Source organism: Mytilus californianus, unplaced genomic scaffold (genome assembly GCF_021869535.1).
Source record: "Mytilus californianus isolate M0D057914Y unplaced genomic scaffold, xbMytCali1.0.p SCAF_9, whole genome shotgun sequence".
Classification (NCBI taxonomy): domain Eukaryota; kingdom Metazoa; phylum Mollusca; class Bivalvia; order Mytilida; family Mytilidae; genus Mytilus; species Mytilus californianus.
This window is the reverse complement of record NW_026262745.1, coordinates 22,072,495-22,128,370: the sequence shown is the minus strand read 5'-3', so window position 1 is coordinate 22,128,370 and position 55,876 is coordinate 22,072,495. Positions and strand designations below refer to the sequence as shown.

Genomic DNA, 55,876 nt, shown 5'->3' with positions numbered 1-55,876 from the left:
CTATGTATTACTGGTAAATTGTTAAGTCAAAGATTTCGCTACCACAAACTACTTAAACCTTTACTAAATTCGTTCATAGATACAAAGACTTTGGTTTGGAAGTTATGCTGTGCCTGTGGAAAACTTATTACAAACTGAATAGCACATCCTTATTTTTTACGGTGATGTAGTTTATCGAGCCCGTAAATTTATATTCGATACGGGTAAAGTTATCGATCCTTTGAATAAACTTATTCTGAAATGTTACCAATTTAACACTGTATTTAAATCTTTGAATATTGTTTTAATTGGTATAAACATTGATGTTGTTATCAATAGATTAAAACCAACATAAATGTTATTGCTATACACGTATGAACATTCACGGTCCTTCATTCTGTCGATACCTATGTTTTGGCATTGCACAAATACATGCTTTTCTAACTGTTAATGACGTCTTTACACTATACCCATTGAATGTTGGATGTGTACATATATCTTAGTCTTAGATACATGATTTTGTTATTAGTTGTTACTGGGTTTGAACTAGATTTCAGTAACTATGAGTACTATCAGATCTGTACGATATGTCTTTAGGGTTTTCGTTAGTTGTTTTTGTGCTTTGTATCGATCTAACGAGTTAAGACCTTTTCAACTGGTTGTTATAGTTTGTTCTTATGGTGTGCTGTTACACCACTGTCCCAGGTCAGGGGATGGTTGGGCGCCTGCAAACATATTTAACCCGTCACATTTTGTATGTGCCTTTCTCAAGTGAGGAGCCTGTTATTCAGTGGTTGCCGTTTGTTGCTGTTAATCATATATATTTTTTGTTTATTGTTTTGTACATAAAACAGGCCGTTATGTTTTTTTTACATTTGTCATGTCATGGCCTTTTATACATTGCTTATGTGGTTTGAATTTGCTCATTGTTGAAGGCCGTACAGTAACTTTTAGTTAACTTTTACATCTTATGGTATCTGGTGGAGAATTGTCTCATTTGTAATCAACCACAATTTCTTATTTTCATATTTAGTTTTCTGGTTTCTATGATGAGCTTGTTTCTACGGTTAAATATTTCAGAATATAATTAAATATATCCAACTGCCTATGTTGTTGACTTTCACTATAAATTGCGTAGTTGAGATTGATATTTTTAATAACATTAATTGGTACCAACTGTACAGAACCCGATGCGCATTTCGACAAGTAGTGTCTCTTCAGCGATGTCGAAAAATATTTGAAAGTCCAATTCCTAATGAAAACGTTAAATTAATACATGTGTTTGCAATGATATCCAAGTTAGAGTATATGATAAAAAGATCATAACATGATATTTTTCATATCAGATGTGTTATCGGCCATCGAGGCTTTGCAATACTCAGAACACTGATGTGATTTCTGTTTTTAGCGAGATATCATTTTGATGAAAGCATCGCTTAAAGTGTTGTCATTTGTTCTGTTTTTTTACTTGATTATAGTCCAACGCTTTAATCAAAATTAGTTACTAAAATCTCGATCTTTCTCTGAAATTAATTCTATCAAAATTTTTGATTTTTCAACCCTGTATACCACCATTCCCCATGTGAAATTGAAAAGTCGTCTGAAAGAAATAATCCACAATGCTTTTCAATATAAAAATGGTAGCATACGCAATAAATTTATTACTTTGATATACCATACGGCATATTTTGTTAATAGTGAACAAAAAGGTAAAACATGCTACACAGAGAAACAAGTGATCGGTATGCTGGAGTTCCTTATTGACAACATATTTGTTGAATTTTGGAGGTAGACTTTTTCAATAAATTGTCGGCATTCTTATGGGAACAAACTGTGCGCCTCTCCTTGCCGACCTCTTCTTATTTTCATATGAGTCTGAGTTCCTTCAGACACTTGTCAAAAACAAGAAGATCAAAGAAGCCAGATCATTTAATTTCACTTTCAGATATATTGATGATGTTCTTTCCATTAACAATCCAAACTTTTCTGATTCGCTTCCATTAGTATATCCTCCAGAACTAGAAATTAAAGAAACAACAGACACGGCTTCCTCTGCCTCATTTTTAGACTTATACCTCGAATTTTACATAAGCGGTCATCTCAGAACCAGAATCTATGACAAACGAGACGATTTTAATTTTGAAATTATCATTTTCCCCCACCTTAGTAGCAATATAGCAATTTCACCTGCATATGGGATATACATTTCCCAACTCATTCGGTAATGAAGAGCTTGCAGCTGCAACTCAGACTTTATAAAACGTCACCAGTGGCTGAGCAGAAAGTTGATAATCTTTGTATGGATTTTTGTGAAGGTGTCCAGTATAAAGACGGGAGATTTCCATATTTCTTTTTTATGTCAATACAAAAGGAGAAAAGGACAGATTTGTAATTTATGATTTTCTAAAAAAAATGAAATGATAAAGCAGAAGAAAATTGCTATGATTTTTTACTTAATTGTCTTTTACACTGTACTTCCCATCAATCTTATCAAACAGAAGTTTTCCTGTTGAATCAAATGGTCGATTGAAAATACTGAATTCAAATCTATCTGCTGCAACTCATATAAAGCCTTCTTCTGTAATGTAATGATAGGGGTAATATGCTAAATATACTTACTGGAAGTGTGATGAGAAAAAAGTAAAATAACAAAAATACCGAACTCCCAGGAAAATTCAAAACGGAATGTCCTTTACCAAATGACAAAATCAAAAACTCAAATACATCAAACGAATGGAAAACAACTGTCATATTCCTGACTTGGTACAGGCATTTCCTTATGTAGAAAATGGTGGATTAAACCTGGTTTTATAGCTAGCTAAACATCTCACTTGTATGACATTCGCATAGAATTTTATTATATTGACAACAATGTGTGAGCATAGAGTTTAATCTTTATCAGTTTTTTTTTATCATAGTTTAAAAAATTGCACACAATTTGACGACAAAAGGCGATTCTAAAAGTTGAGGATAAGCGCTTTTCTCTAAAGAATTAAAAAATATACTGCATGGTACTTAACTAAATGTATATATATATATATATATTTATAGGTATTTTCAGAGATAAAGAAGTACCTCTGGCTGTGAAATAGACATAAACATAAGATATTAGTAGTTTACAATCTGTAATGAATAACAAGCCCGAAACAGTTTAGATCCATGAAGAAATGTCAATTATAACTATATGTCAAGAACAACTTTAACAATTAGAGATATAACCTACATGTATTTCGATGTGTATATCAGGGACGGACGGACGCCAAGGGAAGATGATCTATATGATACAGCTTTTGACAAGTAATTAAATTTACTATATATGTATTTTGACAATCTTTATTTCATGTATAATATTTTGTACAATTTGAGATTATTATTACGCCTTGGAAGCATAAGTCGATAAGATATATTTATATTTTTGTTGGTTTTTGTTCAATTCCGTTGTTTCGTCCAATTCAAGACATCATGAATGCCGTTACCATAGTGAAGCGTCCTTTTTAAATGGGTCACAAACCGAAATTATACTGACTGCGTCAGAAAAATGTCAAAAATTGGGGGAGCAGTCAACATTGTGTTATAATCTTAATCACTATAAAGAAAATTAACTTATTTCAACAAAGAAAACAAAAATGGCATATAGACACTCTATGGACAAAGTATATGAGCAAAAATGAAAACAAACAAATATGTCAACAAAGAAAAACAAAGAATCAAAGAGCATGATCGCTCTGATGGATACGATCGCCACTGTTTCCATTGCTATTAGTATTCTTTCTCAAAAATAATTCAACTGAACATGTATTCCTTATTTGATTCAATCTGAATATAGTTTTTCAACTTTAAAAAATAGCCAATCTCTGATACAAGTGAATATTTATACAGGAACATTGTATTGTGTTTTAATTTTTGCTCTACATTTGCTTCATTCAAAACCACTCATTTCAAAAATATTCCTTCTGAATGTTATCAATCCCACATACTCCGTGTTAAAAATATACACTTGTACAAGCATAAAAAAGGTCAATCTGTTCTTTATTTGGCTTTAGGGTTCATATGGCCAAAAAGATTTAAAATTCTACCATGTATGAAAGCTTTTGAGAAAATTGTATCTCGAGTTACAATTTTTTACTGGCACAGACAGAAGGACTTTGTCCTTAGAGACACATGTGACAGTGGTCATTAAAACTTATCCATAACCTTAAAGCGACTGATATACCTGCCAACTTTTTTGAAATTATTTTAGTTTTCACCTGGATTGTGCATGAAAAGACATTTTAAAGGGAGTGCGATTTATTGCAGCATTTTCGCAAGTATAATTTCTTTTAAAAGTTGTCTCATAGTTTGTATGTCTTCTTTTTTTCTGTTGGTATACACTGCTCATGAACGTTGATGAGCCTTTCTTTTATATATATATATTTTTTTTTCATTTTTTTTAGAAAATAGATAACCTGCAAAGATACTGACTGTTGACATATTTTTATATAAAAATAAGAAGATGTGGATGAGACAACTCTCCACAAGAGATCAATTGACACAGAAATTAGAAACTATAGGTCACCGTACGGCCTTCAACAATGAGCAAAGCCCATACCACATAGTCAGCTATAAAAGCCCCGAAATGACAAACGTAAAACAATTCAAACGAGAAAACTAACGGCATAATTTATGCATAAAATAATGAACGAAAAACAAATATGTTACACAGCAACAAACGACTCCTGACTTGGGACAGGCACATACATAATGTGGCGGGGTTAAACTAGTTTGGATGGCCAACCCTCTACTAATCTGGGACAGTGGTGTAACAGTACAACTTAATAATGCATTTAAACACATATACCTGGTACTTAAAAGAAATTTTAAGACAACAATTGGTACAATTCGTCTTAACAAAAAACCTAAAGGGTTACACTAAACGCTGTTTTTTTGTTATGTTTTTCAACTTCGTATTTGAATTGGCTTTCTTACTGTTTTGATTCATGCGCCACTGATGAGTCCTTTGTAGCCAAACGCACTTCTAGCAGACCAAATTATAAGTATCGTAGATGAGTTTATATTATCCTTGTGATTGATGCTCTCAGTATAAAACAATCAACCTTTTTCTTCAGATGCAATTCTTGATCATGTCCAATATAAAAATAAGGAGATGTGGTATGATTGCCAATGAGGCCACTATCCACCAAAGTTCAAATAAAGTGGATGTAAGCAATTATAGGCAACAGTACGACCTTCAACAATGAGAAAAACCCATTCCGTTTTGTCGGCTTTAAAAGACCCCGACATGAAAAATATGAAACAGTTCAATTAAGAAAACTAACGGCCTAATTTATAACAAAACAATTTACGAAAACAAATATGACAGACGTAAACCAACAACAACCACTGAAGTACAGACTCCTTCCTGACTTGAGACAGGCACATACAGAATGTGGAGGGGTTAAACATGTTTGTGAGCGCTCAACCCTACCCCTAACCTGGGACAGTGGTGTAACAGCACAACATAAGAACAAACTATAAAAATCAGTTGAAAAAGGCTTATTGATAAATTGTTAAGACAAGGCTTTCGTTACCACAAATTACATAACAACTTTACTAAATTCGTTCATATATACAAAAAGATTTGGTTTAAGGAAGTTTGGCTGTCCCTTTAGAAAACTTATTACAAACGAGATAGCACATCCTAATTTTTTACGGTGATGTTGTTTACCGTCCCGTAAATGTAAATACGATCCGGGTAAACTTATGGATTCTTTAAACAAACTTATTCTAAATGTTACCAATTCAACACTGTAACCAAGTCTTTTAATATTATTTTTTTCCGGTATAAATATTGATTTTGTTATCAAGAATTAAAAACCAACTATGTTATTGCTATATATGTACATTCACGGCACTACATTCTTTCGATGCCTATATTTTTGGCATTGCACAAGGCCGTGTTTTTCTCTGAATGTTTATGACAATATGGAATATTTTTGAAATGAGTGGGTTTGAATGATCCATTGGATGTTGGATGTTTGCTGATTGATATTTCAGTCTTAGATACATGATTTTTTTTACGAAATGTTATTGGCTTTGAATTATATTTTAGTTACTGCGAGTACTCTCAGATCTATACTTTGTGTATTTTGTGTTTTGTTAGTTGTTTTACTTTGTATCGATCTGATGAGTCAAGCCCTTTTAATTGATTTTTATAGTTTGTGCTTATGGTGTGCTCTTCCATCACTGTTCCGGGTTAAGGAGAGCCCGCAAACATGTTTAACCCCGCCACATTCTATATGTGCCTGTGCCAAAACAGGATCCTTTAATTCAGTGGTTGTCGTTGATTGTTGTTTATCATTTTCGTTTATTGTTTTGAAAATTTTGTTCTTGCATAGTTCTGTTGCACCACAGTCCCAGGTTTAGGGGAGGATAGAACGGTCGTTTACATGTTTAACCCGGTCTCATTCTGTATGTATCTGTTCCAAAGCGAGAGCCTTTAATTCAGTGGATGTCGTTTGTTGCTGTATATCATATTTGTTTATCATTTATTGTTTTGTACTTAAATCAGCCCGTTAGTGTTCTCGTTTGCAATGTTTTTATTTGTCATTTCGGGGCCTTTGATAGCTTGCAATGCGGCATGGGTTTTGCTCATTGTTGATGGCGGTATGGTGACCTTTAGTTGCTAACTTCTACAGCATTTGGTGTCTGGTGAAGAGTTGTCTCATTGGCAATCTTACCACATCTTCATATTTTTATAGTTTAGATGGTTACCATTTAATCTCTACTTATGTTTTCTAATATTGATAGTACTAAGTAAGATTGCTCAGTATATAAACTGCACAATCGGCTGTGCTAGTGATAACGGCAGGTTTTTACAAGTCTTGTTATAATTATTATTAATAGAGTCTGACCTTCAATTTATAAGGATTTTTTCTAGACTATATACATGTATAGGAACTTGAAACACATTCGTTTTGACAAGCGACCTTCAACAATGAGCAAAACCCATACCGCATAGTCAGCTGTAAAAGGCCCAGAAATGACATATGTAAAACAATTTAAACGAGAAAACTAGTCTATTGTCAATTATCAACAATAAACTGTATGTGCCGAAAACGCACAATTTCATTATTCTGTTAAAAATTTAATTCTGTAATCAGTATTTTTTTTTTACCTTATCCTTTATTTTTACAGAATTATTCTTCATTTGTTTGCCTATTTTTCTCTTTTCCCTTTTTTTTTGCCCATTATTCTCTATTCTGTAAATCCCATCCACGCCCTCATAGATCTTTAGAGCCTCTAGTATTGTCTTTCTTTCGTTATATTCACTAGTGATTCACAAACAGCTCTATTTTGCAACCGTTTATATGTATAGAACTGTTATCAGTTTATTGATTGTAGCTTGCTTAACGTCTAGTTGCAAATATTTGTTGTTTGGAGATTCACTTTAAAATTGTCCACAAGCATAAACAAAAATTCAAGATAGCGCCTAGTCGTACAATGATTTAACATTTAGTAATAGCATGTTTAATTTTCGTTCTACGTGTGCTTTCTATTACATGTAGTGAAGGAATTTTTAAAGTTATTTCTAAGTTATGCCTATATTTGTTTGCATTTTCAGTGTACTATTACTTTGACTATGTACACGTCATCAAGAATTTCAAATCCCTTTGAACTATTATTGCGGTTTTTGAAACGGTAATTGAAAACCAAAATGTACCTGTAATTGAATGTGACCTCTATTATATGTTCATAACAAAGTGTTTAAATCTGTAAAGGTTTTGTCAAACGGTGAAACACCATGAAACACAACAAATCTAAATTTTGTTCATACTTGAAAAAAAAAAATGGTTGCGTCACATTTTAATAATCACCCTGAAAAATCAAATTAAAATAGATCTTATATATGGCAAGCCGTTTTATTATTTATGGGAACTGCAAGATATTTAATAAACTTTATAAGATATCTCATATAGTTTATAAGATATCTTATATAGTTTATAAGGTATCTTATTTGGTTTATAAGATATCTCATATAATTTTCTTTATAAGATATTTTATTAACTATTTGAGATATCTTATAAATTATATGAGATATCTTATAAACTATATATGATATCTTATAAACTATATAAGATATCGTATAAACTATATGAGATATCTTATAAAGTATATAAGATATCTTATATAAAAAATATTTATAAGATATCTTATATACTTTAGAAGATGTCTTATAAACTTTAGAAGATATCTTATAAAGTATATAATATATCTTATAAACTATATGAGATATCTTGTATTATATATAAGATATCTTATATAATATATCTCGTATAATATATAAGATATCTCATAAAAAATAAATTATATAAGATATCTTATATACTGTATGAGATATATTACATAAGATATCTCATATAGTTTATAAGATATCTCATAAAGTTTATAAGATATCTATTAAAGTTTATTAGATATCTTATATAGTTTATAATAAATCTTATATAGTTTATAAGATATCTCATATAATTTACAAGATATCTTATATAATTTTCTTTGTATGATATCTTATAAATTATATGAGATATCTTATAAGCTATATGAGATAGCTTATAAACTATATAAAATATCTTATAAACTATATAAGATATCTTGTAAAGTATATAAGATATATTATGAAAAGAATATTTATAAGATATCTTTTATAATTTATAAGATATCTTATATACTTTAGAAGATATCTTATAAAGTATATAAAATATCTTATAAAGTATATGAAATATCTTATAACATTTATAAGATATCTTATAAAAACTAGATAATATAAGATATCTTATATATTATATGAGATATCTTGAAGTTCGAATAAATAGTAAAACGGCTTGCCATACTTATATATTCCTCAGGTTTAATCACCAATGTTAGAGTGATCCAGTTTGCATACTTTATTCGATACCTTTGAATATAAGCTTTTAATTTTTGTTAGGAAAGTGGTTTCATAACTGTAAAATGTCTAATTACACAAATTGGGAATTAGAAATTAGAAGCACACTCGACTGGACTATTAGCTTCCTACTGAAATAAGTTAAAAAAACAGAAATTACTGGTCTGATGATACCCTAGATGGCGAAAGGTCCACCAGCAGTGGCATCGACCAAGTGGTCGTAAAACCTCAACATATTTTTCTGGGTTGATTAACTTCTTGTGTTGACCATTTTTACTAGATGTTATTCTTTCTCCAATTGCAATAATTTTCGAGATATTAGCCAATAAATTGCTTCGCCGAGCGCAGCTGGATACGACCGCAGAGGTCCAACCCTGAACAGTTGGGGCAAATATGGACACAATATTCGCGCTTGATACAGGTCTGAATTTGGATTGTCATTTAATATTTGACACATAGTAGGTTTCTGACACAGAATAACTGTAGTCAAAGAACTTAGAATTGGTTATATGATTTTAATTTATATTCAACTTGTTCCTTTTGTGCAATACACTATGCTGTCGCGAATTGACCCCCCCCCCCCCCCCCCCCCCCCAAAAAAAAAATTTGAAGAAATTTTCTTTTTAATTTCTGAAATCTGAAATGAGAAAAAATTGTCTCCCCCCCCCCTCACAATTTCTTTTTTACCCCCCCCCCCCCATTTTTTTTCACCTCCCCCCCTTTTTCCTTAAAAAAAATTCTTTCCCTCAAGATATGGTCATAATCTCAATTCAAATTTCGAATGGAGTTTGCAACCATAATTGCCCATTTAAATACATCATAAAAGTCTTAGAATAGATAATGACATACATAATCATGGCTAAAATTAATATTCCTTAATCAGCATTTTTAAATAGTAACTTCTGAAAATAAATTGACAGCTAATCACCTCAAGACAATACAACATTTCTTTATACATAATTTAAAAGCAGTGTAAGGAAGGTAATCCAAACATAACATTGTACTTTTTTTAATTGTCTATTAACCAGGAAACCATTGTTTTCCCCCCCTTTTTCCCCCTTATTCCTACACGGTTTGAGCCAAAAAAAAAACAAAGCAAATCCTAACCATCCCTTTGTGGTATGGAAACTTGTGGTATGATTTCAGAGAGATCCATACACCGTTCCACAAGTTATTGTCTGGAAACTAGAAAAATGCTTATTTTGGGCCCCTTTTTAAGTGTTATGTTATTTCAGTCACCAGAAACAAAAAACAATCACATTTAATTACACATTACATAACCACTCTTTAGAACAAGTAACAACAGCAAAATATCTAGGGGTAACCATCAGCTCTAACCTTAAATAGGATGTGCACATAAACAACATATGCAAGAATACTAATAGCACTCTAGGGTTTCTAAGGAGGAACCTGAATATTAACTCAACATCCATTAAAGAGTAGCCATACAAGTCCCTAGTAAGACCATCACTAGAGTATGCTTGCTCTATTGGGGATTCATACTTACAACAAGACATAGACAGTAATGAAAAAGTTCAACGGATGGCTGCCCGTTTTGTTACCAACAAATACAGAAACACCTCAAGCGTTGGTAACATGTTACAACACCTTGAATGTCGCAGCCTCTCTGACAGAAGAAAAGATTCACGATTGGTAATGCTGTATAAAATAGAACATGAAAAGGTTGCAATACCTAAGAACAATAGATGAATTCCACAAATAAAACAAGACATTCAAATTCGAAGAATTTCCAAATTCTATCTTGCAAAACAGTACAGAAAAGAATCTTTTTTTCCCGAGAACAATAACCGACTGGAACAAACTACCTGATAACATCATAAATTGCACATCAGTAGTCTCTTTAAAATCCTAAATATTAAACTCAGCTATTTACATCAAACTGTAATGTTCATTTTGCCTCTAACTTCAACTTGTATCTATGTCTTGTTGTAAGTTATCCTCCAGTGACATAATTATCAATTTGCTTAAGGCGGGAAGTAGAAGTAGAAAGACCTGAACCTGGACCTGGACAAAAATCACAAACATCATAGGTGAAGCTTTGATTTCAGACCAAGTGAGGTAAAAACAAATAAGAAATTGACTTAGACACATAGTATGGTTCTGAGGGTTCTTGCTGAGAGTTCTTAGCTGATAATACTCTGGGAAACTAGCACTCCACCAGCAGCGGTATCCATCCAGTGATATAAAATGTAAATAACAGATATTCAAATCTTCTCGTAGGAATTAAGGTCAAGGAACAGTAAATGAGCTATGTCACAGATTTTTCTAAAATTTTGCATACAATTTTGGCTCGTTGAACTATAACCGAAAATCGAAAAAATAATGCATTTATCTCTTTTATCATTTGAAATATTGCTTATAGAATTCTTTCAAAATGGGTGAACATTTGTTTAGAAAGTACATAAATTCAGGGAAAAACCTTCTTAAATTTGTCTTAAAATCATCAAATCTCTAATTTCTAATACATAGATTTTTCTTAAAAAAACTATATGTTGTTGATACATAAATTTCGTAATAGTTTTAGTTCAACGAGCCAAAGTTGTATGCAAAACTTTAGAAAAATCTGTGACATAACCCATTTACTATAACTTGACCTTAAACAAGGACGTCTAACACTATACACGAAGTACGAGAAGGTAACATCTCACAAAACCAAAGCTGATTTTTATCAACTATAGTTAGAGGAGGGGATAAGGCGTCTGCGCAATGTTAGGCGGTGTTGTTGTAGAAGCGAAAAGTGAAAAGTACAGGTTCCAGCCCCTATTCTCCATAAACAGTTAAAATCAATTATGACATTTGAGTTCCAATAACAAATTGAAGAGAAATTAATTTTCCCTTGTCCAACATTTCAAGTTTATCAAAATAGTCCACTTAAAATCTGATTTTAGAAAGCCATTCGAATGAAAGTGTTAACCTTATTTAAGGTTAGCAAAGTTGGCTGGCCCTCAACCACTGTATGTCATTCCGGACATCTTGTATGTTATATAAATGTGCTTTATACTTCCATGTAGCATTCATGTTTATTACAAATACAAAAATGTAAAGCATTTTTTTTTTCAATACTGAATACAAATTTTATAGTTGACCACGTTCTTGTTTTCTGTGATTTTGTCTGCAAATATTCATATTTTTGTAATGCATATTTCAGTCTAGATCATTGCAGACATATATATGATAAATAAATAAGTGTTTGGACATTTGACAAAACTTCTGACTTGTAGAAAACTAGAGGCTCTAAAGAGCCTGTGTCGCTCACCTGCATCTTCAACAAAGGCCACTTATTGGTATAAATCATCATGAAAGGACAATAACTCTATTAAGAGGTAACTGACAGTTTCAGTCATGTTGACATATTTGTAGATCTTGCCCTGCTGATCATTTTTGCATTTTAAAGTTTCTATCTACATTTGCATCTACATGTATTATACTGATCAAGATAATAGGCAAAAACTAAAAACAATGGTAACTAGACAAAGTGATGCCCCCGCACTCAACTCTGAAGTAACTGTATTATAACAAAGTCAATGTAGGACTTTCTTTGAGATATTGTTGTGTCTGGGAGACACAAATGATGCCCCCGCAGATGCAAAGTGTTATTTTAAAATATACAAAGTTGAGCATGGGAGTACATAGGTCTATGGTTCACTGTGGGAGAAGTTATCCGGAAAAGCTATGCACCTCTTCTGCAAGTATATACTCCAAAAATGACAAAGTTCAACCATCTCCCAAAAGAGCAAATATTAATAAAAATCAAAACCCTGACCACATGTACACCTTCAATATATGTACAAACAGCCAGCAAAGTGAAAACTTCATAGCAATCAAACTGTAGGAGTTATATGGAAACGCTATGCACCTCTTATGCAAGTTAATACTCTAAAAAAAACAAAGTTCAACTATCTCCCAACAGAGCAAATATTAATAATCAAAGCACTGTAAGCGCTGTAGGCAGTTAACCAAAAACCAAGGCAAACGTAATTATAAAAACTGTGGCAGTGTTGCTTCAATTTTTTTTTAAGATTTGAAAGAACAAACATTAAACATTCGTATATTGTACATTTATGTTCATTAAATGAATTGATTATTAAGGCAAATTAATTAATATTTAATCAAGGTTTTCAAAAGCAACTCATATATCAATGTAAATGACCCCATCTTCACCCCAAAGTGCATGATGTTACTCCATACCAAGTTTGGAATAAAATGACAGGTCAAACATTCTCTGGCTTAACACTGCTTGAAACATTTATATGTTTTCTTTAAAATGAGCCATAAATGAAAATTATTATAGGCCAAGAAATAATTTAATAAATAATTAAAGTAAATTCAATTAACCTTGACTCATTTTTTGCATCAACAAAATTTTATAACAAACAAGAAATAATTGTAACAGGATGCCGTTACGAAGTCTCCCAAACAAAGCCCCATAATTCGTCATTCCCATGGTCTCTTGACATTGGGCAAAGTCCAGATCATATTGGTTTGGTCTAGTAAAGTGATATGCATATGTGACACCTAGGAGATTGACCCTGTATGTCATTCAAATCTTTTTTGAAATGATGAACAGGAATAAATATGGTTTAGGTGTGGGTATCTCGACCGTTTACAAGTTCTCAGACAGGAGGGGGTGGGGTGACCCCAGGGACTCCCCCTATATTTCATTTGATTTGTTTTATTGTCCCATACATGAATATATATGGTTTAGGGGTGGGGATCTCGACTATTTCCAAGTTCTCAAACAGGAGGGGATGGGACGACACCAGGGACTCCCCCAAATTATTTTCATTTGATTTCTTTTATTGTCCCATACAAGTATATATATTGTTTAGGAGTGGGGATCGCGACGGTTTACAAGATAAAAGTACATTTTCAAATTGAAGGGGGTTGGGATGACCCCCAGGGACTCACCCTATATTGTGGTTGATTTGTTTTTGTCCTGTTCTCATTACTGAAGACTGTATGTGTCTATCACTTACTGAAGAAATAGTCACATTTTCTTATTTGCTCATGCAACATGCAGAATGAGATCTAGGATTGTGAAAAAAGGGGGCCCAAACTAGGCATCGTTTGGAGTGATATATGCTAAAAGTCTATACATAAACTATATGTGTAGCTTCATAGGGGGCGAGGCCCTGACCTCTCTTTTAACATCCGTTTCTGCATGCAGCCTCTCTTGCTCTCTTTTTTGGCACTGTTTATTCTGTCGCTTAATCTACTATATAGTAAAAATTTATTTCTTCTTCACTTCGTCATTTAAAATTTGAATGTCCTGCGACGTAAAATTTGGAATCCTTTTCTTTGTAATGATTATTTTTAATAAATATTTATGATATTTTTTCTTTGTAAAGTTGTTCATTGACGTATTTGCACAGGCACTCTATGTATACCAAATATTAAAAGCATTCCTAATTAGATAACACTTCATTATAATAATACATGAACACGAAGTTCTAACCATTAAATTTAAATAAATTATCAACTCAGATTTTAACTCCTATTCATATATAATTTTTATGTTCATCGCGTTCATTATACTGGAAAAAATATGAAATATTCGTATAAGATAAGAACAGTATTAGTTATAATTTTCATAGTAACATATTTTCACTTTTGACTATCATTAAAGCATCATAGGTATGACTATCTTTTGACAGCTATGATTTACATTCTATGACATATCATATGATAGTCATAAGATGGTCATAAAATTTACCTCAAGACAAATCGAAATCAAGCTCGTGGACTGTTAAAAAAAATCAACAAAATCAAATGTGTGTACTTATTTATTTCGGGGAAATAGGTATTTCGAATTTGGAATCCAGAAAAAATCTACAGGGGCATATTTTTTAAGTTAACTAAATCAACAGGTGAACTGAGTTCAAAGGTTTTTTTTAGTTTCCTTTTCCTTCCTTGAAAGTTGCAGTGTTTTTCCCCTTTTTTTAGGGTAATCCATGATGTCAAAGAGTGGCGTCGTGTAAAATGACTTTTAAATTGAATTCGATGTAACTTCTGACCGTTTTACTCCACATTACAGATCTTTTTCTAACCCGTAGTAGTTTCATTGAAGAGGGGGACACGTATGTTTTCAGGTGTGAAAGTCATTGGTGGCGTCATTATTCTTTCACATGTTTCAGGTAGATAATTATTCATGACAAGAAGTTTCTTTCGTTGCAATTTTGAAAACATCCCATGGAGCAAATTACACAGATGCTACTCAGACTTTGTTAAAAGTCACCAGTGTGTGAGCAAAAAGTTGATGAACGCACTGGGGGTATGTCAAAGAACGTCTCGTCCTTTTTCTAAAAATGTTCATCGGAAGATACCAAGACATTGTTAATAAATATTCCGTATCAACTTCACAAATAATACACGATGGTTTTGAAATATAGATTCTAGGTACTGGCGTTGTTTATCATCTTATTAATAATAACGTGTAATAGTATTCTTCTATTTGTCTTTGTAAATTAGTACTTTTACATTTTAATCTATTTTTGGTAATATCCATTTGACGTGACTCGGTACTTATACATCCCGTCATTGTTTTATTGTGCTATGGTAACTTTTTGTATTCTCGTCTTCCGTTTTTGCTTATGTGCTTTGTCAATATGCCTTTTTGTTTTTCTTTGTTGACATATAAATTATGTTTGAAATTTGATTAAGGTTATAACACAATGTTGACTGCTGTACTCCTATTTGTGACATTTGTAACTATTTTGTCTGTTTGTTTTGTTCATACATCGTTTTCAATATAATACAATTTTATGCGACTGTCATACACGTGAGCGGTTTAGCTAGCTATAGAACCAGGTTTAATCCACCGTTTTCTATATAAGAAATGCCTGTATCAAGTCTGACAGGAATATGATAGTTGTTTTTTGTTCGTTTGATGTGTTCGAACTTTTGATTTTGACATCTGCTTAGGGCCTTCCGTTTAGAATTTTCCCCGGACTTTTGCTATTTTACTTTTTCGTACATGGCAGGGGTCTTAGCGACACGCACATGCAAGTCATACATTAATTTGTTGAATATCTAACTACTAATGGGTGTCATAGGAGGTCCACGAAGGTTTTGATTGAACTGATGATGATGGAAGTTTTAAACGACCTTGACTGGCTATACAGCTCTCCCACGGTCGGAAGATTGAACTGTTCGTGTCATGACTAGTATGGTTAGGTGTCAGATCTTTTATATTTTTAATTAATAATTATAATTAGGTTTTGTTTTTCTGCCAATCTAATTTTCTATAATTTTACATCAATATGTTTTTAACTACATTTGCATTTGTATAATTACATTATATCAAGGCTCTTGTATAGCCCGATTCAAACAACTGTTCTGTTCTGAGCTGTATAATGGTAAACATGTCGGGTTAACATGTACCACCGGAGTTACTTCCAGGCACATTGATGAAGCAACAAGATAACAACATCTTCATAAATGTGGAACATGTTTACTTTTGTAACATCGGTCCAGGTATAATGCAGTTGACACTAAATACTATAAAACTTTCTTCATTGCATAAAATGCAGATGTCTTTCTGCTCGTCAAATGACAGTTTACTGATTATCGTTCTGTACCATTTCTGAAGGGCCTGTAGGTCACCTTGCTATTGATATGTACCATAATTCTGAGGTGCATGTAGGTAGCCCTGTTATAGATCTGTACCATGATTATCTGCGGTGCCTGTAGGTCACCGTGTTATTAATCTGTAACATAATTATCTGCGGTGACTGTAGGTCACCCTGCTATTGATCTGTACCATTATAATCTGCGGTGCCTGTAGGTCACCCTGCTATTGATCTGTACCATAATAATCTGAGGTGCCTGTAGGTCACCCTGCTATTGATCTGTACCATTATAATCTGCGGTGCCTGTAGGTCACCCTGCTATTGATATGTACCATTATAATCTGCGGTGCCTGTAGGTCACCCTGCTATTGATCTGTCCCATAATCATCTGCGGTGCCTGTAGGACACTCTGCTACTGATCTGTATCATAATCATCTGCGGTGCCTGTAGGTCACCCTGATATTGATCAGTATTATAATTATCTGAGTTTTCTGTAGTTCACCCTGCTATTGATTTGTACTATAATTATATGAGGTGCATGTAGTTCACCCTGTTGTTGATCTGTACCATAATCATGTAGGCCATTCTAATATTGATCTGTACCATAGCATTTCAAATGTGCCCATAGGTGGCCCTTGTATTGATCTGTACTATATCATATGAAAAGTGCAAGAGGTCACATTGATATTGATCTGTATCATACCCTTTCAAAAGTGCATATAGGTTTCCTTATTTTTGATCAATACCATTTCCTATCAAAAGTGTTGTCTTTTGTAACATCGGTCTAGGTATAATGCAGTTGGCACTAAATACTATATAAAAGAGGAGCGAAAGATACCAGAGGGACAGTCAAACTCATAAATCGAAAATAAACTGACAACGCCATGGCTAAAAAATAAAAAGACAAACAGACAAATAATAGTACAGAAAACACAACATAGAAAACTAAAGACTAAGCAACACGAACCCAACCAAAAACTGGGGATGATCTCATGTGCTTCGGAAGGGTAAGCAGATCTTGCTCCACATGTGGCACCCCTCGTGTTGCTCATTTTATTACAAACTCGGTGTATAGTCTTATTCGGTAGGTCACAATCGTGATAAGGGAACGGGATTGTAGTTACGACATAAGGAACATATACGATATCATCTGTGAAACGGATATTCCATAAATGTCAACCAACTCGTAATGGCGTCCGTAAAATTTACGAAGGGATGACTTCAACTTCACCATTTGGAACTCTTGGTTTAATAGCTTCCTTTAATAGCTTCCTTTGTTCATTGCATAAAATACATTAAAATGCAGATGTCTTTCAGCTCGTCAAATGACAGTTTACTGATTATCGTTATGTACCATAATTTTCTGAAGGGCCTGTAGGTCACCCTGTAATTGATATGTACCATAATTATTCGAGGCGCGTTTAGGGCACGCTGCTTACAGCTATTGATCTGTACCACAGTTATCTGCGGTGCCTGTAGGACACCCTGCTATTGATCTGTACCATAATTATCTGCAGTACCTGTAGGTTTCCCTGTTATTGATATGAACTATAATCATCTGCGGTACCTGTGAGTCACCCTGCTATTGATCTGTCCCATAATCATCTGAGGTGCCTGTAGGTCGCCCTGCTATTTATCTGTACCATTATAATCTGCGGTGCCTGTAGGTCACCCTGCTATTGATCTGTACCATAATCATCTGCGGTGCCTGTAGTTCACCCTGCTATTGATCTGTAACATAATTATATGAGGTGCATGTAGTTCACCCTGTTGTTGATCTGTACAAAAATCATCTGCGGTGCCTGTAGGTCACCCTGATATTGATATGTACCATATTATTTCAAATGTGCCCATAGGTGGCCCTTGTATTGATCTGTACCATATCATATGAAAAGTGCAAGAGGTCACATTGCTATTGATCTGTATCATACCCTTTCAAAAGCGCATGTAGGTCACCTTGTTTTTGATCTGTACCATTTCCAAAGAAAAGTGCTTGTATGTAATCTTATTTTAGTCTCTCCCATATGATATCAAAGTTACTGAAGATTATATGTCTGTTCATTTTTACCATATCCTATTTAATTATCAAAATTGCATGTAGGTCACCCTGTAATTGATATGTACCATAATTATTCGAGGTGCGTGTAGGGCACGCTGCTATTGATCTGTACCATAGTTATCTTAGGTGCCTGTAGGTCACCCTGCTATTGATCTGTACCATAATCATCTGCGGTGCCTGTAGGTCACCCTGATATTGATCTGTACCATATTATTTCAAATGTGCCTATTGGTCAGCTTGCTATTGATCTGTACCATATCATATCAAAGGTGCAAGAGGTCACATTGCTATTGGTCTGTATCATACCCTTTCAAAAGCGCATGTAGGTCATCTTGTTTTTGATCTGTACCATTTCCAATGAAAAGTGCTTGTAAATAATCTTATTTTAGTCTCTCTCATATCCTATCAAAGTTGCTGAAGATTATATGTCTGTTAATTTTTACCATATCCTATTTAAGTATCAAATTTGCCTGTAGGCCACCCTGTTATTGATCTGTACCATATTATATCCTAGGTGCCTGTATATCACACTGCTTTTGATCTTTGCCAATAATTTCAGTGGTACTTGTACCTCACCCTGTTGTTTACCATGTCATATTATAAATGCATGTATGTCCCCTCGTTATTTTCCATATCACATTATATGTGCCTGTAGGTCACCCTGTTAATTACAAAATCTTATCACAGGTGCCTGTAGGTCACCATGTTATTTACAAAATCTCATCACAGGTGCCTGTAGGTCACGCTGTTATTTATATTATCTTATCACATGTGTCTGTAGGTCACCCTGTTATTTTACATATCCTATCATAGGTGCCTGTAGATCACCATGGTATTTATCCATAATATCATAATATAGGGGGCTGTAAATCACCCTGTTATTTTACATATTCTTTCATATGTGCCTATAGGTCACCATGTCATTTCAATATCATATTATAGTTCTGTTATTTTCTTTTTCCTATCATAGGTGCATGTAAGACACCATGGTATTTATCCATATTGTATTACAGGATTCAACCTTCATGCACCTATGCTACAGATCTATATTGGGATTGGATCTGAAGGCTCCTGTAATATGCAAAAGTGTGGATAAATATCAGTGTAACCTGCAGTCACATATGATAGGCTATGTTAGAGATAAAAGTTGTGTGACCTGCAGACACCGAGTATAGGCTATGTAACATTTACATAGCAATCATGTGACCTGCAGGCTCCTATGATGGGCTCTGGTAAGGATCTATGAGAATAAGACCTGCATGCACCTATGATACAGATCTATGTGACGTGACCTGCAGTCTCATATAATGTGCTCTGGTACAGATACATATCAGTGTGACCTGCAGGTAATTACAAAAGGCTAATGTTACATAGGAATAAAAGTATGACCTGAAGGCAATGATGGTACAGATAATTTTTGGTTTAACCTGCAGGCACCTATGCTAGGATATGGAACATAAAAAAGCGGTGAAACCTACATGCACCTATAATAAACCTGCAAGCACTATAAAAGGATACAGTACACAAATCAGTGGTGTGACTTACATGCACCCATGATTGGATATAGTACATACAAAAGACTGTGTGACCTACAGGCACTTATGATAACTGGCAGTCATCTATGATGGAATATGATAAAAAAAAGCTGTATGACCTACAGGAACCTATGATAGGCTATAGTGCAGATAAAAAGTCGTGTGACCTACAGGAACCTATGATGACTGGCAGTCATCTATGATGGAATATGATAGAGAAAGCTGTGTGACCTAGATGCACCTATGATAGGTTATGGTATAAATAAATAGCAGTGTGACCTGCAGGCTACTATGAAAGGCTTAGGTACACATATATGGTGATGTAACCTGTAGGCACTTATGATTGGCTATGCATGGTGCAGATCTATAATGAAGTGACCTACATGCACCTATTATAGACCAATGATTGGCTATGGTGCAGATCTGTGGTTATGTGACCTGAAGGCACATATGTTAGGCTACCGGTATGGTACAGATAAAATGTTGTATGGCCTGCAGGCACCTAAGAAAGACTATAAACAGATAGATATCATTATGAACTGCAGACATCTATGATAGTCTATGGTACACATAAAAAGTTGTATGACCTGCAGTCACCTATAGACTATGGTACAGATGAAACGCTATGGGATCTGCCAACACCTATGATAGCATTTGGTGCAGATATGTGTGATGTGACCAGCAGGCACCTATGATAGGATAAGATACAGTTAAATAGCAGTGTGACCTACAGGAACCTATGATAGGCTATAGTGCAGATAAAAAGTCGTGTGACCTACAGGAACCTATGATAGACTATAGGGCAGATAAAAAGTCGTGTGACCTACAGGAACCTATGATAGGCTATAGTGCAGATAAAAAGTCGTGTGACCTACAGGAATCTATGATAGGCTATAGTGCAGATAAAAAGTCGTGTGACCTACAGGAACCTATGATAGGCTTTAGTGCAAATAAAAAGTCGTGTGACCTACAGGAATCTTTGATAGGCTATGGTGCAAATAAAAAGTCGTATGACCTACTGGAAACTATGATAGGCAATAGTGCAGATAAAAAGTCGTGTGACTTACCAAACCTATGATAGGCTATAGTGCAGATAAAAAGTTGTATGACCCACAGGAACCTATGATAGTCTATAGTGCAGATAAAAAGACGTATAACCTACAGGAACCTATGATAGGCTATAGTTTATATGAACAGTCGTATGACCTACAGGAACCTATGATAGGCTAAAGTGCAGATAAAATGTCGTGTGACCTACAGGAACCTATGATAGGCTATAGTGCAGATGAACAGTCGTATGACCTACAGGAACCTATGATAGGTTATAGTGCAGATAAACAATCGTATGACCTACAGGAACCTATAATAGGCTATAGTGCAGATAAAAAGTCGTGTGACCTACAGGAACCTATGATAGGCTATAGTGCAGATGAACAGTCGTATGACCTACAGGAACCTATGATAGGCTATAGTGCAGATCTGTAGTGAAGAGACCGACAGGCACCTATTATAGACTATGGTGCAGATCTATGGTGATGTGACCTGCATGTACCTATTATCGTCTTTGGTACAGATAAATGAGCAATGTGACATGCAGTCACCCATGCTAGACTATAGTGAAGATTTATGGTGATGTGACCTTCAGGCACCTCTGATGGGCTAAGGTACAGTTAAAAAGCTGTAAAACCTGCAGACACCCATTATAGGCTTTGATCTATGGTGATGTGACCTGCATGCATTTATGGTACTAACATGACTAATGCATAGCAGTTTGACCCTCAGGCTCCTGTGATAGGCGAGTACTGTCAGATCTGTACTTAGTGTATTTTTGTTATTCGCATGAACAAGTAACCATCAACGTCCACTTTGTGTTTTGTAAGATGTTTTTCTATTTCTATTTATTTGATGTGACCTGCCTTTTTCAACTGTTTTTATAGTTTGTTATCATGTTCTACTGTTACACCACGATACCATGTTATGAGAGGGTTGGCGCCTTCAAGTAGTTTAACCCCGCCACATTCTGTAAGTGCCTGTCCCAATTCAGGAACCGGTAACTCAGTGGTTGTCATTTGTCAGTTGCAAGAAGGAAAGGTAACTTCTAATTTACATTCTGCAGAGGATATGCCTAAAGAAGTATAGACTATATTATTTTCATACTTTGAACGACATTATTATTTTATATCTCTACCTGTGTGACGTTTACATTCTGACGTCAAACGCGCGATTCTACGTTAGTGTTAATCTGGCCATTCGCTGCTAGTACTTAATATCTTTCAATCGTTAATTGGTGGATTTGACATACTTAAATAAAATTCAAATATAAGGGAGTAATGAATGAGGTTGTTAAATTTGATGTGTGCCTTTTTGTGCTTCTTTGTTAAATGTTTGTTTGTTTTTATTGTGATTAAGATACTTGTGGTACTTGTACATTCTGTCATTATTGTTTATGATACAATTATTCTCGTATTATTGTCTTTCATTTTTGCTAATGTGCTTTGTCTATACATGCCTTTTTATGTTTCTTTGTTACGTATATGACGTAGCTCTGTACTTATACATCCCGTCATCGTGTTATTGTACTATGGTAAATTTGTGTATTCTTGTCTTTAATTTATGCTAATGTGATCGGTCTATATGCCATTTTGTGCTTCTTTGTTACATATTTGTTTGTTTTTTTTGGTGATTAAGATTTTAACACAATGTTGACTGCTGTATTTTTGACATTTTTACCTATTATGTCTGTTTGTTTTGTTTACGCATCGTTGGCAACATAATGGAATTATATGCGACTGTCATACAAGTGAGAGGTTTAGCTAGCTATAAAACCAGGTTCAATCCACCATTTTCTACGTAAGAAAATGTCTGTACCAAGTCAGGAATATGACAGTTGTTATCCATTCGTTTGATATGTTTGAGCATTTGATTTTGCAATTTGATTAGGGACTTTCCGTTTTTGGAATTTTCCTCCGAGTTCAGTATTTTTGTGATTTTACTTTTTGTTGCTGTGTTTCATATTTGTTTTTCGTTTATTATTTTGTACTTAAATTAGGCCGTCTATTGTGGAGAGTTGTCTCATTGGCAATCATACCACATCTTCCTTTTATATATATGGTGCAAATCTAAAGTGATGTGCCCTGCAGGCACCTACCATACAGATATATAAATCAAAGTGTGACATGCAGGCATATATAATAGGCTATGGTACAGATAATAAGCAGTCTGACCTGCAGACTCAAATGATAAGCTATGTTACAGATCTTAAGTGATGTGATCTGCAGGCACCTATTGTCCAGATACATTTTTGGTGAGACCTGCAGGCACATTTGATACAGATAAAATATGGTGTGACCTGTAGGCACCTATAAAATTGTATATGATCATACGCGTAGATATATGCAGCACTACTTTTTTTATAAGTGGTGACTGGCAGTAACCGTTCACATAAGCTTTTATCCTCGTGCGAAAATCACAGTTATACAGACTTTTTTCTAAACGCTTTCAGATATTGGAATGATTTTTGGCATGTGAGTTAACCAAGATGAGTTACAGATCAAGTTTAAGTTTTGTTCTGCTCGGCTAATTTTTGCCGAAATTACGGGCTATGGACTTCGATAAATTGTTGAAAATCACAGTTATACTGACTTTTTTTCTAAACGCTTTCAGATATTGGGCTGAATTAAATTGTTGAAAATCACAGTTATACTGACTTTTTTTCTAAACGCTTTCAGATATTGGGCTGAATTTTGGTATGTGAGTTACTCATGATGAGTTACAGATCAAATTTAAGTTTCGTTCCGCTCGGCTATTTTTTGCCTTAATTTCGGTTTTTGGGACTTTGATAAATTTTTGAAAATCACAGTTATACGGACCTTTTTTCTAAATGCTTTCAGATATTAGGCTGATTTTTGGTATGTGAGCTAACCATGATGAGTTACAGATCAAGTTTAAGTTTCGTTCCACTCTGCTAATTTTTGCCAAAATTAAGGGTTTACAATTATGAAAATTGTTGAAAATCACAGTTATATGGAAATTTTTCTATATGCCTTCAGATTTTGAGCTGATTTTGATATGTGAGACTACCATCATGTTTGTGTCCACATGTGTTATTGAAATTGCAGATTTTTCAACTTTTTGAGACGGGGCCATTCGTGTCGCTTTGACACATCTAGTTTTGTATAGATTAGACAGTTGGTTTTCCCGTTTGAATGGTTTTACACTAGTAATTTCGTGGCCCTTTATAGCTTGTTGTTCGGTGTGAACCAAGGCTCCGTGTTGAAGGCCGTACCTTGACCTTTAATGGTTTACTTTTATAAATTGTTATTTGGATGGAGAGTTGTCTCATTGGCACTCATACCACATCTTACTATATCTATATATATGTAAGGTTTATATCAGCAATGACAACTTCGGAAATCAGTGCCCATGAACAATTTTGAAAAGAATTATGTGCCATCGAAATATCATTGTTGTTTATTTTTTCTGTCTCCTGTTCTAACATCGGACTCCGATTACTTTTTACTTATTTTTTCTGTGCGTTTTGCTGTATGGGTTTGTTTATTTCACATTGGCTAGAGGTATAGGGGCTGGTTGAGATCTCACAATACTAGTACTTGTTTATCTCATCCGCATTTCTGCGCATGTCCCAAGTTAGGAACCTCTAGCCTTTTCAAGTGGTATGTGTTGGTTTTTTTTATTTTGGTTCATTTGTATGTTTCGGAATTAAAGTTGCGTCCATGTCCTCGAACTGGTATACATTAGTGTTTAGGGGCCAGCTGAATTCCGCCTCCAGTGCGGTATTTTTTCGCTGCGCTGTAGACCCATTGTGGCCTTTGTACGTTTTCTGCTATCTGGTTGTTTTGTATTTTTGACACATTCCCCTTTTCCGTTTTGGGGTGCCTTGTATAATTTTGTCTATGGTCCTGATATTACAAGATTATTACATGGCATTTTTCATATCAGTTGTATTATCATTCCAAGGTTCAATTTCAGCCCATGAGCTTAAGGCTAGAGGGATGATATTGACCTAGGGCTGAAATCCATCCGATATGAAAAATGAAAAATTACGTATTATGATCTTTTTATCATATATACTTCAACAATGGAGAAAAATAAAAGTTTAATATATAATTGATCCTTTAAAGTGGTTCTCAAGTAGAAGTTCAAAAAGGGAAAAAGTTTACAACGGACGCCAAACGTAATACATTTGATAGGAAATCTTTAATCATATGCTCAACAGAGGAGAAAAACAACAGTAAAACATATTTTTATATTGACGAATAACCGAGGGGCGATGAAGGTTCTGATATGAAAAAATGACATGTATTTTATAATATACTTCAGCAGAAAAATTAGTACATACAAAATCTATTTTTTGAACTTTGAAAAAAAAATGCATTTTATCGTATCATTTGTTTTGCATTATTCAAAATATATTTTCCTGTTTCCTAATATTTTGTCTGTCCTACTTTGTTATAATTTTCAATAAAATTGTGACTCGCAGCTGATATTTTACATTATCAATGTACAGACAACCTAAAAATCGGTACATATCAGCCCACTAAGCACCATTATGGAAAATAATGAATTTACATAAATTTAATGGTTTTATCATACTGAAAAATTTATAAGTTATTTGCTCTAAGCATGGAAGTAATATTGAGAGGAATAACAACGACTAATTAGCATGTATTTATGGTCTGCAGAGCTCTGTACTAAAGTCATGTGATTTTATACAATTATAGTCTCAGCGGCAAGACCCCTTTGGTTACTATCTATGATACCGCGGTTGTAAAATGGCATCTGGTATTTTTTATCAGTCAAGTGATTTTATCGAGTACGGTAATTATAAAGCACCTGTGTGATAAATCCTAGTTTATTAATTAACAAGGTGGCTCTGTATCATATAAAACTTCTACCTTCAAAAATAAAACGAATGATGTAAAAAACTTAAAAAACGGACGAGAATTGTTTACACTACAGCAGTTAAACATGGAAAATTGTATTTATTTTTGCATATTTTTGCTTTTTACCGTTCGTTTTAAACTGGTCTAAAAGTATTTTCCGATTGAAAGCGGATCCCGAGTAAAACAGGTAATACCGACGAAGCGATCAGGTTTCACATGATGTTTAACAAAATAATGAAGACAAATGAAGACATAGATTGTTTTACTGTTGAAATGTGCAAAGTTTATCGAGATTTAAAAAAGGATATTTACTTTCAAGTATTTTATAAATTTATGTATATATGTAATAAATGTCATTGATTACATTATTGAAACTGGACAACTAAAATCGGGATAATAAGTTCGTATATATCTATTTTAAAAAAAGTGTTTTTATACAGTTAATATATAACACGCTACAGTTAAAATAAAAACAAACAGACAAAATATGAGTTTGACCCTATCTGCCTAATCGCAAATTCATTTATACGAATTAGTTTAAAGAATAGAAACGTTTGTGAATATTATAATTGACTGGTATACACGCATGACTTGGATTATTCATATTTAATAAAAGGGGGTCCAAACATATTTTTTGTACAATCATATTCTTAATTTTTTAAGAAATGGCGTCTTAACTATCTGTAAATATTAAAATTGAAAACGATCCACCCATGTTCTCCAGTTTTTAAGATCGAAATAAACAGAAATAGGAAAATTAGACTAAAATCAACATTGAACGAATTACTCTATTCGGCAACGTACATCAGCGGAATGTAACGAGTGGACTATTCGGGTTACTTCGCACGTATATACGACAACAACTTGTCTGTTCGTAATTTCCGTGAACACGAAAACGACCGAAAAGTGTCAGTGATTTGATCGATCACATGCCGAGAGTCAATTACCATGCCATATATTAAACCAATTAACGAGTTATCGAAAGATGGGCGGTAACGCAGATGAAACCTTTGAACTGGCGTTGTAGTTATTCCTTTCAATATTACTTCCATGCTCTAAGTATTTGATAAATACATATCTTATCTTTCCCCGTATGTGGACATAAGCAACATGACGGGACCACGTGTGGAGCTGGATCTTGTTTACCCTTCTGGAGCACCTAAAACACACCCCATCCCGAGTTTTTGGTGGGGTTCATGTTGTTCATTCCTTAGTTTTCTATGTTGTGTTTTTGTACTATTGTTTGTCTATATGTCTTTTACCTTTTTAGCCCTGGCGTCGGTTTATTTTCGACTTATGAGTTTGAATTTCCCTTGGTATCTTTCGCCTCTCTTGTCGTGTTCTATAGATATACAGTTTTGCGTCCTGAAATAAACTGATCAGTTCTATATTTGAATTAAATGTGAATCTTTGTGTGTAACATCTATACCTACATTATTTATATCAGTTTGTGCTGTCGATTGTAATTTATGAGTTTACAATATGTGAGGTTCAGTAGTTATTTTTCTTCCTCCCTTATACTACATTTGTTTCATTAATGAAGACTACCTGAAAATTGTGTTATGAAACAACGTTGATTTTTAATGTAAAAGAGCCTAACTGATGGGATTTATGGTTTTACCATATTTTGCAAACATCTATCAAACTTCGATTTTAAAAGGGGCTTGACACAATCTTAAACTTTACATGTTAATGTATAAACTTGCATCGAAGACCTTAATAAACACCGCGAAATAGTTTGTATTTGAAAGAGAATGCAGACCCTATAAACTTCTTAAAGAGTTTTTGTTTTTGTTATGAATGATCATCTTTTATATAATTAGGAGGGGTTACACAATTTGTTTTCCTAAAGGCTCACAAACATGTTAAACCCGTCACATTCTGTATGTGCTGTCCCAAGTCAGGATTCTGTTGTTCGTTGGTGGTCGTTGTTTGTTGTCTACCGTAATTGGTTTTTTGTAGTGTATAATTGTTTTGTCACAAATCAGGTCGTTGGTTTTCTCGTTAGAGATAATTCACATGTTCCGGATCTTTATAGATTATGCTAAACACACGTGCACACGCTGAAATGTCTCGCCTTCTTTTTTTATAATCAAAATTGAAGTATAATAATGCGGTTAATGTCAAAATTAAGGTGAATTAAACAGCTAAGCCATTTTGACAGTTCCTGGAGTTTATGATTTGGTAAAAAAAAGATCAGAAATTCGCCAATATCAGACCAAAGGTGACACCACTGGCATCATGATCGGTAACTTATCTTTCTTCCTTTGTTTGTATATATATCTGACTGTTAGAAGTATTACCAGTTAAGTCAATTTGTTCTTAGTTGTAGAATAGGTTACCCTTTTGATTGGAAAAAATACCCAAATTAAAATGGAAGTAACAGCTACATATATTCGTCTGTCGCTATGTAAGCAGTAGTCTGTAACATATATAAAAAAAATCATTACCCAAGCCTTTACTAATAACAATTAGATACATTATATAAATTAATGTGTTCTGTTTATATGCTCTGTGTTGTTAAAATGTTTAAAAAAAAATGTTCGAGTTATCCCTCTTTGTACATAACAGGTCAACTGACTTATGATTATATTGGTTTCCTGATGAATCATTCCCAATCAGAATGACAGTTGTGAGAATGGATGGATGAAAGTAGTATATCATATGTCTCTCTTTTTGTTATGATTTATATGCCTGTTTTAGAATTTGAATTATACTGTTTAAAAGTCTTTTCTCACGCTAAGAACCTTAGTCTGTATACTATTCTTTTCTAGAGTTTTTTTTTTATCACAGATTCTATTAATGATTCCATTTTGGCCCCAATATTTTGTTCTAATGTAAACACATTTCTTCACAGGAAAAGGTGTGTTATTCTTTAATTTATTCTATTGTTTTTATTTGTTTTAAAAGTTTTAAGGATTATGGTAGATTTTGGCAAACATTGTAACAAGTTATTTTACAAATTCTTCCCACAAACAATTGGTGGCAATTAAGAATGCCATTCTGTATATTATGCTATGATACCCAATAAATTAATCGCATAAAACAGTGACTTGTGGGGTGCACATTTGCAGATAGATATAGCAAGGATTTGTATAGTAAAAGAACCTTCTTACTATACAAATCCTTGGATATGGCAAAATCATTGATATGGACAGACTAAGATAATGGTATGTATATCATATCAGTAGTTCATTAGGACTTCCCTTCATCTTGCTTCAAACTTGGTAGACAATAACATTTAAAAGTCCATTTCCCAATTAAAAATCTATTTCTGTGCAAAGAATATTATCTAGTGGGAGTTAAATTAATATAACAATTCAGTCAGGTCTGCATTCAGCTCAATGTAATTTTCCAGTTAAATAATCATGTCAAAATTTTTTTTGCAAATTTCAGACTACATTTAACTTCAAAGTAATGAACTCATAATATGGTTTCTTCATCTCAACAGATAGACAAATGAGTTGATTCACCAAATCATATTTTTTTCAAGAGATTTGCAACCTTTTTAAACCATGTTTTAAGATTTTATATGTGGCACCACCCCTCGCCTATTGAAATTATGGTGAAAACTAAAAAATTTGGTAAATGAGGAATATTCTAACATAAGTATTTGTTGATGTAGGTGGCCACTGTTAATTTTTTTCAAAATGCGGTCATAAATTTTGCAAAATTATGCCAAAAATCAGTTCATAATGAACTTCCCTACATTATCGACATCACAACTACACCACTTATGATGCAATCGATTAAAATCTTCTTTAACAGAAACAATTAGACATTATAACATATGCCTTCATCAAATTATCATCACATTTAAAAATGTTCAGATTTTAGAGCAAAAATAAGGAGTTTTAATAAAAAAAAATAACTTCAGACATACTGTGTAAATATTCACTGCAAAAAACTAAGTTAATCTATTAGTAAAATACTGAAAAAGCAAAAGATCCCTCTAACATGTTTGACTTTGCCATATTCTGTATGTATGCGCCTGTCCCATGTCAGGAGCCTGTAATTCAGTGGTTGTCATTTGTTGATGTGTTACATATTTGTCTTTCATTCATTTTTTGTACATAAATTAGGCCATTAGTTTTCTTGTTTGAATTGTTTTACATTTGTCATTTTCAGGGCCTTTTACAGCTGACTATGCGGTATGGGCTTTGCTCATTGTTGAAGGCCGTACAGTGACCTATAACTGTTATTTTCTGTGTCATTTGGTCTCTTGTGGAGAGTTGTCTCATTGGCAATCATACCACATCTTCTTTTTTTTTACATGACTGAAGGTGCAGGGCTGAATAACCTCTTTGAAAATTGTAAATGCCAATACAACTGCAAACCAAATACCATTGACTTCTCATATGTAAGTTCCCTTTAAACTAACAAACACAAACTTTAACATCTAAACAATGCAAAAGTTTCCAAGTCAATAAACTATGGGTGGCAGGGCCATATAAGAGGGAATGCTATTACAATTGCATACTAAATATCATTGACTTAGTGTTGTTGGTTACTGTAAAGTCAGAAATTATTGCGAGGTTTTTATTATTGCGAAAAAGTTGTAAACCCAATAATTTAATCTCGCATTTTGAAATATTTTATATGAATTAAACAGGATTTTTCTCAAAATTGTAAAAATTAAAATCGCATTTAAGTCTAAACTAACAAAATCTCAATAATAAATGCACACAATAGTTTCTGAATTTACAGTAATCATAAACTGATCTAATCACAACTTCAAAATGTAAACTATGCAATTTAAAGGACTGAGGGGGCTGGGCCAAAAAAAAGCCATGGAAATGAGATGGATCACCTTGCAGACAATCACAAAACATGTAAATTCAGCTCAAGTTTCTAAGTCAATAGACCATGACTGAAGGGGCAGGGCCAAATAATCTTGATGAACTTGATATGTGCCAATGCTAATACAACTGCATATCAAATACCACTGACCTACCAATTGTGGTTCTACTTGAATTGACTTATTAGCAAACTTATACATGTAATCTAAGCATAGATGTTTCATGTGTTGGCTCTCCAATGATTGGGAATCATTCATGTTTTTTTTTTGACATATGGAATAATTCGGAATAGCATTTTATATAATACGTAAACTATTGTTGAAATCATACCACAAAAATAGTCTCAATTGTTGTGAAATGTTCCAAAGGTACCGTCCTGAAATGAATTACCCTTTATATGTGGACTAACAAATTATTTGGGGTCTTCCATGTATTGATTTACCATATCTAAGTTTACTTCCTAGCAAGGTTCTATGTGCGAAAACACTGCTTCTGCACTGCTTTTAGTTTGTTTTTCGTATATGTGACCTTGAACTTAAGACATCATATTTGATAGGATCTTTCTCATTAAATAACATATATCCAAATTTAGGTGAGGCCTTGGTGGCGTTGTTGTCGGAGTAGTTAAAACTACTGTATCACTAGCCTTTCAACGCAGAGGTTGTAAGTTCGAACCCTGCATGTGGCAAGTGCACTTGACTCATCTTAATGGACTATAATTGTCAGTTTTCCTGTCGAAGGTTGTGGTTCTCTAACGTACTACCACTAGCCAATGAATCCAAATACAGATTAAATTGCAGCATAATTCCTTGAAGTTCCCCAAAAAACCTTTCACTTCCATTTTTGATCTGCGGCTTTCGACATTTTAACCTCAAACTAGATCAACATACCCTTAATTAATATTCAGACTCCAGCCAACCAGTCTATAAAATAAGATGTGGTATGATTGCTGATGAGACAACTAGTCTATAGGTGCTCCAAAGTTCAAATGAGGCTAATTATAAGCAGCTAAATGTTGCTGTACAGCCTTCAACAATGAGCAAAATCAATACTGTATACCAGGAAGTTTTCTATATAATCCCTAGGACAAAACAAGAGGAGATGATTCAAACAAGAACAAGAAATGATTGTAACAGGATGCTGTTACGAAGTCTCCCAAACGAAGCTCCCATAATTCGTAATTCCCATGGTCGCCTGAAATTGGGCAAAGTCCAATGAAAATTGGTTTGGTCCAGTAAAGTTATATGCATTAGTGATGCCTGGGGACTAACCCTGTATATCATTCAAATCATCTTGGCATGACAAACCAGAATATATATGGTTTAGGGGTGGGGATCTCGACCATTTACAAGATATTAGAACTTTCTCAAATGGCAGGGGGTCGGGATGACCCCTGGGGACTAACCCTGTATATCATTCAAACCATCTTAGCATGACAAACCAGAATATATATGGTTTAGGGGTGGGGATCTTGACCACTTACAAGATATTAGAACTTTCTTAAATAGCATGGGGTGGGGGTAACCCCTGGGGACTAACCCTGTATAACATTTGATGTGCTTTATCAATTATCATGACAAACCAGAATATATATGATTTAGGGGTGGGGATTTTGACCACTTACAAGATATTAGAACTTTCTTAAATGGCAGGGGGTGGGGGTGACCCCTGGAGACTAACCCTGTATTTCATTTGATGTGCTTTATCATGACAAACCAGAATATTTATGGTTTAGGGGTGGGGATCTCGACCATTTACAAGATATTAGAACTTTCTCAAATGGCAGGGGGTCGGGATGACCCCTGGGGACTAACCCTGTATATCATTCAAACCATCTTAGCATGACAAACCAGAATATATATGGTTTAGGGGTGGGGATCTTGACCACTTACAAGATATTAGAACTTTCTTAAATGGCATGGGGTGGGGGTGACCCCTGGGGACTAATCCTGTATTACATTTGATGTGCTTTATCATGACAAACCAGAATATATATGATTTAGGGGTTGGGATCTTGACCACTTACAAGATATTAGAACTTTCTTAAATGGAAGGGGGTCGGGATGACCCCTGGGAACTAACCCTGTATATCATTCAAACCATCTTCGCATGACAAACCAGAATATATATGGTTTAGGGGTGGGGATCTTGATCACTTACAAGATATTAGAACTTTCTCAAATGGCAGGGGGTCGGGATGACCCCTGGGGACTAACCCTGTATATCATTCAAACCATCTTAGCATGACAAACCAGAATATATATGGTTTAGGGGTGGGGATCTTGACCACTTACAAGATATTAGAACTTTTTAAAATGGCATGGGTTGGGGGTGACCCCTGGAGACTAACCCTGTATTACATTTGATGTGCTTTATCATGACAAACCAGAATATATATGGTTTAGGGGTGGGGATCTCGACCATTTACAAGATATTAGAACTTTCTCAAATGGCAGGGGGTCGGGATGACCCCTGGGGACCAACCCTGTATATCATTCAAACCATCTTAGCATGACAAACCAAAATATATATGGTTTAGGGGTGGGGATCTTGACCACTTACAAGATATTAGAACTTTTTTAAATGGCAGGGGGTGGGGGTGACCCCTGGGGACTAACCCTGTATTTCATTTAATGGGCTTTATCATTTAGAACATTTTCAATTAAAAAGATTGTGTCTATCACAAACGGTTTTCAATTAATAATCATTTGAAAATTTTTAAAAATAAAATCCCATAGGGTTCTATAGTAAAACCCTCTTTTCTTTTTGCCCCTCAAAGTACCCCTTTATAAACCCCATTGCACAAACAAAACCCTGATTGCACCACTAGACATGTTAGTCTAACATATTGTGAAACCCTAAGTTAATCTGACAAACGCTTTTGGAGAATGGGTGTGGACAAGTTTAAATTTAAAAGCGGCGGAAGAAGAAGAAGAAGAAGAAGAAGAAGAAGAAGAACTGAGCAAAAACAATAAGTCTTCCCAAACTTCGTTTGGGAGACTTAATTAACAGACTAATTTGTAACCAAATAATTTATGAAAAACAAATATGACAGACAAGTACTTCTTCTAAATGGATTGTGTCCTTGGCATTGAAGCTGCAAATACCAGTTTTTATGTCTGACCTAGCCTCAAGGACATAGTCGGTCATCAAAATTGACGAATTATGCTAGGGTCAAGATATTTGTAACAAACTCATACCTTTGAAGAGGAACTAAATAAGGACCTTTCAATTTTTCAACAAACAGAAACATTTCTATGTAATTGTTCTTTAATAAAAAGAGAGACAAACATATGGTAACATAGAAAAACATGCACCCTGCATTAAAAAACCCTATAGGGAAAAAGCATGGGTGTGTAATTGTAACAGATATTTCAAGAGTACAATTGTCATGAACAAACAGGGTTGTTAGTGGAAGAACTATATATTACATTGAGACTACCACATGTAAAATTGTCATGAACAAACAGGGTTATTATCAACAGTGTGAAAGTTCAATTAAATCAATTTCATGGACAGGGTTTTTCATTTTGTTAGATAAATCTTTGTAAAACAGGCAAAATTTTGTAGCATATAAAATGCAGATATATCTATAGAGGTAAATTTCTATTTTGTATTCGACAGAGCTGATGAAATACTAAACATTTTGAGTTTAATAAAACTTGATCAAAAACACCTTCAAATATTGGAGATTAATCTTGTTACACAGAAATTAGTATCTTAATAATTCTGTGACACTTAATTAAAATCGATCAATCAATCATTAATCCCAATAAGAAACCTTAACCTATAACTACTTATTAAAAGGGTGGGGGTGGGGTGGGGTGGGCGATGAAAGGAGGGGTGAATCAAACTTAAAATAAGGGTGTTGACCAAGCTGTCACCATTATTCTGTAGTCATTATATTTGGGACACGAAATTGGGCTTGGGGCAAATAATATCAGATGCATGTTTGTAGATGATGACTTGTAAATAAAATTTGAAATCCCCATGCCAAACCAAACCCCTTAATGCATTATCTAGACCTCTGTTTACAAGCTTTTTTTTTTATAGAGCTCTAAAGAATACTTTCATCTTACTTTATATACATCTGATATAACTTATCTAACTTACATTGATACATAAAAAAATGATAACTTATATATTCTTAATTGTTGACCTTCCGTGCAGTGACAGAATTTACAAGTATGAAGAGAAAAGCAGGGGTAATCCCTCCCCTTACGCCTCAATCTCAGCCTGCTAGTCTCTCCATTCACCAATAAATGTTAGTCAAGAAGGCAACTAAAGCAATTCTGTAAAAAATAACAAAACATTTTATACACAAAAAATATCAGATGCATAAAAAAAAAAAAAAAATCATTGTAAATATACCGAAAATATTTAACCCACATTTCATACCACCCAGTTATTATCTAGAACTCTTACAATTCTTCTTTTTTTTTTTTCTTTTTCTTTTTTTTTTTCTTTTTTTTTTTTTTTACAGAGCTCCAAATAACAACTCTCTTCAAATCGTATACATCTGATATGAACAACATTTGTACAAAACCTTTACCAAAGGAACTAACCAGTATGAAAAGATAAGCAGGGGTATTCCCTCCCCTTATACCCATTTCTCAGCCTGCCAGTCTTCCCATTCATCACAACTGGTGTTCCTGATAATTTACAGAACACTATAAAAAAGAGTGTTGTACATCTAGATTGGACATAGTGTGATGATAACTATAAAGATAATATACACTTGCAGTGCATCCTTAATTTTGTACTATGCTGAATACTTGTAGTTAATCTTCATCTAATCAATCAAATGTAAATAAATACAATTTGAAATTCATAGAATAGCTTCTGTTTTCCCTGTTTGTCCTTCATTCACACAAAAAGAATTTAATAATTTTAATGAAATAATGCAAAACTCTGTCTCAAATAAATGTTTAAACATTTTCCATCCTCATTCTAATGATAATACTTCTTTATAAATAGTAATCATAAATGTATTCAAGATTGCATAATGAAACTGTACAAAATACCACAAATTATTTTTTTTACATTTTTTTTGTGATTCCTCACAGATTTATTCTAATGTAACCAAAACATCTTCGAAAAAAGAGATTTAAACCAATGGCAGCTGCCTGATTGTTTTCACTGGTCACACTAAAGTCCTCTACTTCAACTACTTCATGTATTAACTATGACCATTTAAGGGAGAACTGTAGGCCTCTGAAATTCTAATGTAATCGACATGTCTGGTTAAAAAGCATAAATGTTTACAACTGACTCTCTCCTATCCTTCCTCTCTCTCTCTCTCTCTCTATTGTTTTTTACAAGAATACTAATACACTTTATTGTTTGTCAATAATTGTTTCCAAGTTCATCCACATGGCAAAGTCTCTTCTTCTGTATCAGTTGATTTGTAATTTCTCAAGCTCAGTTAATCTACAAAGAAACAACAAAATGTCAATTAAAACATGGCAATTAAATTGACAAAATAACATATTTAATTCTTGATATGTCAGAAGTGATTCATACCATATATACATATAGGATTGATTGATTGATTGTTGCATGCTTAATGTCCAGTGATCAATATATCATGCATATTTTGAACATGCTTAAGGTGGTATGGTTGTCTTTTGCCATCTTGGATTGTAAAAAACAGAGAATCTAAGGTCCAGATTTTCAATCAAGTTAGCAAAATTAGATGCAGAAATGTAGATAACTTATGTGAATTTGCATTTCAAAGAACATTTTTATAAGATTATAACTCATAAATATTAATATTTTTACAAGATTATTTCTGCTTGAATTTTAATAATTTCAAATTGGCATTTTAAGTGAAGTAACTCTGAAATAGTGCATTTTCTGAAGGAATCTACTTGGAATTTTGCTATTTTGAATTTTAGACAGATAAAACGCACTGTGACCCTATCTTTTCTTTTGATATTCTCAAAGCATTTTCTAAAAGCCAACTTTTCGTATTCTATTTTACAATTCTATCATTTAGTTTAGATTCTAATCACATAATGATGTTTTTTCCTGTATAATCCATACACAATATGTCATTTTGTAACAACCTGTAGCTTGAACAAATGTGCTGTGACCATACGTTTTGATAATATTTTTTAACATATTTTAATATTTACTACGCTTTAGCAAAGTATGAACAAATTCTATCATTTTTAATTTAGACTCTCCCATACCACCTTAAAGGAAAGTTACCATGCCATTATAAATTTTGCATCACATTTATATATAAAGCATTAAACATAACATATAACTGAGAAACGAGAGTATTTAAACTTGCTAGTATCAATGTTTCTTATCAAAATTTCAAACTTTCAAATATTTTGGTCAAGACTGTGTGGCTCAGGGCTTTGCTCATTGTTGAAGGCTGTACGGTGACCTATAGTTGTTAATTTCTGTGTCATTTTGGTCTCTTGTGGAGAGTTGTCTCATTGGCAATCATACCACATCTTCTCTCTTTTTTTTATATTAACAGTATTATGGATAACTAGAGGCTCTAAAGAGCCTGTGTCGCTCACCTTGGTATATGTGCATATTAAACAAAGGACACAGATGGATTCTGACATGACAAAATTGTGTTTTGGTGATGGTGATGTGTTTGTAGATCTTACTTTACTGAACATTCTTGCTGCTTACAATTATCTCTATCTATAATGAACTTGGCCCAGTAGTTACAGTGGAAAATTATTTTGTAAAAAATTACAAAAAATTTACAAAATTTATGAAAATTGTAAAAAATTGACTATAAAGGGCAATAACTCCTTAAGGGGTCAATTGACAATTTTGGTCATGTTGACTTATTTGTAGATCTTACTTTGCTGTACATTATTGCTGTTTACAGTTTATCTATAATAATATTCAAGATAATAACCAAAAGCTGCAAAATTTTCTTAAAATTACCAATTCAGGGGCAGCAACCCAACAACGTGTTGCCTGATTGGTCTGAAAATTTCAGGGCAGATAGATCTTGACCTAATGAACAGTTTTGATCCTGTCAGATTTGCTCTAAATGCTTTGGTTTCAGAGATATGAGCCAAAAACTGCATTTTACCCTATGTACTATTTTTTAGCCATGTCGGCTATCTTGGTTCACGAGCGGAGTCATCGGACACATTTTTAAAACTAAATACCATAATGATGATTGTGGACAAGTTTGGTTAAATTTGTCTTAGTAGTTTCAGAGGAGAGGATTTTTGTAAAAGATTACAAAAATTTACGAAAAATGGTTAAAAATTGACTATAAAGGGCAATAACTCCTTAAGGGGTCAACTGACCATTTTGGTCAAGTTAACGTAATTGTAGATCTTACTTTGCTGAACATTATTGCTGTTTACAGTTTATCTCTATCTATAATAATATTCAAGATAATAACCAAAAACGGCAAAATTTCCTTAAAATTACCAATTTAGGGGCAGCAACCCAACAACGGATTGTCAGATTCATCTGAAAATTTCAGGGCAGATAGATCTTGACCTGATAAACAATTTTACCACGTCAGATTTGCTCTAAATGCTTTGGTTTCAGAGATATGAGCCAAAATCTACATTTTACCCCTATGTTCTATTTTTAGCCATGGCGGCCATCTTGGTTGGTTGGCCGGGTCACCGGACACATTTTTTAAAACTAGATACCCCAATGATGATTGTGGCCAAGTTTGGTTTAATTTGTCCAAGAAGTTTCAGAGGAGAAGATTTTTGTAAAAGTTAACGACGATGGACGACGAAGACAGACGACGGACACCAAGTGATGAGAAAAACTCACTTGGCCCTTTGGGCCAGGTGAGCTAAAAAAGGTATGATGATAATCAAGTTTCCATTGTATAATTGCAGGAGCAATATTTCATAACCATTTTGTTTTTACTATAAACTTACCTTGAAGTTGGTAATATAGTACTTCCAGGTCCTACTGTCCTAAGATCTTTAAATAGATCACATACAATTCTTATTTCCTGGATATCTGAAGAAGAAAAAATCATGTACAGTCATATCCTTAAGGATGTACTTAGGTGAGGTTTTGGAATTTGTGTTAAATGTTCGGACTCCTTGGCGTTTTTGATACGATACAAGGTAAAATATTTTGCCCCATAACACCCATTTATTTTTTCATATAAGACTTAATAGCTCATAAAAGGTCATTTAACAAAATTTAAGCAGATTCTTGATTTTTTTTCTTTTGATTTGAGACCCAAATTATACCAATGCAAATATAAGGTAAAAGTCTGAGCCAGCCTTTTCCTGCCATATTTTATATATCAAATATCTCAAAAAGGAGCTGCATGACCTATCAATATTTTTAGTTTATTTTGATCCTTAACTAATACTCTTTCAGCTTAAAGTATCAATTTTAAATGCTTGATTTATTAATTTTTACCTTATATCACCTAAGTACATCCTTAAAAATGCTTATATGGAATTTTAATTACAAGTCAAAGTAGGACAATTTTCCACTAAGTACTTTACTGGGCTGTGCAAACTTAAAGTACTGTTTCAGATTTTTATTTCTTTTAAGGTTATGCATGATTTTAATGTTACAAGTCAATTTTTGACTTGTAATGAGTAGTTTTTCACAACAGTCGCTACCAGTGGAGTCAAAGCTGCTTATCCTTTATTTTCTATTCAGAGCAAGTAAGTGTATATATCCTTCATTGTGGTGGGGTTTGTATTACAAAATCTATTTTCTAAATGAATTTTTTTTTATTGCTCCAATGCAAAAACTACCGGTGCAAAAAAATTTGGTTGTACACTTTATCAGAATATACTAATGAAGACCTTTGGCTTTATGCATTTATCTTGATAGCTTTTCTGAAAACACAGTGAATTAACACACCAAAAATAAAATAAGAGCTATAAGGTTAATTGCAACATGTAATCAGAGTAATGTTGCCATGTTTTTTTTTAGTATAATTACCTTGTCTTTTGTATGTAACAGCTTCAGACTCAGTTGTGATGTGCCTTTCTGTGAGATTTATCAGTTTATAGTCCACTAGTACTGTCCATCCACATGAATACTGGTCACATCAAAATAAATGTCAATAATTCACTTGCTGGTTCCAAGGCCGTTGTAAATAATTCACTTGCTGGTTTCAATTTTGAATTTTAAGTCTATTAACTTCAGTCAGTTCCATGTTTGAATATTTCATTGTCCACTATTCTAACTGGTCGCATATATCATCATACAATAAGTCCATTAAGTCAAGACATTAAAAAACTGGTTATTATTAGAATATTTCATTATCACTATAGTTGTTACCAATTTGATTCCACACATCTTCTATCCTTGTGCCATTACTGGTATTTTTTTTTTAAATAGGCAAAAAATTCAAAAGTGCCTATTTAAAGTAATTTTTTCAGAAAATTTAGCTTTTTCAATGTTTATTTAAAAAAGTTTAATTACCAAATAATTTTATTTAAAGAAAGGATAATTTAAATCATAATTTGATGAAAATGTTAACTATCAGCTGTAGGGGAGCTTACAAAGTATACAAAGTATACACAAAATTCACATGAAAGAAAGATAGTTCTTGCAGCCTTGTTGCTCAATCTCTGGTGGATAGTTCTCATTGGCATTCTTACTAAATCTCATTGGCATTCTAACCACATCTCATTGGAATTCTAACCACATCTCATTGGCATTATTACCACATCTCATTAGTATTCTTAGCGCATCTCATTAGCATTATTACCACATCTCATTAGCTTTATTACCACATCTCATTAGCTTTCTTAGAACATATCATTAGCTCTATTACCACATCTAATTTGCATTCTTAGAGCATCTCATTAGCTCCATTACCACATCTCATTTGCATTCTTAGCGCATCTCATAAGCTTTTTAACCACATCTCATTTGCATTCTTAGCACATCTCATCAGCTTTATAACCACATCTCATTAGCTTTATTACCACATCTCATTAGCATTATTACAACATATCTTTAGCTTTATAACCACATCTCATTAGCATTATTATCACATCTCATTAGCTTTACTACCACATCTCATTAGCTTTATTACCACATCTCATTAGCTTTCTTAGCACATATCATTAGCTCTATTACCACATCTCATTTGCATTCTTTGCGCATCTCATCAGCTTCATAACCAAATCTCATTAGCTTTATTACCACATCTCATTAGCATTATTACCACATATCTTTAGCTTTATAACCACATCTCATTTGCATTCTTAGCGCATCTCATTAGCTCTATTACCACATCTCATTTGCATTCTTAGCACATATCATCAGCTTTATAGCCACATCTCATTTGCATTCTTAGCGCATCTCATCGGCTTTATTACCACATCTCATTAGCTTTATTACCACATCTCATTAGCATTATTACAACATATCTTTAGCTTTATAACCACATCTCATTGGCATTTTTACCACATTTCATTTGCATTCTTAGCGCATCTCATTAGTTGTATTAACACATCTCATTGGCATTCTAAGCGCATCTCATTAGCTTAATAACCACATCTCATTAGCTTTATTACCACATCTCATTAGATTTATTACCACATCTCATTAGCATTATTACAACATATCTTTAGCTTTATATCATTGGCATTTTTACCACATTTCATTTGCATTCTTAGCGCATCTCATTAGTTGTATTAACACATCTCATTGGCATTCTAAGCACATCTCAATGGCATTCTAAGCACATCTCATCAGCTTTATAGCCACATCTCATTTGCATTCTTAGCGCATCTCATCGGCTTTATTACCACATCTCATTAGCTTTATTACCACATCTCATTAGCATTATTACAACATATCTTTAGCTTTATAACCACATCTCATTGGCATTTTTACCACATTTCATTTGCATTCTTAGCGCATCTCATTAGTTGTATTAACACATCTCATTGGCATTCTAAGCGCATCTCATTAGCTTAATAACCACATCTCATTAGCTTTATTACCACATCTCATTAGATTTATTACCACATCTCATTAGCATTATTACAACATATCTTTAGCTTTATCTCATTGGCATTTTTACCACATTTCATTTGCATTCTTAGCGCATCTCATTAGTTGTATTAACACATCTCATTGGCATTCTAAGCACATCTCAATGGCATTCTAAGCACATCTCATCAGCTTTATAGCCACATCTCATTTGCATTCTTAGCGCATCTCATCGGCTTTATTACCACATCTCATTAGCTTTATTACCACATCTCATTAGATTTATTACAACATATCTTTAGCTTTATAACCACATCTCATTGGCATTTTTACCACATTTCATTTGCATTTTTAGCGCATCTCATTAGTTGTATTAACACATCTCATTGGCATTCTAAGCGCATCTCATCAGCTTTATAACCACATCTCATTAGCTTTTATTACCACATCTCATTAGCATTATTACAACATATCTTTAGCTTTATCTCATTGGCATTTTTACCACATTTCATTTGCATTCTTAGCGCATCTCATTACTTGTATTAACACATCTCATTGGCATTCTAAGCGCATCTCATTAGCTTAATAACCACATCTCATTAGCTTTATTACCACATCTCATTAGATTTATTACCACATCTCATTAGCATTATTACAACATATCTTTAGCTTTATCTCATTGGCATTTTTACCACATTTCATTTGCATTCTTAGCGCATCTCATTAGTTGTATTAACACATCTCATTGGCATTTTTACCACATCTCATTTACATTCTTCATTGATCACTGGACCAATTATTCTATTTATTTAGAGAATAAACCTTTAACAGATTTTAAAATTGCTTTTCTGAAAATCTTGAATAAGATAAAAGAGGATCTGAGGTATATTTCAATGAGACAGCATGCCAACAACACACTTAACAATATAATTAAGATGGCAAAAATTATATTCTGTGATAATAGGTGTCTAAAAAATTATTAAATGTTGTGGCCAAATAATAAGTATCTTTGATGATTTTTTTTCTCGTACCACAAAAGCTTAAGATTATAAAGGTCACTGTTTTTACTTCATATTTTTTATCCAATAAAAGTGTTTTTGGCATGGAAAATTCTATTACAAAGTTAATTAAGTTTCATTTGGCCAAGAGGAGGCTAATTTTGTATTTACAAACTAACAAATCTGAAAGCTGCTTTAAGCATTTACATTATTTTGATGGGTTTAGTATTTTTTTACCATTGGAGAGTTATGTCCCTTATTATTAGAAAAGATTTATTTTTTTAATTATAAATTTCACAATGTACCACTTTACAAAACTGAAAAGATTTATTTTGGAAGATTCAAAATTTAAAATCTGATATTGTTTCCTTTAAATAAAAAGGGCTTCTGCAACAATTATCTTTAACGTTTGTGCTGAAACTAAATTGGAAATTTGGATATAATTACTTTTTAATCTAAAACATGATAAAGGATGTTTTTTGTTTATTCAGACATCTACACTTTTAATCAGCAATACCTCAAACCAGTACAAACATTTCAACAGAAACTTTGGACAACATTAAAAGACACTGAAGGTCGGTGTTTTTTCAGGTGCCATTTATATGGCTTCCGCCAATAAAAACTGGCAGCCTTGCCAGGAGTACTACAAGTGGGGTTGAAACAGTCACATCTTTCCAGAATAGATAAATAGCTTGTAGTTACTGAATTATGACAGGCTAGACTGGCTGTTGTTATACAAATTATTAAGGGAGTTTTCCAATGCAAACATTTATTATGCCTCATTTATGGGCATTATGTTTTCTGGTCTGTGCCTCCGTTCGTTCGTCCTGCTTCAGGTAAAATTTTTTAGATGAGGTAGTTTTTGATGAAGTCCAATCAACTTTGTACACGTTTCCTATGATATCATCTTTCTAATTTTAATGCCAAATTAGAGTTTTTTCCTCCATATTCAAAAGTCCACTGAACTTAAAAAATGATAGTGCGGATGGGGCATCCGTGTACTATGGACACAATCTTATATGTCTTTACCAAATAGGAAGGGAGAAAGGGTTCAGGGGCGGAACCAGCAATCTTTAAAAAAAGGGGGATCCAACCAAGGAGAAAGTGCGGGTTTTAAATATATGTCCCCATTCAAATGCATTATCATTAAAAAAAAGGGGGGAGTTCCAACCCCAACCCCTGGATCGGCCACTGGGGTCACAAAAATTTTACAGACTTGGAAATAATTTTGAAATGTAATAGACCCATTATTTTAAAACAGACTTTCAGACTGGATTTGCATACCAAAAATAAAAATTGGTTTGTATTCCTACTCATATTCATATTGTTAACAAGAAGTTCTCTTTCTAAAAGAAGATATTAAAAACCTATCCCTCTACAAGACTAGTACCTTAAACCCTTATCTGAAAACTCACTCCATCAGTCTCTATTCTCTCTCCCCTATCCCCTCCCCTCTCATTTCTCTCCCTCTCTTGTCTTCCATCCTTCCAACCTATTTAATTAAGTACCAATTGTTAGTAATGGTTAGTGTTGATACTTTAAGAATAAGATGTTTTTTATATTAAGATACAACCTGTAGAGGGATGGATAATTTTGCATGGAGACATACTTTTCAATTAAATATTTTTAAACCAAATATAAAAATTGGTGTTTTCTGTTACTACTAGGAATTGAACAACAGAATGAACAAATAAACAAAAATAAAATGAATATGAATATTTTAAAAAGAATACTTTTCACTACCAATTATAACCTCCTCAATGGTCCTATGCTTGCCTGATGTGTTGGAGGTAAAGGGCTCTATCCCATGTATGGACAAACCAAAGACTTTAAAAGGGGTATTTGCTGCTTCTCCCTTAAGCAAGTAGTATTTAAAAGTAAGAGCAAAGTCTAGTTGACTCTGAGTCAGAATAATGTATCCCGGAAGGGTTGGAGATCTTTCTCAGACTAACATCCTTTACTTTGGGAAATTCCCAAAATTATACTGATAAACCTTGCATTACAAAATTGGTATCTTAAATGTTCTGTTCTGAAAGTTCCTTTAAAAATCTGTAAAATGGTTTAGGAATAGCTGATACATATATGTTCTACGTCTGATTTTTAAGGGCAATTTGATCTAAAATTTGAAAATTTGAAAAATTATTTCACCATTTTTTAACTTTATCTTTAACATCAGACATGAATTATGGTTTTATTAAAATTTAAAGGGAATATATCATTATTCCTTTTCATTTATAAATTTCCATATTATTTTATCTTGAAAATTCCAAATGAAGGACAAAAGGTATTAACATTATTTATCTTTATTTAAAATGTATTAACTAATCTTTTGACGTTTTTTTGTTTGTGTTGTTGGTTGCTGTTCACTTACATATATCAAAACAATCCTCAGAAATAAAAATGTATACTCTTAATTATATTTAATTCCAGTTAAAAGAATGTATCCATTCCGTATCATGATATAATTAAATCCAAAATTCCAGTTAAAAGAATGTATCCATTCCGTATCATGATATAATTAAATCCTCCAAATTCCAGTTAAAAGAATGTATCCATTCCGTATCATGATATAATTAAATCCAAAATTCAAGTTAAAAGAATGTATCCATTCCGTATCATGATATAATTAAATCCAAAATTCAAGTTAAAAGAATGTATCCATTCCGTATCATGGTAAAACAAGTGAAACTGTGAGCTACTGCCCACTGAGGATACCCCCAACATATACTTCAGTACGCAGGAAGTTGTCGAGTTGCGAAACCAAAAACGCCTCACACAGTATAGCTGACTTTTATCAGCCCTGAAACCAAATTTCAGAAATCCTTGTATTGAAGTTCCTGATAAAAAGGTAATTTCAACCTTAGCTATCATGTGTAAATGATACAAGTGTTTGGTTAACAGGAAGTTGTTGAGTGATGAATCTGAAAATGCATCGCACAGTTTAGCTGCATTTTATCAACACTGAACCAAATTTCAGAAATCCTTGTATTGTTGATGCTGACAGACTGAATGATGGACAGACAGACATAGGTAAAACAGTATACCCCCACTTTTTTAAAGGGTTTATTTTAATCCCCCAAATTCCAATTAAAAGAATGTATCCATTCTGTATCATGATATTATTAAATCCCCCAAATTCCAGTTAAAAGAATGTATCCATTCCGTATCATGATATAATTAAATCCCAAATTCAAGTTAAAAGAATGTATCCATTCCATATCATGATATAATTAAATCCCAAATTCAAGATAAAATAATGGACCCATTTCTGCATCACAATATAATTAAACCCCAAGCATTTTTTTTCTTTTTTTTTCTATTTTTCTTAAAACCATTAAAAACCATCACCCATGCATATTTTTTTTTTTTTTTTTTTCTATTTTTCTTAAAATCATTAAAAACCATCAACCATGCATATTTTTTTTTTTTTTACTATTTTTCTTAAAATCATTAAAAACCATCACCCATGCATATTTTTTTTTTTTTTTTTTTCTATTTTTCTTAAAATCATTAAAAACCATCACCCATGCATTTTTTTGTTTTTTTCTATTTTTCTTAAAACTATATACACATTTGACACTATCCACATTTTTATAAATAATTTTTCTGTTTCCTTCTGAAAATCTTTAACAAAAATATTGAAAAACAGTTTTGAAATGGTCATTCCCCTTTTTACACAAAAATTTGACAACTTAAATATGTTACATTTACAATAAAATTTACAAATTATTTAAAAACAACAAAAGTGTGAAAAGAGATATAGGTACCAAACTCACTTTTCTGAAACATGTGTATCCATTTCTTTGAGTTCAAAGTTCATTGTAAAGCCAATTCTGTCATCAATACAAACTGAACAACTAAATTTGGATTCCAATGGATATCAGATACCAGTAAATTTGGAGCATGCAGTGCACCTATGGATTTGAATTTGATTTTTTGGTGTTTTAACGCCACTTTTAAGCACTACTTTGGCTATTTCATGGCGGCCAGTTTGTATTGGTGGAGGAAGCCAGAGTGGCTGGAGAAAACCACTGACCTTCAATAGGAAAACTGACAACCCTAAGTCAATTAAGATTGGAGTCATGTGCACCCGCACGAGCAGGGTTTGAATTCACAACCTCAGTGTTGACTGGCTAGTGATTACAGTAGTAACAACTTAGACCACTTGGCCACCGAGGCTCCCATGTTCCTATGGATGACTTATTTCTATTGGTAAGACACATGGGATGTTACTGTGGATACCTTTATTACTTTGGAGAGGAACATGTGATGTTCCTATGGATACCTTCATTACTTTGGAGAGGAACATGTGATATTCCTATGGATACCTTCATTACTTTGGAGAGGAACATGTGATGTTCCAATGGATACCTTTATTACTTTGGAGAGGAACATGTGATGTTCCTATGGATACCTTTATTACTTTGGAGAGGAACATGTGATGTTCCTATGGATACCTTCATTACTTTGGAGCGGAACATTACTTTGGAGCGGAACATGTGATGTTCCTATGGATACCTTCATTACTTTGGACAGGAACATGTGATGTTCCAATGGATACCTTTATTACTTTGGAGAGGAACATGTGATGTTCCTATGGATACCTTCATTACTTTGGAGAGGAACATGTGATGTTCCTATGGATACCTTCATTACTTTGGAGAGGAACATGTGATGTTCCTATGGATACCTTTATTACTTTGGAGAGGAACATGTGATGTTCCTATGGATACCTTCATTACTTTGGAGAGGAACATGTGATGTTCCTATGGACACCTTTATTACTTGTTCCAATGGATACCTTTATTACTTTGGAGAGGAACATGTGATGTTCCTATGGATACCTTCAATACTTTGGAGAGGAACATGTGATGTTCCTATGGATACCTTTATTACTTTAGAGAGGAACATGTGATGTTCCTATGGATACCTTCATTACTTTGGAGAGGAACATGTGATGTTCCTATGGATACCTTTATTACTTTGGAGAGGAACATGTGACGTTCCTATGGATACCTTCATTACTTTGGAGAGGAACATGTGATGTTCCAATGGATACCTTTATTACTTTGGAGAGGAAAATGTGATGTTCCAATGGATACCTTTATTACTTTGGAGAGGAACATGTGATGTTCCAATGGATACCTTCATTACTTTGGAGAGGAACATGTGATGTTCCAATGGATACCTTTATTACTTTGGAGAGGAACATGTGATGTTCCAATGGATACCTTTATTACTATGGAGAGGAACATGTACCGTAATGTTCCTATGGGTATATTAATTTCTGGTAAAAATGGGACATGTTCCCATGGATACTCTAAATTCAGGGAACATCTAATTTACCAAATTTAAAACTTTAAAAAGAAGTTTACAAAAGTACGGAGGATCTTTTTATCACTTTATTTTAATTCTGTATCTTTAGGTTTCCGTCCCCCTTTTTTCTGTTAAAATTTGTTCTATATTTTTTTTAAGAGGGGAGGCTATTTCAATTAATCTAAATTTTAAATATTTGGCTTCCATTCTCTGTTTCACTTTAAAATTTTATCTAAACGAAGGAGATGTGTGAAACATATATTTAATTTGAAGGAAAATTTAACAGTTATTATAAGTTAATATGAAGGATTTGGTTATTCTGGGTTTTTTATAATTAGTCCTTTGTCTATGATTAATTGAAAATGACTTTAGGGATTATGTTATTGAGAAAGCAACTAAACAACACAAAAAACCTGGACCCCAGAGGTCAATATAGTCTCCAACAAAAACAAGTTTCTATACTATAGGTCAAGTACTTAATTGTATGTTTTTGTGTTTTTTTTACAACACAAAATTGTTTAAATAGAGTGAGATTTTATTTACTCAATTTTAATGAAAGGAACTCAGAAACACGCATAAATGTTTAAACCAAAGGTTTCTAATTAAATGTTCAATTGATATTTTAAAGTTTAAAAGGTACACTTTGGTTCTTGTTTGACAACTTTAAGAAAGACCACTTTAATGGTTAATTTGAACACTGGAATATCTTTATTAAAAACTGAAAGTTTAAATGGGAATATTTTTTCATTATCATTTTTATCCAAAAGTACTGGGGTATTTATGCTCCACAAACTTCAAAGCAACAATAAAATCATCACAACAATGTGAATACAACATTAACACATAACTTACTTCATTCAATGGACAGCAACTCTTTCCCCATTCCCTCTTTTATCTCCCCCAGTTCACCAGGCCGTGGATGTAACCTTCTCCCTCTTTTATCTCCCCAAATACACCAGGCCGTGGATGTAACCTTCTCCCTCTTTTATCTCCCCAAATACACCAGGCCCTGGGTTTCCCCTCTCCTTTTATCTCCCCACTTCACCAGAGTCCCTGGGTTTCCCCTCCCTTTTCTTTAAGCCCTTAAATCCCAGGCCAAGGTATTTCCCTTATTCCTCCCTACCTGCCCAAAATCCAAGTCCCAGGTCAATTTTAAATAGATGTTGCTATATTGGGCTAGGGGTTAATTAAATAGAACAATGAAAGAAAACATCAGCAAGCCAGCATAAGCTTTACATGTTAATTTATATATGCAATGCTAATTATCCTATGCAGGTATGCAGGTTTATGCAGATTGTGCGGTGTTAGATACATTGTTATACTTGACTTGCCAGTGTAAACTTCGGATATACTTTATATTTTTGTAAAAAAAGAAATTTTAACCCAGCAAGTTATGTAATAATGTTGTACTCAGACACTATAATAATGCAATATCATTCACATCAAGTTGTTGAAAGCCCAAATCTTTTACTGAATTAAAAACTTTAAACTTATTTAATTGCAAGAAAAAAGAATTTTTAATTATTTTGCTTTATTATTATTTTTAATAGATATTTAGTTAATTTAGTCGACTTTTTTCTTTATAGATATTTAGTAAATTTAGTTGAATTTTTCTTTATATTTAGTAAATTTTGTGGACTTTTTTCTTTATAGATATTTAGTAAATTTTGTGGACTTTTTTCTTTATAGATATTTAGTAAATTTTGTGGACTTTTTTCTTTATATTTAGTAAATTTTGTGGACTTTTTTCTTTATAGATATTTAGTAAATTTTGTGGACTTTTTTCTTTATATTTAGTAAATTTTGTGGACTTTTTTCTTTAAAGATATTTAGTAAATTTTGTGGACTTTTTTCTTTATAGATATTTAGTAAATTTTGTGGACTTTTTTCTTTATAGATATTTAGTAAATTTTGTGGACTTTTTCTTTATAGATATTTAGTAAATTTTGTGGACTTTTTTCTTTATAGATATTTAGTAAAATTTAGTCGACTTTTTTCTTTATAGATATTTAGTAAATTTTGTGGACTTTTTTCTTTATAGATATTTAGTAAAATGTAGTCGACTTTTTTCTTTATAGATATTTAGTAAATTTTGTCGACTTTTTTCTTTAAAGATATTTAGTAAATTTTGTGGACTTTTTTCTTTATAGATATTTAGTAAAATTTAGTCGACTTTTTTCTTTAAAGATATTTAGTAAATTTTGTGGACTTTTTTCTTTATAGATATTTAGTAAATTTTGTGGACTTTTTTCTTTAAAGATATTTAGTAAATTTTGTGGACTTTTTTCTTTATAGATATTTAGTAAATTTTGTGGACTTTTTTCTTTATAGATATTTAGTAAATTTTGTCGACTTTTTTCTTTATAGATATTTAGTAAAATTTAGTCGACTTTTTTCTTTAAAGATATTTAGTAAATTTTGTGGACTTTTTTCTTTATAGATATTTAGTAAATTTTGTGGACTTTTTTCTTTAAAGATATTTAGTAAATTTTGTGGACTTTTTTCTTTATAGATATTTAGTAAATTTTGTGGACTTTTTTCTTTATAGATATTTAGTAAATTTTGTGGACTTTTTTCTTTATAGATATTTAGTAAATTTTGTGGACTTTTTTCTTTATAGATATTTAGTAAAATTTAGTCGACTTTTTTCTTTATAGATATTTAGTAAATTTTGTCGACTTTTTTCTTTATAGATATTTAGTAAATTTTGTCGACTAATTTTGAACTATAAACACTCAACATATTGTATAGATGCCTATCTTTGTTGGACTATGTTGACCTAAAGACGCCTTGTTTTTGTTGTTAAGTACCCCTCATTGATGTATACCAAATATATTCTTTAATTTATCGTGGTCAAGGTTAAAATGAACAAATGCGAAATTTTTGGGATGTTTAATAGGAAATTAGTGATATTTTCTTTTTTTGTTTTACTTCTGATCTGCTACTTTTTATAAATGCTCTCAATGAATTATAAAACAGAAGTGGTAATTTTATCCTTTCATCCAGAAGTGAAAATTTCTGAAAAAAATTCCTGTATTTAAACTATGAAATTTATGTAGGGGACTTTAATGTTCATTTTCTTTCTAAAGGGTGGTGACAATTTAATGTTTTAAATGAGTCAAAGGAAATAGTTTGTATTTTTCATCAAAATTTCAAAAGCTAAATGGAATGTTGCACTGTTATGCTGGATTTTTATGCCCCATACATGGACAGACATTATGTTTTCTGGTCTTACCCAGTCGTCTGTTTGTCAGTCCGTTCTTTTGTTTGTCTGTTCGTTCGTCTGTCACACTTCAGGTTAAAAGTTACTCTGGTATTAATCATGCAACTTTTAAATTTTAAATTTTAACAGGATGTGGCTATGTATTTACTAAACGGTGGCTAATCTTTGGCAAGCGTTTTACTGCCGGTCAGAAGAAGACCAAGGGATGACCATATTTTTATACCCCAGTCAACCCTTGGGGAAGGGAGCTATTTTTGTGAAAATAGGTACACATATATTTAAAGCTGTTTAGCAGGAATATGCTTCTTACATGTGCTTGTTGCTTTTAAGCATTGAATTAATCATATATGTGATCCTGCTAACAGATATAATCATTCTGTAGAAGTAAACATTGACCTTGACCTGACACTGCATGTCTTTGACCTTACAAATAACCATTCTTACAAATAGTTTGATCTTAAATCTAGTAGACCTCTACCCTTTAAAGGAGTAATGAACATTCTATTCTTGTCAATGTTGACCTGAACTTTTAACCTCTAACCTATGACCAAACTTTAAAAGAAAATGTTGACCTGAAATGATTGGATATCTATACTGATTGACCTTGACCTGACTGATAATTATGGTGATCCATTTTGACAGTTGTCCAGCCTGAAAGTTTAACATGTGTTGGATAAAAAGAACAGTGGTTACAAAAAGACAGACACACTCTTTATAAATTTCCAAGTTAAGTAAATTAAACATTAAAAACTTTCATTTAAATTAAAACAAAATATTTTCATAAAACTTTAATGATTAAATAGCCAAAATTATTAAAACACTCATTTTGAAGTTTTGAAGAAATTGTGTTACTTAGCAAAGAATGAAAATCTTTCAAAAATAAACTGAATGACCATAAATCAAAACAAAAATTTCAAGTTTCAAAAATTAGCTTTTCCAAACATTTTTTTTTAAACTAAAACAAAAATTTATACTTTTCCAAACTTTTTTTTTAAACTAAAGCAAAAGTTTATACTTTTCCAATTTTTTTTTTAAAGAAAATATACAAAATGTATATGTATTTATCAAAAATTAACCAAAAAATAAGACAGCTGAGACAGTTTGGTATGAAGTAACAAGGCAGCCTAGCACTCTAGCCACCTGTCTCCACCCAGCAAACCTCCCAGCTGCCTCAGGGACAGGAGCAACCTCAACCACTGGAGCAGGGATCACCTCCCAGTCCAAAGGAACACCTACATCATTACCTATAACAACATACGGTGTGACTGGAGTGGCTGGAACCTCAACCTCTTCAGGACCATACCAGACAGTCTCTTCAGCGTGGTTGGTTGTTGCATCCTCATCCACTACCTCCTCGAACACAACAGTCTCCTCCTCTGTTGGCAGGAAAGACACAGTCTCCTCCAGGAACCAGTCGGCTGGGTCCTCCACTGTTGTGTCCATACCACACAGCACAGAGGCCTCCACAGACAGCTCCATGACCTCTTCCTCCTCCAGAGTTGACTCCAGAACCGAGAGCTCCTCGCCAGCTAACTCCACCTCGACCATATCATCCTCGTCAATGATAACTTCAGCAGCAATTTGAATAGCTGCTTCAGGAACCATGACGGAGAATAATCGTGCACGAGGTACGACTGCTTCGAAATGTTCAGGTTGATCATTTCTTGGCAGCTCAGGAGAGGCAACTGGGACAAGAACTGGTTCAGGCTCCAACCCTAAAAGACGACGAGAGCATCGTGGTGCCTCTACTCGTGGAGCCACATAGCCGTATGGCATACCAACTCGTCGGAGACGCCTGTTCATCTGGTTGTCCACGTAGGTCCTCACACTGAAATATAATAAATTGAATATAATACATATTCTGCTTTCCCACTTTTTTTTAACATAACATTCACATGTCAAACTATACAAACTTTGATTATGAATTTAAATCATTGAGATACTGTAAATTCAGAAATTATTACATCAATTTATAATTGTGATTTTTAAAGAAAGTACTAAATTATTCATTTTAAAAAAATATTAACAATTTCTAAATTTACAGTAACAAAGAAAATAAATAGAAATAATTCACTGTTTCAGCTATTATAGCCAAATAAGAAGCAAGTTAAGAACAGGTTTTTTTTCAAGTTTATATGCATGTTTTCTTAAGTGTGGACATTTACAAAACAGGCAAAAACAAGAATGTGTCCATAATACACAAGTGCCCCAATCGCACTATCATTTTCAATATTCAGTGGACCTTGAAATTGGGGTAAAAACTCTAATTCAGCATTAAAATTAAAAAGATCATATCATAAGGAACATGTGTACAAAGTTTCTAGTTGATAGTACTTCAACTTCATCAAAAACTACCTTGACCAAAAACTTGAACCTGAAGCGGGACAGACAGAGGAACGGATGAACAGATCAGAAAAAATAAATGGGGCATAAAAATAAGTTGAGAAATCGTCCGGGTTTCCACAACATTAATACAATTGAAAACAGAGCTTAGGGTTCAACATACTTAATATCAAAGTCAGAAAGGTCAATTTGATGTTTAAAGTTCTCTACTGTCAACATACGAGTTGTATTGTCTCCTATCTAATATTGACAAGTTTTCATTCAAGTTTGTTGAAAGTCTGAATTTGTGTTATTTGTGATGTCATGAAAACACTTATACATAAAGTTTTACGAAATTGACATATTTCATTAATCTGGTCATTGATTTAGCTATAATTATAAATCATTGAGTGTGATATGATATTTATCCACTCGAGACAGTTAAATTTTCAAATTTAAAATGCAAGGCTTGCCCGAGCATTTTTAATATTCAAAATTTAACTGTCAAGAGTGGATAAATATCGTATTACACCAGATTTGTTGGTGGAATCAGTTTCTCTAGGGATTTTTATGCTAAAATGAAGCAAACTTATTCCTTTTTCTCGATTTATCTGAAAAAGATGTGTTCTTTCTATACAAAGTCATCAGACATGGTCCCCTTTTTTTTTCTAGATTTATCTGAAAAAGATGTGTTCTTTCTATACAACGTCATCAGACATGGTCCCCTTTTTTAATGACGTCACAATAAGAGATTCAGAGGAAAGCAAGAAAATGTGATGTCATAATCTAAAATTGACCAATGAATGATCTGAGATCAAATGAACCACACGTTGATTAAATAAAAATAATCAACCAGTTTGGAAAACAATAAATTGGCTTAGAATTAGAGAAATATAAATATATATAATAATTGTGTGCTTCATAGTGATAATATATTGTAGTTTAAAATTTTAGTCGTTTTGAAATCTCATCAAACCTCATGCTTTCCCCCGTCTGTACCCAAAATGAAAATACCTCATATAAGTGATTTAGTTTTCAATTGTTTTAAGCTTTATAAGTAGTCGTAATAAATTAATTTGGTGTAAGCCTTTGAAAATATTACCATGAATGCTTTAGATTCCAGTTTAGAAGGCATGAAATTTTGTAAGTTTAATGGTAATTATTTGACCATCTAAAACTTGAAATTAAAGGATTAAACTGTCAAAAAATCAAGTGTTGTTTTTCAACAAAAAAATCAAGGGGAGATAATTGTATTTAAAAAAGGAGAAGGGGATATAAGGCACATATTTGGCCCAAAAATTACTGCAAATTTAAAAGTTGTCATACATATTCTAAACTTACTGAAAACTTGACTACGGTACAAGGAATTCAGAAAAACAAAATAAGTAAGACATTTAACAAGTTTCCATGGCAACGAATCATGACTTAATTTGCATGTTTTGTAAAATTTCGTGATTTTTCTTATTTTTCATCAAATTTCAAGTATATTTTAGATTGAAAAAATATGTGCACACCCAAGAAACAACTTTATATTTGGTGAGATTATGTCAATAGTTATAATAAAGCTTCTGTTAATTTTTTTTGTTATTTCTTGGCTGCAAACGATTTTTCCACAATGGAAATAAAGATAGAAAACTGCAATATTCTGTATTTTTCATTGTTTTTGTGAAAACAGTACATATTATGACGTAATTGTGACGACATCAGATAAAAATCTTTATGTTTTTCATTTATATTTCTTGACCCTATGCATTTCTAAACATTATGTGCCAATTTGAAATAGTTATCTAACATTTTATTTTCTTGGGCCAAAACCAGACCTTAATGCACCGCCCCCACTCCTTTACAGGACAAATTGAATTCTTCAAAAAAGTAAGGCATGTGACCCCCTTTCGTCTTTTTATTTGATATTTTTCTGTGCAATTTATAAAATAAAATAGTCTCATTGAATCATTACCAATTCTATTGTTTAATGTTTCCTCTTCTTCGCTGAGAACAACTAGGTACGCTTGCAGACAGTTGGGGCAAAAATGGAAATGATATTCAAGCCTGATACAGGTCTGAATTTAGATTGTAATTGAATATTTGACATATTATAGGTTTCTGAATAAATGTTGTCAAAGAAGTTGAAATTGGTTATATGAATTGAATTGATATTCAATTAAAGATTCCTTGCTGTTGTGCAATACACTGTTGCTCAATACTTAGTAAATCTGTTGTCAGACTCAACAAATAAAGTTAAATTTATTCTCAACATCATATTAGAAATTTATAACTAGAGGCTCTAAAGAGCCTGTG

At 33.1% G+C, this 55,876-nt stretch overlaps 2 long non-coding RNA genes across 9 annotated transcripts; both read right to left on the bottom strand.

Moving 5' to 3' along the window:
- Positions 1-35,074: 35,074 nt before the first annotated feature.
- On the bottom strand, positions 35,075-42,247 carry LOC127714162 (uncharacterized). The gene is made up of 3 exons (XR_007987587.1): positions 39,710-42,247; positions 38,674-38,758; positions 35,075-36,214 (listed from the first exon to the last, which is right to left on the bottom strand). It is a non-coding gene; the product is annotated as an uncharacterized LOC127714162 (long non-coding RNA).
- Positions 42,248-42,263: 16 nt separating this feature from the next.
- On the bottom strand, positions 42,264-53,078 carry LOC127714160 (uncharacterized). 8 transcript variants are annotated; one of them, XR_007987580.1, is made up of 3 exons: positions 47,648-53,078; positions 47,519-47,561; positions 42,264-47,450 (listed from the first exon to the last, which is right to left on the bottom strand). It is a non-coding gene; the product is annotated as an uncharacterized LOC127714160 (long non-coding RNA). The 8 variants fall into 8 exon arrangements; XR_007987583.1 differs by lacking the exon at positions 47,519-47,561 and having other exon boundaries at positions 42,264-47,518; positions 47,605-47,690; positions 47,734-53,078; XR_007987579.1 differs by lacking the exon at positions 47,519-47,561 and having other exon boundaries at positions 42,264-47,518; positions 47,605-47,776; positions 47,820-53,078.
- Between the last annotated feature and the right edge of the window lie 2,798 nt (positions 53,079-55,876).